The 72,089-nt window shown below is 41.1% G+C and overlaps 2 pseudogenes; both read right to left on the bottom strand.

Annotated features, from left to right (window-relative positions):
• Nucleotides 1–25,388: 25,388 nt before the first annotated feature.
• On the bottom strand, nucleotides 25,389–56,174 carry LOC143891743 (sugar transport protein MST4-like; annotated as a pseudogene).
• An 819-nt stretch (nucleotides 56,175–56,993) lies between these two features.
• LOC143891742 (sugar transport protein MST4-like) lies at nucleotides 56,994–66,591 on the bottom strand (annotated as a pseudogene).
• Nucleotides 66,592–72,089: the final 5,498 nt, after the last annotated feature.

The following is a 72,089-nucleotide window of genomic DNA, read 5'->3' as shown; positions in this document are numbered from 1 at the left end:
GCTTTATTATAGTTTCTTGCCTCTCTCTCAAAAAATTCCTATTTCTAATTTGGCCTTAAGTTTTTACTATCTTCTTTAAATTCTTTTTTTTAATATCTTTCTAATGTCTTTAAGTTCTTTCTATTTTGGCCTTTACTTTTTTTAATGTCATTCTATCTTGAGCTTTAGTTTTTGTTATTTTTTTATTGTCCGTTTATAAGAACTATTTTGGGCTGTTTTGCTATTAAGTTATATTAAAACAATAATTCAAAAACATAATTTTTCGTCGCCCCGTGCATCGCACGGGATTGCAACTAGTTTATTTAATGGGAGGAGAAATTAGAGTAGGCTCAGTTTATTTACAAGATGAGACTTAAAATCATGCTAACACGAGCTCATCTATCGATTTTCTTAAAATAGATGAAACATTTTACACTTTCAATAAATTTAAAATTTTTTAAACTAATATGTAGACACCCCATTTTGACCGTGCCCTTAACTTTCCAATTTTATGCAAAACCCCATCAAATGAATGAATTAGGGTCCCAAACTTCACCCTAAGCTAGCTTTGGGTCTCATCTAAATCCTCGCAGAATTTCGTCGAAATTCAAGCGCGTTTGCCTAGCGAACGAGCTAAGACGGTGCCGTAGTGTAAACCGGAAAGGAGGGTGGATTATCCTGGAACAGTACCAAGCGGATTCCGAATAGGACCCGATTCAATCGCGCGCCCATCAAAATTCGTGCAATCGCGCGCTCATCATTTCTTGTAGTGCCAATATTCGCACCCCTGTTTTGTTATAAAAGGCTGATAATTTCGTTTTAAAAAAGGAGAGATCTCATTTTTGTAAAGAAAATTCCAGCGAGTGAAGGAGAGAGGGAGATGAAGAGCTTCTTCTCCGACTAGCTTTGGCCGGAATCCGACCATTTTCTACAGGAGAAAATCAATCCTAGTTGTTGTGGGACCCGATCCCGCGAGAGGGGGGTGGTGGCGCGAGAGCCGCCACGCACTATCTCTTGGTCTCTCGTACCCACGCGATTGGCGTGTGCCTTTTATTATTAATTTTAATTCATCTTTTATGTGAACTTGGGATCACTAAGGCAATCCGAATTCCACACAAAAGAGACTGACAGAGTCGCCACCTAGATGTGGGATCTAGGACCCATAATTAACCAGAAATCTAGACTCGCTACCTGGTTACAAGAATGGAAGGTATGGGGATTTATCCACCACATGCACCATTCCTGCCCGATAATCGGTCTTCAATTCCAAAAGTTAACTCTTTTAAATTCATTTTTAATGGCTCATTCAACTCTCTGTTAATGTGCTATCTATGTGACATGCATCCTATGATCTAATTTCAATGTGAATCCTAAATGTGTATCTTGATTTCTTAATTGGTTTGGATTCAATCTAAGTGAAAGTTCTCCTAAAATTCTAATTTCATGGAAAATCCTAAGTGATTTGATTGTTTCAACAGTTTTAAAAGTGATTAGCCCGAGTCCTCAGATGGTCTGGTATTCATCCAAAGAAGCCTACGTATCCCCGCCTCCACGAGAATCAAGGCAACGTAGTTCTTCGCGCCTATTCTAAGTTATGATGCCTAAGACACCTAGCCCTCTATCCTAAACTCGATCTAAAAGACCGGACCAATTATTAAAGTTTATTGTACGATTATTTAAATTCCAGTGAATTGTGAATTTTAGGACACCCTATATGCCCTAACTAAATGCAGATTAGCCCTACGCTGATGCAGGTGGTTCTTACAACCTATGTGTGACTAGGCTGTATTTCCTAAGGAAAACCAAGGGTGGACTAGCGTATCCTACTCTAGTCATCACTCGGCGATGTGGATCGCCAACTGACCGGACGGAGGCGCTCCTATAACTCTAGGACAGACCTCTAACTCTAAAACAAGCACACAGCAAACAATCAATCAAACAACCTATCAAAAGAAAAACCCTAACTCTAAAATTCTCTATCGAGGAGAAACTCCTAACTCTAGAGGAAGGTCTTTTGAAAACAATATTTTAAAGGTTTTTGAAGAAGGTTTAAAACGTTTATTTACAAAAAAAAGTTTGGCTGGACTTGGGATGTAAATCCCAAGCTGCACTACGTACCTCGGAAGAGGATCAAGCCAACGTAGTTCGAAAATCGAACTCGCCTAATACGCTTCTAAAAGAAACACTCAACACTTTAGATTTTTTTTAAGGTTTTTGATGTTTTCAAATGTTTTTTGAGTTTTAAATTTCTAATGTTTTTTGGATTTTAAAGCTTTTCCAATGCTCAGGACCTTAAAATATTTTTAATCTTAAAGGGAACACGCAAGTAATACCACAAACTAGGGCAAAGCCCTAAAGCAAAAGGGGAAACCCCGAATAAGCAACTAGCGTCTCAAAGAGACAAACCACAACAAGAAAGATAGCGTCCCAAGAAGAGAGAAAATGGTCCAAGATCCTAAGCAAGCAAAGCTCTAATAAGACTGAGTTAGCCTCTAATCAAAAGCGAAGTAATCAACAACTCTAAATGAGAAACTCCGAACTAACAACACTAAAGAGGGGAACAAATGAGTCAGAGACTCTCTAATACTACAACTTAGAGGAGGAATGAGTCAAAGACTCCCAAATAACGCCAACAGAAGAACCAATGAGTCAAAGACTTCCTAGTAGTACAACAAAAGAACGAATGAGTCAAAGACTCTCTAAAAGAAATGGAAACATGAGTCAAAGACTCCAATAACACCAACTAAAGGATAGATGAGTCAAAGACTCTCTAAAAGAAAAGGAAACACGAATTTGCACATTTGGCAGAGGTAAAACACCCAGCCGGGCCGGACAGCTACCTAGCCCTAGGGTGCAACAAATGTGCAACCCAATACCCATAAGGGTAGGGGTATGAAGCCAAGCCGAGTAGGGCGTTCTTCCAAAACCAAACGGCGCACAAAGAGGACTAACGAGAGAATGAGACCGGGCGGGTCTCCCAAACACACACAAAGATGAAGGTGCTTTAGAGATTTTAAGATGATTTTCACTTAATTTTTATTTTTTTAATGGATTTTACCAATTTTTAACCATATGAGTGATTTTACAAGTGAAGCTGTTGCAAACGAACTCGAAATGAGTTGAAACTTCTCCACCAACAAGATATGATGAGATATAATTTACTGGAAGATTTTTACAGATTTTTACATTAAACTCATATTTAATATGGATTTAAAAATTAATTAACCAGATTGCAAAAATAACACATAAACTACTAGAAATAGATATCTAAATTCCATGAAATTTCTACAGTAGTAAGAGATAAGTGAAAATAGCATGCTGTGAGATTTCCATGAATTTAGAAAACTATTTACTATCAGTTTCGGATTTTTCAAATTTCAAACCAGATTATGAATTAACACTACAGCTCATATGAAACAAGATCCAAATCACTTGAAAATTTTACAGAAGCAAGAAGTATAGAATTTAAGACTACTGTAAAACTTTGGAGAATTTTATCTGTGATTTGACGTCAGTAACAATTCTCCCAAAATCTGATAATTTTCAAAGAATGCGTAAAATAATATACCAAACAAAATCCAAAAATTCTCACAAATTCATGGTAGAATGTATCATTATCATATTATTTTCTCACGAAATTTCATTATTTTTGGAATCTGTTTAGTATATCGTTTAGTTTTCTTTGTTAAAAATCATGCAAAAATCCGAAAATATACCAAATAATTCTAAAAAAAATTCCGAGAACGGTGTACCTACCTGTGATCGAAATCCTCGCCGAATCCGAGAGCCGAAAAACTCAAAAATTCCGCCTCCGTGCGATCGCTTCCGCTTTCTTTCTCTTTTTGCTTCTTTTTTGTTTCTTTTTCTTCTTTTCTTGTTTCTTTTCTTTTTTTTTCTTTTCAACCCCTCATAGCAACTTTGTTAGAACACATGATAGAAGAGAAATGAGTTCTCCCTCCCTCTTACTCACCCTCATTGAACCATTTATAGCAAAGGAATGGGAGGGTGGTGGCCACCATTGTGGACTTATTCCATGGTAGGTGGCCACCATTGTGGACATATTCCATGGTAGGTGGCCACCATTGTGGACATTGAATTTTGACATGTGTGTGACCCCATGCATGTTTTTTAAAGTTCTTTTGAGTAGGTAAAAGATAACCCAAATGGGTCCCATATGTGACCAAATTCCCAATTGTGCATAAAATCATATGCCCCACTCCAAAGTATGATCGGAACCGTTCATTTGATGGGCGACAATGTGATTTAATTTGTGCTCCGCTAATCAATCCTATGGGCTGATCCAAGCCATCCAATAGATCAAAATGTGAATATGTTACCCCATTTTTAAATCACTCCTATTTGATGATCCGAACCGTCCATTTGATGGGCGACAATTGATGATCTTGACCGTTCAAATAGTGGGCTGCGATGTGATTTAATTTGTGCTCCACTAATCAATCCTATGGGCTGATCCAAACCATCCAATAGATCAAAATGTGAATATGTTACCCCATTTTTAAATCACTCCCATTTGATGATCCGAACCGTCCATTTGATGGGCGACAATTGATGATCTTGACCGTTCAAATGGTGGGTCGCAATGTAAATTGGTTGTGCCCCCTTAAATCATTCCTCTATGACGATCCAGACCATCCAATTGATGGGTCCCCTACCTAAGTAGGTTGTGTCCTCCTAAATCATTTCAATGGGCTGATCCGAGTAACTCAACCTGATGATCGAAACAAAATTGGTTGTTAAAACGACTTCTCTGAGATCTTGACCGTTCTCTTGATGATCATCTTTAGGTGTTGGATCGAAGTAGGTTCAAAACTCATTTTTCACTAAAACAATGTGCGGGCCACCCTGTTTGATCCAAATCTAAACAAATGCTCAAGACGGGCCCATCAATCGGATCCAAATTCTCTCTTGTTCGGATTCTTGGGAATAATCTCTCTCAACACTTAACGGAAAAGTGCGAAACATGGCGGAAATGATTGAACGGGATTTCGCCCAAGCATAGCGAACTTGGGTCCGGTCAAAATGGGGTGTCTACAGATGCCCCTCTTTAGCAAAGCGTGTGTAACACACGAATGGCAAAGCTGAACAGACGACACATTTTGGCCGGCCCGAAAACAAAGTAAAACAAGTTTTTTTTTTTTTTGTTTTTAAAATGATGTTCATCAGGGTAAAACAACAAAATAGCACTACGAGACTGAAAGACTAGAAGCAAAAGGGAGATGACCTCTCACCGACCCTTAACTCGGCAATCACGACATCTCAATGAGATGGCCTCTCTCTAATACTCACAACTCAACTATTTAAATCAATACGCAAAGACTCTATTAAAGCAAACACAAACATACTCTGTTAAAATAAAGCTTTTAAGAAAACGAACCCAATGAAATTACCTCAAAGAAAGCAGACCACTATCGATGCAGACGTAAATCAACCCTTCAAAGAATATCAAATCAAATTACTCAAAGAGTATGTAACACTCATAGAGTCTCAAATCAAACACTCAGAGAGCTTCATAGAAATCTTTATACTCAAAGAGCCTCAACTACCCGAAGAGTCTGTAACACTCAAAGGGGCTTAACTACTCAAAGAGTCTCAAATTAACGCAAAACATTTATACTCAAAAAGTCTCAACTACCCGAAGAGTCTGTAACACTCAAAGGGCCTTAACTACTCAAAGAGTCTCAAATTAACGCAAAACATTTATACTAAAAAAAGGTCTCAACTACCCGAAGAGTCTGTAATACTCAAAGGATCTCAACTACTCAAAGAGTCTTAAATCAACAAAGATCATTTATACTCAAAAAGTCTCAACTACCCGAAGAGTCTATAACACTCAAAGGATCTCAACTACTCAAAGAGTCTCAAATACATCACAAAAACATTTATACTCAAAGAGTCTCAACTAACACTCAAAGGATCTCAACTACTCAAAGAGTCTCAAATCAACAAAGATCATTTATACTCAAAAAGTCTCAACTACCCGAAGAGTCTGTAACACTCGAAGGGTCTCAACTACTCAAAGAGTCTCAAATCATGGCGAAACATTTATACTCAAAGAGTCTCAACTACCCGAAGAGTCTGTAACACTCAAAGGGTCTCAACTACTCAAAGAGTCTCAAATCAACACAAAAAATATTTATACTCAAAGAGCCTCAACTACCCGAAGAGTCTGTAACATTCAAAGGGTCTCAACTACTCAAAGAGTCTCAAACACATGCAAAAATCTTTATACTCGAAAGAGTCTCAACCACCCGAAGACTCTGTAACACTCAAAGGATCTCAACTACTCAAAGAGTCTCAAACGCACACAAAAACATTTATACTCAAAGAGTCTCAATTACCCGAAGAGTCTGTAACACTCGAAGGGTCTCAACTACTCAAAGAGTCTCAAATACACAAAAACCATTTATACTCGAAAGAGTCTCAACTACATAGAGAAACATTTATACTCAAAGAGCCTCAACTACCCGAAGAGTCTGTAACACTCAAAGGGTCTCAACTACTCAAAGAGTTTCAAATACACCAAAATCTATTTATACTCAAAGAGTCTCAACCACCCGAAGAGTCTGTAACACTCAAAGGGTCTCAACTACTCAAAGAGTCTCAAACACATGCAAAAACCTTTATACTCGAAAGAGTCTCAACTACATAGAGAAACCTTTATACTCAAAGAGCCTCAACTACCCGAAGAGTCTGTAACACTCAAAGGGTCTCAACTACTCAAAGAGTCTCAAATACATCACAAAAACATTTTTACTCAAAGAGTCTCAACTACCCGAAGAGTCTGTAACACTCGAAGGGTCTCAACTACTCAAAGAGTCTCAAATCATGGCGAAACATTTATACTCAAAGAGTCTCAACTACCCGAAGAGTCTGTAACACTCAAAGGGTCTCAACTACTCAAAGAGTCTCAAATCAACACAAAAAATATTTATACTCAAAGAGCCTCAACTACCCGAAGAGTCTGTAACATTCAAAGGGTCTCAACTACTCAAAGAGTCTCAAACACATGCAAAAATCTTTATACTCGAAAGAGTCTCAACCACCCGAAGACTCTGTAACACTCAAAGGATCTCAACTACTCAAAGAGTCTCAAACGCACACAAAAACATTTATACTCAAAGAGTCTCAATTACCCGAAGAGTCTGTAACACTCGAAGGGTCTCAACTACTCAAAGAGTCTCAAATACACAAAAACCATTTATACTCGAAAGAGTCTCAACTACATAGAGAAACATTTATACTCAAAGAGCCTCAACTACCCGAAGAGTCTGTAACACTCAAAGGGTCTCAACTACTCAAAGAGTTTCAAATACACCAAAATCTATTTATACTCAAAGAGTCTCAACCACCCGAAGAGTCTGTAACACTCAAAGGGTCTCAACTACTCAAAGAGTCTCAAACACATGCAAAAACCTTTATACTCGAAAGAGTCTCAACTACATAGAGAAACCTTTATACTCAAAGAGCCTCAACTACCCGAAGAGTCTGTAACACTCAAAGGGTCTCAACTACTCAAAGAGTCTCAAATACATCACAAAAACATTTATACTCAAAGAGTCTCAACTACCCGAAGAGTCTGTAACACTCGAAGGGTCTCAACTACTCAAAGAGTCTCAAATTAACGCAAAAACATTTATACTCAAAGAGTCTCAACTACCCGAAGAGTCTGTAACACTCGAAGGGTCTCAACTACTCAAAGAGTCTCAAATCAACACAAAAAACATTTATACTCAAAGAGCCTCAACTACCCGAAGAGTCTGCAGCACTCGAAGGGTCTCAACTACTCAAAGAGTCTCAAATCAACACAAAACATTTATACTCAAAGAGTCTCAACTACCCGAAGAGTTTGTAACACTCAAAGGGTCTCAACTACTCAAAGAGTCTCAAACACACACAAAAAACCTTTATACTCAAAGAGTCTCAAATCAACACGAAAATATTTATCGATCTTATATCGAGTTCATTGATAGCATAGCTATCTCCTGCTGAGAATAAATTGGAGTGCATGATCTTTGCTGAAAGCAAAACTCAAGTAGATTGATGAGATTTTTAGGTGCTGACTCTCTTTAACAGATGAAAAGCATTCTAATGAGGTTTGAAGGATGTAGGAGTAGATTATATACCCCGCTGGAAATTGAAGTTTATGAAACTTTGACTCCAAAAGAAACAACTTGATCAAGGAATTCAACTCAAAGAGTATGTTCAAGCTTCTCTGGTTTCTATTTGCTAAGAATAGATATCCCAGTTATCATTGTGTAATATCTTTTATGACGCAAGTCATAAAAGATGCCCCTAGTATGATGTGCTTCCATGACAAGGTCTTAAGAAAGCAGAATTCTTTGGTATAATGGTAAGACCACCTTCACAAAGGCTGAACGTAAGAGTTCTTCATTTTGCTCAGTGCTTGAGGCTTTGATGTTTCAGGCAGGTCTGAATAACAAATCTCTTGCCCTTCTTTGATTCTTAAACCAGGATCTACTCTAGATTTTTCTTTACATTTCGGAAGGTGTACACCCATTCTCTCCAGTGCCAAACACTTTTGATTCTAAAAGAAAACAATGAGAAACAAGGAACAGACTCCTGAGGACTCTTTCAAAGAAGACTTACAATATTCATGGGACTTGACTAAATTTTGATTCACTCTTAAATCAAATGTGTTATTTTTAAATGGTAAGGTCAGCCACTCTTAGAGTAGTCTCAAAAACCATGCCAAAAGGCTCTAGTTTCCTCCATCAGGACATCCGTCATGGTTATACCCCTTCGGATTGCTCGGTTTTAATGCCCCTAGTTTAAAAAGGTGTCAAAGTAAGCCTTGCTGACACTATTCGGATTCCAGGATCCTGCCCTATAGAGGTTGCTTCTCGGTCTCCTTGATTTGTCTTTTCGGAAGAAGTCAAAATTAATGTCTTCCAAGTTTTCAGTCTAAAAGACCACTTATCTCAACTTTTGCTTTCCAAGCTTTCAGTCTAAAAGACTACTTATCTCAATTTTTGCTTGTACTCAAACTTAGGAATTCTACGTAACTGAGGAACTCCTTCTGCTTCTATTCAACTCAACTTTTCATGGGAAGTATTTGCCTCTGACTAGATTGTCTCTTCAAGTTTTCAATCCAGCATACCACTACCCTTACCTTCTGATAAGTCAATCATTTTGCTTGTTGACTTAGCAAGAAAAACGACTTTCACCTTTCTCTAGGCCGCCCTTTCGGGTTTTCAACCTAGCGGATCTTCAGACTCTCATTCTTTTCTTTCTGTTTTTCTTTTCATTCGCCTCGAACCTTTACTTGTTTCACCAGAAGGACTTTCTAGGTGGGCTCGGGTTCAAAAGGGTTGAATACCTAAGGTTCTAAGGATTTGGACCGAATCTGGTCTAGCCAGACTACCTACGTACCCCAAAAATGGAGGATCAGGTCCGCGTAGTTCGCTTAAGGATTTTTCAAAGAATGGTTTAGCATTTAGCTTCAAAATTTTGAAAAGGGATTTTATCCCAAGGTTTGACCGAACCTGAATTAATCAAGTTGCCTACGTACCCCTGAAGAAATGGGGATCAGGTCCGACGTAGTTCGGGTGCATAAATGCCCCGGGTTTATAATGTGTTTGAAAAGAAACATTGGCTTTAAATTGCTGACCCAAAGGGTTCTCAAAAGGATTTTAAAACGTTGGATTTTGGCTATTAAGGCTCAAACGTCCAATGATGGCCTCCTGATGTATTTGATGTACAAGCTCTTTTGTTTAAGGTTCAAAGCCTTTGAAAATTTTTATTCGAGGAGTCTGGCGGTTTTCTGGCAAAACTTCAACCATTGTGCTTCACTCCCATCTTGCCTTGAAATCATAATGAAAATACACAGCCCAATTTTTCTTTTAGGGCTCAAATCTATGACTTCATTTCGAGAAAGTCTTCTCTCACTTCTTCATCAGCTCCACAGGATATCTGATACTTATCTCTTTAAAATTGTACTCTTCAACTGGATGCCTAAAGCAGATGAAGTCTTGCTTTGCTCAACGACAGGGCATTCCCCTGGTTTATCCTTATAGGATCAAGCAAGACTACCTCAAACCCCTCTAAACAGGTTTATCAATTCTTTGCGCTCCTTAGGAGATAAAGTTTTTCCAATCCATTTCTCCCGAGTTTCGAATTTCGATACCACTATCAATGGCTTCGATTTCTTCTTCAAGTGGCTATGCTCGACGCTCTTCCTCTCGTTTGACCATCTTTCAAATCTCGAGGGGAATTTCGTCTGCATTCTCATCCGAGAAGGGGGTCTTGTAGTTGTTTTAAACATTTAATCCAAGAGTGAATCATAAAAAATTGAAGATACAGACTCAAATGCTTTATTGAATTGAAATACTTTGAAGTACATAGATGACTTTGAACGCGCCTCAGTAGGCTCTACATTGAATTTAATCAAAAAGCTAAACACCGACTCTGAACGAGAAAGACTGATTGACATGACACATTTTCTTTTCTTTTTTTAACATCAACATAACTGAACTTTTCCAACTTCGAGAGAAGAAAGTTGATGTACACTCAATGAAAGACAAATCTAAAGACACATGACACTTCTTCAAAGGTAGTGAACCGGCATTGAAAGTTTATAGGTGATACACCTTTCTTCATGATAATGATAATTACAAAGTTCGATCCTGAAGTAGGAATCCCAGAAAAGGCAACTCCACAAGGTCTAGTTTAAATGGGGCAACAAAAGGCTTATGCTGACAATGTGGGTAAAGCAATAGACTGATGTATCGAATGAATTCAGAAATGGTCAGTCTTTTGGAAGAAGGGCTTTTTGTTGAACACAGACTTTTGACTTAGAAGCAATCACACTATCTCAATAGTCATGGGATAAAAATTCTAAACAAATAGAGAAAAGAGTAATCTTGACATACATCAACGGGTATGTTAATTTGGAAAGAATCCTCAATCTATTCCTTAAGATGTTCTTTGGGTATAACCGTTCTTCTTTTGTGAATGAAAGAGTCAGGAACGATAAACATCCCTAATCAAAATAAGTTTCGATCTCAGCAACGATCATGCACTCAAAGAATACAGGTAAGATCAAACTTTTCCATCAATGATTTCGATATGATCCAAGGGTAAAAGATATATGATAGGTAAACATTGATCAATGAAAAATCAATGGCTCAGATAATAGACCATGGCCATAAGAATGACAAAAGTAGAGTCAAGGGCCAGATCTAAAATCTGAATGATGGATATCAACAACTGTAGATCAATATGATTAGATCAAGATGAGATGAGATAGCATAAGATTGCTTTCAACGGATGGATCATGAATGACTAATCCTATGAGATCTTTGGAAATGAATGGGATTTACATCCTAACCCCAAAGGAAAAGTTGTTTTTTTTAATCTTCGCACATTTTATCAGTGTTACCTGAAGGCATCAACCCTAACCCTAATCTAACGGAGTGGAGAGAGGATCTCGACTCATGACTTTGTTTGTGTACCTAGGACCGATCGTAGCCATTGGAAGATGGACTACGGCTTAATCTAGACACAAATGGGTTGGATATCCTAAACTAGGCTCACACACGTGATGCACATGTGTTCGTATACTACATGCATGTGTGGGTTAATCTAGGGGTAAGGCCAAGAGTTCCCTTAGCGCGAATCCATGTTCGATATACTGTACCAGTGTCCGGCGTATCAGTACGTGAACAAGAGATCCGTTTACGTACCATAAAAGTACTAGGCTAAGGGTGGAATGCTTCTCTAGCACAGAGGCACCAGGTGATGAAATCCCAGTCAACCATGCTAGATAACACTCCGGGTTCCTAAAATAGGACGTGCGTGCATGTGAGATGCAAGGGTTTAGATGAAAGTGATGTAAGTGTGTGCAATAAGTTTGCGCAATCTATGATGCCTTCAGGTTTTGTTAGATTAAGTTTGAGTAAATGTGATGAGAAAATAAAGCATACAAACTAATCTAACAAGCATAAAAGAGATAGAGTTTTCATGAGCCAGTTGAAATAGATTCAAATGAGTTATCCTTTGGAATTGTAATGAAGTTAGATTGTCCCCAGCAGAGTCGCCAGTCTGTGGGACCCGATCCCGCGAGAGGGGGGTGGTGGCGCGAGAGCCGCCACGCACTATCTCTTGGTCTCTCGTACCCACGCGATTGGCGTGTGCCTTTTATTATTAATTTTAATTCATCTTTTATGTGAACTTGGGATCACTAAGGCAATCCGAATTCCACACAAAAGAGACTGACAGAGTCGCCACCTAGATGTGGGATCTAGGACCCATAATTAACCAGAAATCTAGACTCGCTACCTGGTTACAAGAATGGAAGGTATGGGGATTTATCCACCACATGCACCATTCCTGCCCGATAATCGGTCTTCAATTCCAAAAGTTAACTCTTTTAAATTCATTTTTAATGGCTCATTCAACTCTCTGTTAATGTGCTATCTATGTGACATGCATCCTATGATCTAATTTCAATGTGAATCCTAAATGTGTATCTTGATTTCTTAATTGGTTTGGATTCAATCTAAGTGAAAGTTCTCCTAAAATTCTAATTTCATGGAAAATCCTAAGTGATTTGATTGTTTCAACAGTTTTAAAAGTGATTAGCCCGAGTCCTCAGATGGTCTGGTATTCATCCAAAGAAGCCTACGTATCCCCGCCTCCACGAGAATCAAGGCAACGTAGTTCTTCGCGCCTATTCTAAGTTATGATGCCTAAGACACCTAGCCCTCTATCCTAAACTCGATCTAAAAGACCGGACCAATTATTAAAGTTTATTGTACGATTATTTAAATTCCAGTGAATTGTGAATTTTAGGACACCCTATATGCCCTAACTAAATGCAGATTAGCCCTACGCTGATGCAGGTGGTTCTTACAACCTATGTGTGACTAGGCTGTATTTCCTAAGGAAAACTAAGGGTGGACTAGCGTATCCTACTCTAGTCATCACTCGGCGATGTGGATCGCCAACTGACCGGACGGAGGCGCTCCTATAACTCTAGGACAGACCTCTAACTCTAAAACAAGCACACAGCAAACAATCAATCAAACAACCTATCAAAAGAAAAACCCTAACTCTAAAATTCTCTATCGAGGAGAAACTCCTAACTCTAGAGGAAGGTCTTTTGAAAACAATATTTTAAAGGTTTTTGAAGAAGGTTTAAAACGTTTATTTACAAAAAAAAGTTTGGCTGGACTTGGGATGTAAATCCCAAGCTGCACTACGTACCTCGGAAGAGGATCAAGCCAACGTAGTTCGAAAATCGAACTCGCCTAATACGCTTCTAAAAGAAACACTCAACACTTTAGATTTTTTTTAAGGTTTTTGACGTTTTCAAATGTTTTTTGAGTTTTAAATTTCTAATGTTTTTTGGATTTTAAAGCTTTTCCAATGCTCAGGACCTTAAAATATTTTTAATCTTAAAGGGAACACGCAAGTAATACCACAAACTAGGGCAAAGCCCTAAAGCAAAAGGGGAAACCCCGAATAAGCAACTAGCGTCTCAAAGAGACAAACCACAACAAGAAAGATAGCGTCCCAAGAAGAGAGAAAATGGTCCAAGATCCTAAGCAAGCAAAGCTCTAATAAGACTGAGTTAGCCTCTAATCAAAAGCGAAGTAATCAACAACTCTAAATGAGAAACTCCGAACTAACAACACTAAAGAGGGGAACAAATGAGTCAGAGACTCTCTAATACTACAACTTAGAGGAGGAATGAGTCAAAGACTCCCAAATAACGCCAACAGAAGAACCAATGAGTCAAAGACTTCCTAGTAGTACAACAAAAGAACGAATGAGTCAAAGACTCTCTAAAAGAAATGGAAACATGAGTCAAAGACTCCAATAACACCAACTAAAGGATAGATGAGTCAAAGACTCTCTAAAAGAAAAGGAAACACGAATTTGCACATTTGGCAGAGGTAAAACACCCAGCCGGGCCGGACAGCTACCTAGCCCTAGGGTGCAACAAATGTGCAACCCAATACCCATAAGGGTAGGGGTATGAAGCCAAGCCGAGTAGGGCGTTCTTCCAAAACCAAACGGCGCACAAAGAGGACTAACGAGAGAATGAGACCGGGCGGGTCTCCCAAACACACACAAAGATGAAGGTGCTTTAGAGATTTTAAGATGATTTTCACTTAATTTTTATTTTTTTAATGGATTTTACCAATTTTTAACCATATGAGTGATTTTACAAGTGAAGCTGTTGCAAACGAACTCGAAATGAGTTGAAACTTCTCCACCAACAAGATATGATGAGATATAATTTACTGGAAGATTTTTACAGATTTTTACATTAAACTCATATTTAATATGGATTTAAAAATTAATTAACCAGATTGCAAAAATAACACATAAACTACTAGAAATAGATATCTAAATTCCATGAAATTTCTACAGTAGTAAGAGATAAGTGAAAATAGCATGCTGTGAGATTTCCATGAATTTAGAAAACTATTTACTATCAGTTTCGGATTTTTCAAATTTCAAACCAGATTATGAATTAACACTACAGCTCATATGAAACAAGATCCAAATCACTTGAAAATTTTACAGAAGCAAGAAGTATAGAATTTAAGACTACTGTAAAACTTTGGAGAATTTTATCTGTGATTTGACGTCAGTAACAATTCTCCCAAAATCTGATAATTTTCAAAGAATGCGTAAAATAATATACCAAACAAAATCCAAAAATTCTCACAAATTCATGGTAGAATGTATCATTATCATATTATTTTCTCACGAAATTTCATTATTTTTGGAATCTGTTTAGTATATCGTTTAGTTTTCTTTGTTAAAAATCATGCAAAAATCCGAAAATATACCAAATAATTCTAAAAAAAATTCCGAGAACGGTGTACCTACCTGTGATCGAAATCCTCGCCGAATCCGAGAGCCGAAAAACTCAAAAATTCCGCCTCCGTGCGATCGCTTCCGCTTTCTTTCTCTTTTTGCTTCTTTTTTGTTTCTTTTTCTTCTTTTCTTGTTTCTTTTCTTTTTTTTTCTTTTCAACCCCTCATAGCAACTTTGTTAGAACACATGATAGAAAAGAAATGAGTTCTCCCTCCCTCTTACTCACCCTCATTGAACCATTTATAGCAAAGGAATGGGAGGGTGGTGGCCACCATTGTGGACTTATTCCATGGTAGGTGGCCACCATTGTGGACATATTCCATGGTAGGTGACCACCATTGTGGACATTGAATTTTGACATGTGTGTGACCCCATGCATGTTTTTTAAAGTTCTTTTGAGTAGGTAAAAGATAACCCAAATGGGTCCCATATGTGACCAAATTCCCAATTGTGCATAAAATCATATGCCCCACTCCAAAGTATGATCGGAACCGTTCATTTGATGGGCGACAATGTGATTTAATTTGTGCTCCGCTAATCAATCCTATGGGCTGATCCAAGCCATCCAATAGATCAAAATGTGAATATGTTACCCCATTTTTAAATCACTCCTATTTGATGATCCGAACCGTCCATTTGATGGGCGACAATTGATGATCTTGACCGTTCAAATAGTGGGCTGCGATGTGATTTAATTTGTGCTCCACTAATCAATCCTATGGGCTGATCCAAACCATCCAATAGATCAAAATGTGAATATGTTACCCCATTTTTAAATCACTCCCATTTGATGATCCGAACCGTCCATTTGATGGGCGACAATTGATGATCTTGACCGTTCAAATGGTGGGTCGCAATGTAAATTGGTTGTGCCCCCTTAAATCATTCCTCTATGACGATCCAGACCATCCAATTGATGGGTCCCCTACCTAAGTAGGTTGTGTCCTCCTAAATCATTTCAATGGGCTGATCCGAGTAACTCAACCTGATGATCGAAACAAAATTGGTTGTTAAAACGACTTCTCTGAGATCTTGACCGTTCTCTTGATGATCATCTTTAGGTGTTGGATCGAAGTAGGTTCAAAACTCATTTTTCACTAAAACAATGTGCGGGCCACCCTGTTTGATCCAAATCTAAACAAATGCTCAAGACGGGCCCATCAATCGGATCCAAATTCTCTCTTGTTCGGATTCTTGGGAATAATCTCTCTCAACACTTAACGGAAAAGTGCGAAACATGGCGGAAATGATTGAACGGGATTTCGCCCAAGCATAGCGAACTTGGGTCCGGTCAAAATGGGGTGTCTACAGTTGTTTTCTTTTACAGTGTTCTTTTAGCTTTTTCCTTTTACATCATTTTCACCTTATAAACCTTAGAAACCCTAAATTCCTCTTTGTAAACCCTAACCTTCTCCGGCAATTTCACCTATAAACCTTATTTTTAGTTTTCAAAATCTTAGAACTGTAAGATCTGTTATCATTTTCTTTGTTCTCACCATTATTGTGTCTTGAGCTTGGAAGGAAGAGAAATGGCAAAAGAAAAAAAAAATCAGATCTAGAGATTAGAGAAGAAGAAACTGGATTTTCTCCTTGGCCGATGATTTATATGCTAGAGGATCAGAGCTTTAGCAATATTCCTTTAATAGAGAGAGCATCCAGAACTTTAGCTTCATTTCTGCTGGTTATACAGAAATTAGCATTTGCTCAAGATCTCAGATCTCGTTTTGATCTCTCTGGAGATATTTTGGTAAAAAAAAAACTGAATTACTAGCTGTGCAAGAATCTAAGGTATGAGACTCTTCTTCATGATCAGTTAACCATTATATTGTTTCTCTTATTGTATTACCTGTTTTATATACTCTAATTTGCTTTTATACGACTGGTAGTTAGAATTATTGATGTGTTGAAGAAGTGTTAATATTGATCTTAATATTTGCTATGCAGTTTTTTTGTGCGGTGTGGATTTGTGACAGATTTTTGTATAGCATATACACTACTTGCTATGTCATCTAAAATTCCTCCAACACAACTGTTATATCAATCTCATTCCTATTAAGCAAAGGTTCTGTTTGTTACTAGCTCACTTATTAATGGACCTTTGGCAGACCAAGAGTTCATTGCCTTCAAATGCGCGCTTCAAATTGGTGGTGTTGATTAGAAATAAAGTGTAAATTAGATTTGGTGCATTAGTTGAGATGGAAGACATTTTAATTAGAGTGGGAAACATATATATATATATATATATATATATATATATATATATATATATATATATATTCTTTTGGACTAGTAAAGCTGCCCAAGAAGCAGATAGTGTATCTCTTCCTTCGATCCATATGCATCTCTCTAAGAGCAGTGTGTTCTTCTTGGTTCAATCCAATAGTCATTGTTAGAAATATCATTGGTTATGACAAGGTGGTGTCTACATTTCCATAACAACTACAGTTGTGGTAAAGTGTTGATCACATGTTTGTAGTGGTCCCTTCTATTTCAATGTATTGTCTGCACATCCGAAGTAATTTCCTTCCATTGAATGTTCTTCGTGGATTGCATGTGAATGCACCTCAAGAATAATCTTTTGTCTATCATGTATAAGAGCATTTGAAATACAAATAAAATAACTTAGCATCAGTAAGGTGTATTGATCGAATCAGTTTTGGCTTCGCCTCGGATACAACCATTTGATAATGGCAGCCCTTATGGCCTTGTATTGGCAGCCATCTCCTCCAATTTAGGTAAGCCTTTTACCCCCTGTTCTATATTTCAACCTGAATTTTATGTTAATGGTGTGGTGTGATGGTTGTGCTTTATTGTTTGTGATTTAAAAATAAAGATCAAGTAATGATTGAGGAAAGCAATTGCATTATTGCTAAAAATTTGATCGTTATACATGTCAGTTGATGTTACTCTGAGTTTATTTTCGAGAAAACTTGAATGTAATTTGTGTAGAGTATTGAAGTTAGAAAAGTCTATATGTTTTAACAAGTATTATGGAAATACAGATTCTAATTGTTTGGAATGGAAAAATAGAGAACATTAATGAGGACACAAGAATGCATGCATTGTTTCATATTTTTTATGCTATAATGCCATGAGTAGATAACAAGATGATTGAATTATAACTGAAATGCTATTATGATGGCATTAGTCGGAGTCTAGTAGCACTCCTCTCTTTCGTTAGAAGGCTTCTCTAGTATTTTAGACATAAACCTTGAATCATAAAATCCCTTCGTCATTTGCAAGGGCGATGAAGACGTTAGTCCAAGCCCATCCATAAGGGACTCTCTTAGTCCAAGTAGCCCTCCCCTTGTTTATTTTTAAGACTTGCCCAGTCTTTTGGATACCCTTAAACATTAGTGAGTCGCATATTAGGAGACTGCCCGAGTCTCACAAGTAGTTGTATCCTCATTAGAAGACCAACTCGGTCTATTAGTTGCCTCTCCTTCCATCATTACATGGGCAATGATAAGGATACTTAGAGTCCATCTCTGTGTTTAGGAGACTTGCCCAGTCTCACTATCCCTCTTTTATCTCATCTTCTTTTAGGAGACTAGCCTAGTCTCATTTGCGCTCCCCTCTTAGAGTTGTGCACTAGGAGTCAGTCCATTAGCATATGAGTCTGTCCTTAGAGAGTCGGTCTTTCTTTCTGGAGTCAGTCCTATCATCATAGGGGTTGGGATTCTATCCAACCTCTCATCAAATCAGGTGATTTTTTTATCCACTCTTGCAAGGTATAGGATGTTGTCCAACCCTTGCAGATTCGTGATTCTGTTCAATTCCCCCGCAAAGCATAGGATGCTGTCCAACCTTTGCGGGATATCAGAAGTTTGTCCTACCCTTATGACGATAGGATTCTGTCTTCTTGTGTCAAAATTTCCAAAAACATCTGAAAAACCAAAAATCTCAAAAATCTTGAGTCATTAGGAGTAGTTAGGAAATTCTTTCCGAACTACGTTGGCTTGATCCCTTTCTACATGGTACGTAGTGCAGCTTGGGATCCACATCCCAGGTCCAGCCAAAACCTTTAAAAATAAACATTTCAAACCTTCCAAAAATATAATCTTCTTCAAAATCTTTTCAAAAAGATCTTCCCCTAGAGTTAGGAGTCTGTCCTAGATATTTGGGGTGTTTTAGAGTTAGGAGGCTGTCCTGATTTATATTGATATAGTGTGTCCTGTCGTGTGAGTGTCCCTAGAGTTAGGAGGCCTCGAGTCCTGGTCGGTTAGACATTTAGTCGAACCGATGGCTAGACTAGGAAGCATATAGTCACCCCGTGGTTTTCTTTAGGATGTAGGGCTCACCTGCATTAGCTTAAGGCTAATCAACTTGCATTATTTAAGGCATATAGAGAGTCCTAAAAATTATAATTCACTTGAATTTAAGCAATTGTATAAAAAGCTTTAAAAATTAGCCGAGTCTAGTGGATCGAGTCTAGGATAGCGGTTCTAGATGGTTAGGCATTGTAGTTTAGAATATGTCATCGAACTACGTTGACTCCGATTCTTCTCGAGGCCGGGATACGTAGAGCAGCCAGGATGGATGGCCATTCTGGTCAGAGTCAAGTCCTGCATTAGAGTTTTAAGACTCGTCTTGTCCAGTCATGTATCGAATTGAATTGTGTTGTATGTTTTGCTGTGTTTTCTTACTTTCATGTACAGACCCTATACCTTTATATGTAGCATGCATGTGTTTGCACACCAGAATTTAGACACCAATTAGGTATGACACTCATAACCTAGTTATTCTCAGGTGACACTTCTTTCATTTCTTTTATGTCTGTTTATTAATCATCTCTGAGACATGCATGATTAGATAGACGTCTTCTCGGATATATTCGTTCCCATTTCATATGACTTTCGCCCAAAACTCTTCAAAATCAATAAGTAAATGGCATAAGAGACCAGGTGCTTGCACTTGGGCGGACGAGGTGCTCTTCGGACCTTCCAATTTCGTAACCAGGCACGAACCTTTCTTTTATAATCTCTGGTTATCCGTTGCAGCAGAGCATAGTATGGGATCCAGGGCCCACTTCCTTGGATGACGACTCTTCTTTGTTAAAGGTACGCCTCGAATCTGGACTAATCCCCGAATCGAGAGGTATCTCACCTTTTATCGCCACTCATACTGTGAGGGGCACTTCTTTCGAGAGTTCCTTGGTAGAGCTCTCCATTCACGTGGATGATCCTGAGACTCGTGTGGGGGCTCGTCCCCCGCCTCTCTCGAATCGGGGTCCACATAATCACGCACATCATAATGATCTCTTATGTTTCCATATATTCAATACTGAAGAATTTTACAATGGATATATATAGACTATTAGATCGCTGGTTTTATGCTTTTACTCAGAGTTCAAACAAAAGCATTTAAAAGCTTCCCATGCAAATAAATCCATGAAAACTATGTTTTTGTTACTGACACTCTTAGTTATACCACCATGGTTTCTATCCTACAATTGAGAATTATCATAACCACTGTTCTCGCCAACTTTCTTGGGGTTAGTGATCTTCTTCATCTTCATCCACGAACCTCTTCCAGTACCAGTGTTGCTTCCACACCCGCTCGGTCATCTCTTCAATGGGGATGTCTTTAGTCTCAGGGAGAAGGAAGAGGAAAAGAGGGACATTACCAAGACCCATGCGGAGAAAAAGAAGAAGATGCCAAACTTGAAGTGGCATAGCATGGATAGGAAGGCTTGGGCAATTACAAAGGTGAAGAGAAGGTTGACACACACTGTTAGGCCCAAAATTGGTAACAGATGAGGCACTGACGAAGGACCTGATCTGGCGGGTCCAAACTGCTGAACTGATTGAGAATTATGTTCTGGACAGAAGTACAAGAGGTCAGAAGACCAACCCGGAGTCGTAGCTCCGGATGGGCCCTTCGACACTCAAGTCAGTAATGGGCACAAAATTGGGAAAACCAAAGCTAGATATGATGGCTTTTTTAGGAATTCGGTCCCCTACATTTGAGCCTTAGGAGGCCTTTTATAGTGGAGTTTTGGGTATTGGATTACCCTTTTGCCCTTGGGGACAGGTGTCAGCCTATTAGTGGATCAAACTTTACCCTTTCCTTCATGCCCTTGGACAAGTGCAAGATTGTGGTTGGGCAAGGTTTACACTTGACCTTTCTATTTTTAGGCTGTAATGACCCTATTACCCCTTGTTGGGTGATGAGCATGTGGGCTTGCCTTGGTGCCACATGTTGATCCGTGAGTGGGGGATCTTTTTACTCCCCATCAGATGCCCCCCACTTCCTTAGACCGGTGAGGGGTGAGGAAGTAGTTGCGCACCATAGCTTCTACAGTTTGCCTTAATATGCTTATCTTCTAGGTCGGCCATGGTAGGTCGGTTGGCTCAAGTCGGCTAGCTAAGGTTGTCCGGATCAGGTCAACGGATTCAGGTTGGTTGGCTAAGGTCGGTCGGCTCAGGTCGGCTGGTTCATGGATTAACTGAAAAATGTTTCAGGTCGGTCGATTCAGGTTGGCTAGCTTAGGTCGGCCGAAAAATCATTGAGCTACAACTTAGCCTCCTGCGGGTTAAGTTTTACCCACATGTTATATCCAGTTTAGCTGGAGATGTTCTGAACGGCTTGAAGAACTAGATTTTGAGGCCAAATATCCTGGTCGGCTTGAGATGTTCTGAACGGATTGAAGAACTGGATTTTGACGCCAAATATCCTGGTCGGCCTCAGATTTTCTGAACGGCTTAAAGAACTGGATTTTGAGGCCAAATTTCCTGGTCGGCCTCAGATGTTCTGAACGGCTTGAAGAACTGGATTTGGAGGCCAAATATCCTATTCAACCATACTTGTTCTACATGGCCGGATGAACTGGATTTACAAGCCAGATATTTTGTTCGGCCAAAGATGTTCTGGTCGTCTTGATGAACTGGATTTGGAGGTATTCGGCCATATTTGTTGTACACGGCCGGATGAATTGGATTTGCAAGCCAAATATTCTTTTCGGCCTAAGACATTATGGTCGTCTTGATAAACTGGATTTCGATGCCAAATATCCCATTCGGCCGAAGACGTTTTGGTCGTCTTGATGAACTAGATTTGGGGGCCAAATATCCAGTTCGGCCATACTTGATCTGAACGGCTTGAAGAACAGGATTTTGAGGCCAAATATTCTGGTCAGCCGGAGATGTTATGAACGGCTTGAAGAACTGGATTTTGAGGCCAAATATCCTGGTCTGCCGAAGATGTTCTGAACGGCTTGAAGAACTGGATTTTGAGGCCAAATATCCTATTTAACCATACTTGTTCTACATGGCCGGATGAACTGGATTTGCAAGCCAGATATTTTGTTCGGCCAAAGATGTTTTGGTCGTCCTGATGAACTGGATTTGGAGGTATTCGGCCATATTTGTTGTACACGGCCGGATGAATTGGATTTGCAAGCCAAATATTCTTTTCGGCCTAAGACATTATGGTCGTCTTGATAAACTGGGTTTGGAGTCTAAATATCATGTTCAGCCTAAGACGTTCTGATCTTCTTGATGAACTGAATTTGGAGGCCAAATATCCTGTTCGGCCTAAGATGTTCTGGTCGTCTTGACGAATTGGATTTGGAGGCCAAATATCCTGTTCGGCCATACTTGTTCTGAACGGCTGGATGAACTGGATTTGCAAGCCAAATATTCTATTCGGCCGGAGATGTTTTGAACGGCTTAAAGAACTGGATTTTGAGGCCAAATATTCTGGTCGGCCAGAGATATTCTGAACGGCTTGACGAACTAGATTTTGAGGACCAATATCCTGGTCGGCCGGAGATGTTCTGAACGGCTTGAAGAAGTGGATTTTGAGGCCAAATATCCTGGTTGGCCGGAGATGTTCTGAACGGCTTGAAGAACTGGATTTTGAGGCCAAATATCATGTTCGGCAATACTTGTTTTGCACGGCCGGATGAACTGGATTTGCAAGCCAAATATTATGTTCGGCCTAAGACGTTCTGGTCGTCTTGATGAATTGGATTTGGAGGCTAAATATCTTGTTCAGCCTAAGACGTTCTGGTCATCTTGATGAACTGGATTTGGAGGCCAAATATCCTGTTCGGCTATACTTGCTCTGAACGGCTTGAAGAACTAGATTTTGAGGCCAAACATTCTGGTTGGCTGGAGATGTTTTGAACGGCTTCAAGAACTAGATTTTGAGGCCAAATATCCTAGTAGGCCAGAGATGTTCTGAACGGGTTGAAGAACTAGATTTTGAGCCCAAATATCCTGGTCAGCCGGAGATGTTCTGAACGGCTTGAAGAACTGGATTTTGAGGCCAAATATCCTAGTCGGCTATACTTGTTCTGCATGGCCGTATGAACTGGATTTGCAAGCCAAATATTCAGTTCGGCCTAAGACGTTCTAGTCGTCTTGATGAACTGGATTTGAAAGCCAAATATCCTGTTCGGCCATACTTGTTCTTCACGGCCGGATGAACTGGATTTGCAAGACAATTATTCTGTTCAGCCTAAGACGTTATGGTCGTCTTGATGAACTGGATTTGGAGGCCAAATATCCTGTTCTGCCTAAGACATTCTGGTCGTCTTAATAAATTAGATTTAAGCGCTGAAGAGGGGTAGGAAATGTTTCAATGAATTATCGTCAATAAGATGGAATCGAGTAGGAGGAGAACTGGGCTCCGCAAGGTCTGGTGATGTTGAGGACAGTGATATTCACCTTCTTCCCACACGCTTCTACCGCGTCAGATTAGTAGAATTGTATTACAATATTAGACTTTGTAAACTAATAGAGAATGACCAGGCAGAAAGCCGATGTTGGGATCAATGAGATTGTGAAATTATTGGGTCCCATAAGGGGAGATATAATGGAATGAAGATCGCTGATCTTGAAAACATCCTCAGAGAGACAACCTACATGGTCTCGGTCCCAAGCACATTCCGTGCGATAACAAAGTAGTACAAAAATGAACAGTTCATCTATTCTTGGCAGTTGAGTCCAAAACTGATTATTGGATTCAAAATTGCATTTAAACGCTGTTCATTTTGGATTTTGAGTCCGAAAATGATTATTTAATTTAAATTTTCAGTTCAATTATTAGTTTTGGACTCAAAAACTCAAAACAAATAGGGCCTTAATTTTGAGTCCAATAAACAGTTTCAAAATCAAAATCAATCCTCAAAATTCAAAACGACCGGAGCCAAAATGAATTCTGATGGATCTAGACATGCGATCATCTGATCAAAATGTTGTCAATGACATTAGGCCGGACTTATTGTTGCCATTCAGACCAGTAAGTCCCTGGGTGTCTTCTAGGAAGGAGGTTAACAGCCTAGCATTCCTCAATATTGTAATACAATTATGATACTCTTACATAACTAACTACAACCTATACAATTGTAAAATTGCCACATAACAAAATTTGATAAGGGTGTTTCACAAAGAATCATTAGGGTTTAGGGTTGGGGACTACCTGAAGGCACACGGCGATAACCAGTTGGGGTCGGTTGCCTCGCTTTAGCAGGTTTCTGAATGGATGTTTCACTTCCTGGGCTATGTGACTTGCCTCCACTAGCTCATTGAATTCAGAATCGACATATTTAGTGCCACGTATCTTCATCAGCACTGCCTTTCCTTCTTCAAAGCGGCCACGCTCTATGAGACTATTGGGTGTGTCCACAACTAGGATTGACCCTAGTGTTAAGAGAAGTGCGGGGATCCCGGCAAGGCCTAGTGAAGCCGCCAGCCCCAGGGGTGGATGCTGCAAGTAAAAGGGTACGGTAAAGAAGGTCATTATCAAGGCCAAGAACAGAAGCCAACCAACCAAAAATACATCATAATCAGAAACAACAGAACTGGCACTATAGCATCAGAGCAACTATAACACTTCCAAAGCCAAGAAACAGAATCCAACCAAAACATAATTTTCTTTTGTAATCAACAACAATAACAATAGCAGCATACAACAAAGTTCAATGGGTTACTTGCATATAGACTAAATTCAAATTTAGTCGCAACCTTCCATAATGAGCTTTTCCTTTGAAGAAACATTGGATAGGTTAGAACCTAGAAACTATGTTGCATTAGTACAGGTAGAGTCAAACACATATATTAATGAGAGGAAAAATAATTCAAAAAATATTTTTTCGTCGCCCCGTGCATCGCACGGGACTGCAACTAGATTATTTAATGGGAGGAGAAATTAGAGTAGGCTCAGTTTATTTACAAGATGAGACTTAAAATCATGCTAACACGAGCTCATCTATCGATTTTCTTAAAATCGATGAAATATTTTACACTTTCAATAAATTTAAAATTTTTGAAACTAATCACGCACATCATAATGATCTCTTATGTTCCCATAAATTCAATACTGAGGAATTTTACAATGGATATATATAGACTATTAGATTGCTGGTTTTATGATTTCACTCAGAGTTCAAACAAAAGCATTTAAAAGCCTCCCATGCAAATAAATCCATGAAAACTATGTTTTTGTGACTGACACTCTTAGTTATACCACCGTGGTTACTTTCTTACAACTGAGAATTACCATAACCACTAATCTCACCAACTTTCTTGGGGTTAATGATCTTCTTCATCTTCATCCACGAACCTCTTCCAGTACCAGTGTTGCTTCCACACCCGCTCGGTCATCTCTTCAATGGGGATGTCTTTAGTCTCAGGGAGAAGGAAGAGGAAAAGAGGGACATTACCAAGACCCATGCGGAGAAAAAGAAGAAGATGCCAAACTTGAAGTGGCATAGCATGGATAGGAAGGCTTGGGCAATTACAAAGGTGAAGAGAAGGTTGACACACACTGTTAGGCCCAATATTGGTAACAGATGAGGCAGTGACAAAGGAGCTGATCTGGCGGGTCCAAACTGCTGAACTGATTGAGAATTATGTCCTCCACAGAAGTACACGAGGTCAGAAGACCTACCCGGAGTCGTAGCTCCGGATGGGCCCTTCGACACTCAAGTCAGTAATGGGCACAAAATTGGGAAAACTAAAGCTAGAGATGATGGCTTTTTTAGGGATTCGATCCCCTACCTTTGAGCCTTATGAGGCTTTTTATAGTGGAGTTTTGGGTATTGGATTACCCTTTTGACTTTGGGGACAGATGCAGCCTATTGGTGGATCAAACTTTACCCTTTCCTTCATGCCCTTGGACAGGTGCAAGATTGTGGTTGGGCAAGGTTTACACTCTTTCTTTTTTTATGTAGTAATGACCCTATTACCCCTTGTTGGGTGATGAGCATGTGGGCTTGCCTTGGTGCCACATGTTGATCCGTGAGTGGGGGATCTTTTTACCCCCCATCAGATGCCCCCCCACTTCCTTAGACCGGTGAGGGGTGAGGAAGTAGTTGTGCACCATAGCTTCAACAGTTTGTCTTAATATGCTTATCTTCTAGGTCGGCCATGGTAGGTCGGTTGGCTCAGGTCGGCTGGCTAAGGTTGTCCGGATCAGGTCGACGGATTCAGGTCAGTTGGCTAAGGTCGGTCGGCTGGTTCACGGATTAACTGAAAAATGTTTCAGGTCGGCGAGCTCAAGTCGTTTGCCTCAGGTCGGCCGAAAAATCATTGAGCTACAACTTAGCCTCCTGCGGGTTAAGTTTTACCGACACGTTATATCCAGTTTAGCTGGAGATGTTGTGAACGGCTTGAAGAACTGGATTTTGAGGCCAAATATCATGGTAGGCCGGAGATGTTCTGAACGGGTTGAAGAACTAGATTTTGAGGCCAAATATCCTGGTCGACCGGAGATGTTCTGAACGGCTTGAAGAACTGGATTTTGAGGCCAAATATCCTGGTCGGCCATACTTGTTCTGCACGGCCGTATGAACTGGATTTGCGAGCCAAATATTCAGTTCGGCCTAAGTCGTTCTAGTCGTCTTGATGAACTAGATTTGAAAGCCAAATATCCTGTTCGGCCATGTTCTTCACGGCCGGATGAACTGGATTTGCAAGACAAATATTCTGTTTTGCCTAAGACGTTATGGTCGTCTTGATGACCCGGATTTGGAGGCCAAATATGATGTTCTGCCTAAGACATTCTGGTCGTCTTGATAAACTGGATTTGGAGGCCAAATATGTTGTTCGGCCATACTTGTTCTGCACGGCCGGATGAACTGGATTTGCATGCGAAATATAATGTTCGGCCTAAGACGTTCTGGTCGTCTTGATGAACTGGATTTGGAAGCCAAATATCCTATTCGGTCATAGTTGTTCTGCACGGCAGGATGAATTGGATTTGCAAGCCAAATATTATTTTCAGCCTAAGATGTTCTGGTCGGCTTCAAATGACTAGATTTTTGTCCAGTAGCGAATCGCGCTATATCCTGGTCGGCTTCAGATGACCAGAATTTTGTCCTGTAGCGAATCGCGCTATATCCTGGTCAGCTTCAGAAGACCAGAATTTTGTGTTGCAGCGGATGGCTCTATATCCTGGTCAGCTTGAGATGACCAGAATTTTGTCTTACAGCGAATCATGCTATATCTTGGTCGGCGTGTGATGACCACAATTTTATCTTGTAGCAGATGACGCTATATCCTGGTCGGCTTGAAATGACCAGAATTTAATCTTTTAGCAAATCATGCTATATCCTGGTCGGCTTGAGATGACCTGGATAAAGCGCAATCTGCTAAAAGACAAAATTGAATCTTGTCTTGAAGCGAATCACGCCATGTCCTGGTCGGCTTCAGATGACCTGAATTTTGTCCTGTAGCACATCGTGCTATATTCTGGTCGGCTTTAGATGACCAGAATTTTGTCTCGTAGCGAATCGTGCTATATCCTGGTCGGCTTCAGATGACCAGAATTTTGTCTCATAGCGAATCGTGCTATATCCTGGTCGACTTCAGAAGACCAGAATTTTATCTTGTAGCGAATCACGCTATATCCTGGTCTACTTCAGATGACCATAATCTTGTCTTCTAGCTCATCACGCTATATCCCGGTTGTAGACACCCCATTTTGCTCTACCTTAATCGATAAAGAAATTAGGGTTTGTTTTCCGTCGGTTTTCCAATGTCTTTCTTTCCCGCATCCGTTTGTTACATTTCTAAATATTTTTGGTCGTTTCCGTCGTGTTTCGTATTTTCCCGCTAAATGTTGAGAAGGATTATTCAGAAAAATCTAAACCAGAGAGAATTGGGACCCGTTTGGTGGGCCCGCATTGGGTGCTTCGATTAAATTTGGATCGAGAAAGTTGGACCCATTTGGTGGGGCCGCATGATGCATTTTGATTAAATTTGGACTCGTTTGGTGGGCCCGCATTGAACATTTGTTTAAAATCGAATCAACCGAGGGCCCACATTGTGGGGCCCGCGTTGTGGGGCCTCAGTGGGGCCTCTTGTGAGGCCTCTTATGAAGAGCAATGATGGTAGCTCTCCACTAAGAAACATGATGGGCCCTCCACTAAGAGCAATAATGATGGACTCTCCACTAAGAAACATGATGGGCCCTCCACTAAGAGCAATAATGATGGACTCTCCACTAAGAAACATGATGGGCCCTCCACTAAGAGCAATAATGATGGACTCTCCACTAAGAAACATGATGGGCCCTCCACTAAGAACAATAATGATGGATTCTCCACTAAGAGGGACAACATGATGAGCTCTCCACCAACATATCTCTCTCTCTCTCTTTCTCTCCCTATATATATCTCCCTTCCCATCCATAAGAGAGAGGAAAAAAAAAAAGAAATTTATCTTCCATTATCTCTTTCTCTTCCATTATCTCTTCTAATCACTCCCTCCAATCCCTTTCCTCAATATATTCTTCCATCCCTCTCCCTAATATTCTTCTTCCATTATCTCTTCACTCCCTCAATCACTCCCTCTAAACACTCCAGAGAAAGCGAAAGACGGCGGAGCGGATCGGCGGCGGCAGGATTTTTTATATTTTTTTGGATTGGGCGGAGATCTTCACCACAGGTAGGTGCATTGTTCTCAAAATATTTCTGTATTTTTCCGAATTTTTCTGATTTTTTCCGCAAATTGTGTTTTAAAAATGGAAAACTCTTCAAAAAACATCTTTTGACGAAGAAAAATTAAATTATATACCAAACAGATTCTAAAATTAATGAAATTTCGTGGGAAAATAATATGTTACTGATTCATTTTACCATGAATTTGTAAAGATTTTTGGAGTTTATTTGGTATATTATTTAATATTTTCTTTGAAACTTATCAGATTTTAGGAGAATTTTTACTAACATCAGATCATCATTAAAATTCATCAAATTTTTACAGTAGTCTTATCTTCCATATTACTTGTTACTGTAAAATTTTCGTGTGATTTAGATCTGTTTTAATATGGGATGTAGTGTTAATTTATAATCTGGTCTGGAAATTGTAAAATCCGAAATTGGTAGTAAATAATTTCTAAAATTCATGAAAATCTCACTGCATGCTATTTTGATTCATATAGTATTTCTGTAGAAATTTCATAGAATTTAGAGTTATATTTCTACTAGTTTATGTGTTAATTGTGCAATCTGGACATTTAATGGTTTAATCAAGATTAAATGTGAATTTAATGTAAAAATATGCAAAACTCATCCTGTAAGCTACATACATTTTCATCTTGCTGCTGTAGAAATTTCAAATCATTTCGAATTTATTTGCAACAATTTCACTTGTAAAACCGCTCATATGCTTAAAATTGATAAAATCCATGGAAAATTCGAAATTAATTGAAAATCATATAAAAATTCCTAAAGAACTTTAAAATTCTGTCACATGTTCACTCCTTAATCCATTGAAACAGAAATTTTAGAATCTTTAGATTTTCCTGGAAAAATGGCCCGTGCATCCATAATCGTATCCCAATTGCAACTTGATCTTTGACAATTTGAATATTTAAGTTATAGCATGTTGTTGGCTCCGAGGTTAGTGTCCACGGAAATCCTGAGATTCTGCCAGGCAATAAGATGCTATAACCTAAGTATTAAATTGCACAAGGAAAGAGCGCACGATTCCCTCCTTTGGATGCCATTCAAGGCCGAAATTGGTGAACCCTAGAACCATTGGTAATCCTTAAATGTCTAGAAACTGAAAATCTTCGAAATCTGAAACTCATTAACCTCGAGAACTTAAATCGATTTATCTTGTGTCTTTCGGAACCATTGGATTATGGTTTCCAATCTAAGAACCATTAGAGCCCAATTTAGGAACACTGGTGTCGTGCCGTGTCCTAGGTTTTAGGGAGTCCTAGAGTTAGGAGTCCAGCCTCATCACGGACGCTTGCTATGAATAGCAACCGTACCATAGGTCTAGTTACACTAGTCACCCGATCTTTCCCTAGGACAAGCCTAGTAAACTAGGATGTAGGCAAAACCTGCATTAGTCTAAGGGACAACTTGCGTTCAGATAAGAATCATATAGCATCTTAGATGAAATCCTAAGATAATAAAATCCTCAACTTGAATTAAATAATTCCTCTTAAAACTGTTGAAACAGTCAAATCCGTCTAAGTCGGTGTCCTAGTTGAGTTAGGCATATGTAGCTTAGCTTAGGTGCACCGAACTACGTCGACTCTGATCCCAGTGAGGCTTGGGTACGTAGGCAGCTTGGATGTCTGACGGCATACCACCCGCGAGTCGGCACCACAACAAATTGTGGTGTTTTGTATATTAATTTTCTTGTAAATACTTAATCAAATCAGTTAGGGTTTTCCATGAAATTAGAATTCTAGGAGAACTTTCACGTAGAATGAATCCAGACAAATTAATAAATCAAGATACACATCTAGGATTCACATTGAAATTAGATTCTAGGATGCGTGTCACTTAGTTCGCACATTAACATAGAGTTGAATGAGCCATTTAAAATAAATTTAAAAGAGTTAGCTTTTGGAATCGAAGACCGATTATCGGACAAGAATGGTGCATGTGGTGGATAACTCCCCATACCTTCCATTCTCGTAACCAGGTAGCGAGTCTAGATTTCTGGTTAATTACGGGTCCTAGATCCCACATCTAGGTGGCGACTCTGTCAGTCTCTTTCGTGTGGAATTCGGATTGCCTTAGTGATCCCAAGTCCACAGGAAAGACGAATTCAAATCAATATTAAAATGCACACGCCAATCGCGTGGGAACGAGAGACCAAGAGAGAGAGCGCGGCGGCTCGCGCCCCACGCCCCTCTCGCGGGATCATGTCCCACAGTCTGGCGACTCTGCTGGGGACCACCTAACTTCATTAAAATTTCAAAAGATAATTCATTTGAATTTAATTTAACTGGCTCATAAAAACTCTATACTTGTTAGATTAGTTTGTCTCGTTTTATTTTCTCATCACATTTTACTCGAACTTAATTTAACAAAACCTGAAGGCATCATAGATTGCGCGAACTTATTGCACACACTTACATCACTTGCATCTAAACCCTTGCATTTCACATGCACACACGTCCTATTTTAGGAACCCGGAGTGTTATCTAGCATGGTTGACTGGGATTTCATCACCTGGTGCCTCTGTGCTAGAGAAGCATTCCACCCTTAGCCTAGTACCTTTATGGTGCGTAAACGGATCTCTTGTTCACGTACTGATACGCCGGACACTGGTACAGTATATCGAACATGGATTCGCGCTAAGGGGACTCTTGGCCTTACCCCTAGATTAACCCACACATGCATGCAGTATACGAACACATGTGCACCACATGTGTGAGCCTAGTTTAGGATATCTTACCCATTTGTGTCTAGATTAGGCCGTAGTCCATCTTCCAATGGCTACGATCGGTCCTAGGTACACAAACAAAGTCATGAGTCGAGATCCTCTCTCCACTCCGCTAGATTAGGATTAGGGTTGATGCCTTCAGGTAACACTGTTAAAATGTGCGAAGACTAAAAACTTTTCCTTTGGGGTTAGGATATAAATCCCATCATTTCCAAAGATCTCATAGGATTAGTCATTCATGATCTATCCGTTGAAAGCAATCTTATACTATCTCATCTAATCTCTTGATCGTGCGTCTTTCATTCTTCTGTCATACGATTCGATCGTATCTTCATGACATCCCCTAACTGGCAGGAGCAGAATCTCACAATCTTTCGATTATGCAATCTCATGATCTGATCATGCCTGGTCCAGATGATCCAATCTTGCTTGTACCCTTGGTCTTTTCTTACTCTAAGGGCAACCTTTTTCAAGAATATTTTGCTAAGTCCTTCAGAGTTCACTATCATAATCCTTGAACTAGGGGCGTTCCCCTATGCGAATCAGTAATCATGGTCAGTACAATTGTTGAGTCCGGTCTTACATTTCAAGGTCAATGCCTAGTCCAGGCAAGATATCTTCTGCTTCTCTTTTTTATTTAGAGTTGTGAATCCTAAGAATGTTCAGGATAGGTCATCAGATGTAATAGCCATTTCTTTAAATAAAAATTTCAGTTCCAAAAGTTCATTGGTGTCTGTTTCTTAAGTGTGCTTCTGATCTTAAAATAAGACTCCCTCATCAAATGAGGACAAAATTGACGAAACTCCACTTGAGTCACAACGATTACTTGAACAAGAGGAGGAGCGCCAATCTCAGCCTTTCAAAGATGAAATTAAAGTGGTAAACACTGGCACTGAAACCTTGATCCAGTAAATGCCGATTGAAAATACATTACCCTCTGAAGAGTGTGAAGAATTGGTAAACCCATTTTGAGGATAAAAAGATGGTCCGGTAAGTGTTACCATTAATGCCAAGAGAAAGACCCAGATAGAAGGTTCAAGAAAGAATGAAGTGAATATCATATGCTATGCAAGGGGCATGGAGTGGAAACAACTTTCATATTACCAATCAATGACCTTGGTTCTCAAATTCATAACATGAAGCCATCAAATTCGAGATAAGAAGTTCAAGAGCAAGCATTGAAAAGTGATCATCAGATATCAAGAGTTACAAATCCATAGATGGAGGATGTCGAAGAACAAGTTTCGCTCTATGAAAGTCGAAGGCACGTATTAGAATCTTGAAAGAAGAAGATTTATTATCTCTTACCTGGAAATGCCGTCAAACTCCGTAAAAAAAAGAAAAAGAAAATAAAAAAATAAATAATCAGTACCAGAGGGACTCTAGTAAACTAGATCGACTCCCAATCTGAACATCGGAAGGCCTCCTTTGGCCGAATAAATCCCAAAATCAGAACCCAACGTCAAAAGAATACTGGTTTGCAAACCCTTCGAGCCTAAATGAAATTTTCTTGAAAACCCATCAAACTAGGGGCATTCGCCCCGAACAACGCGAGACCTGATCCCTACACTGGGGTACGTAGGCAGCTCGGTTAAACTGAGTTCGGTCGATTCAAAAAAGAAAAGCAATTCAATCAATCCAAAAAAAAAAAAAAAAAAAAAGAAATTCAATCCTTTCAGAAAAAGAGGGACAAGTTCCTAAAGAAGAGAAGTCAATTATTCCAGAAAGAAGAGAAAAAAAAAATCAATAAACCTTCGAACAATTTATCTTCAAACTAGGGGCATTCGCCCTGAACTACACACGACCTGATTCCTACCTTGGGATATGTAGGCAACCTGTTCACAGGTTCGGTCGAAATCTTTGTTGAACCTTAAGCCATTCTTTGAAAAGCCCTATCCTACCTATAAAGTCCTTCCGATGTTCAGAACTAATGATCTAGGTCCCGAAAAAAAAAAAAAAAAATGATGATGAATAAAAAAAAAATGGAGTTTGAAGATCTGCTAGACTGAAAACCTGAAAGGGCGGTTTAGGCAAAATTTAAGATCATTCCCTGCTAAGTTGAAAACGCGAAAGGGCGGCTTAGGCAAAAGCTAAGGGGATAGCCTGCTGAATCGAAAACCTAGAAGGGCGGTTCAGGCAAAAGCTAAGGGGATAGCCTGCTGAATCGAAAACCTAGAAGGGCGGTTCAGGCAAAAGTTAAGGCTACCACGGTCCGCCAAGTTAAAAACCCTGAAGAGGTGACTTGGTCATGGTAAGAGAATCATTGTAAGAAGGCTACAGCCGGTATCAGGACTGAAGATCAACTGAAGTTCAAGCAAATTCAAGTGACATCCTCAAAACTGGGGGCATTGGAGCTAAGCAATCCTAGGAGTTGTAATTAAATCATTGAGGCATTACTATTTTAAGGAAAAAGTCCAGTGTTTACCAATTAAAAAAAAATATTCCTTGAAAGGATAGACTTACCAAATAAAACGTTAACTAAGTCAGAAGCATTACTGTGTCTGTCAGTGTAGTTAATCAATCGTTGTTATTCTATGTTCATTCCTTCAGAGCTCCTCAATCCTTTGAGTAGTGTCTTTTATCTAAGTTTTCTCTTTAAAAAGAGTCAATCGTCGTCCTTGTGTCCAAAATGATGCAACTGTCTCGGTGAAGGAGGCCCGGCTTCGTCAGCTCCCTGCGATTGTACCTGAAAGAGCTTGAGAATCCAGTCAAACAGCTTCATTTCAAAGATGATCAACTCAGAAGAGTTCAGAAGTAGAAACATCAGAAAGCCCAGCTTCCGTAATAAGATCATACCCCAGGAAGGCATCTTAAGCTTGGAAGAGCCTCAGATGCAATGATGGTCGAGCCAATTTCTCAGAAAGATGAACTGTTAAAATTCAGAATTTCCTTCCAGTTAGTTAAATACTTTCCTGGTCAAGAAATGTTTATCTAAACACCTATCAAGAGGCAAGTCCCACTTTTCCATGATTATATCCAAGAGAGCCGTTGTTCTAGATTACCAATTTCAAGTGTCTTGTTCAAGGTTTCAGTCATCCAAATCCCCAAAGACAAGACCAGCAGTCTCTTTGAGAAAAATCTTGTTGAAGTTTCATAAAAGTGTTTCTAATCCATTCTTGTTAGTAATGGTTCTTCGGTTTGCCGTTTCATCATTCGTCAAAGTCCTAGTTTCCGATATCTTTGTCAGGCACGATCTATAACATCCTCGATTTCATTAAGTTCAAAAAAATCAAAAATTCATCAAATCCAATCCTATGTCAAATTCAAGTTCATGAAAAATCTCTAAATTCTTCGTTATTGAATTCATCAATCAAAGCTATCTTGTTTCTTTGAGCCTGTTTGTGAACGGTGCCTCTTTTCTCGAGTCCATTTGTAAATGGTCTCGTCTTCTCCTTGAACCCGTTTGTGAACGGTGTCTCATTTTTCTGAGTCCATTTACGGTCTCATGTCCTCCTTGAGCCCGTTTGTGGACGGTGCCTTATTTCTGAAAAATCAAAAATTCATCAAATCCAATCCTATGTCAAATTCAAGTTCATGAAAAAACTCTAAATTCTTCGTTGTTGAGTTCATCAATCAAAGCTATCTTGTTTCTTTGAGCCCGTTTGTGAACGGTGCCTCATTTCTCGAGTCCATTTGTAAATGGTCCCGTCTTCTCCTTAAGCCCGTTTGTGAACGGTACTTCATTTTCTGAGTCTATTTGTGAATGGTCTCATGTCCTCCTTGAGCCCGTTTGTGGACGCTGCCTTATTTCTGAAAAATCAAAAATTCATCAAATCCAATCCTACGTCAAATTCAAGTTTATGAAAAATCTCTAAATTCTTCGTGGTTGAAGCTATCTTGTTTCTTTGAGCCCATTTGTGAACGGTGCCTCATTTCTCGAGTCCATTTATGAATGGTCTCATGTTCTCCTAGAGCCCGTTTGTGAACGGTGCCTCGTTTCTCGAGTCCATTTGTGAATGGTCTCGTTTTCTCCTTAAGCCCGTTTGTGAACGGTACCTCATTTTCTGAGTCTATTTGTGAATGGTCTCATGTTTTCCTTGAGCCCGTTTGTGAACGGTGCCTCGTTTCTCGAATCCATTTGTGAATGGTCTCGTCTTCTCCTTGAGCCCGTTGGTGAACGGTACCTCATTTTCTGAGCCCATTTGTGAATGGTCTTTTTATTCTCCTTGAGCCCGTTTGTGAACGGTACCTCATTTTCTGAGTCTATTTGTGAATGGTCTCATGTTTTCCTTGAGCCCGTTTGTGAACGGTGCCTCGTTTCTCGAATCCATTTGTGAATGGTCTCGTCTTCTCCTTGAGCCCGTTGGTGAAGGGTACCTCATTTTCTGAGCCCATTTGTGAATGGTCTTTTATTCTCCTTGAGCCCGTTTGTGAATGGTACCTCATTTTCTGAGTCCATTTGTGAATGGTCTCATGTTCTCCTTGAGCCCGTTTGGGAACGGTGCCTCGGTTCTCGAGTCCATTTGTGAATGGTCTCGTCTTCTCCTTAAGCCCGTTTGTGAACGGTGCCTCGTTTCTCGAGTCCATTTGTGAATGGTCTCGTCTTCTCCTTGAGCCCGTTTGTGAACGGTACCTCATTTTCTGAGTCCATTTGTGAATGGTCTCTTATTCTCCTTGAACCCGTTTGTGAACGGTGCCTCATTTCTCGAGTCCATTTGTAAATGGTCCCGTCTTCTCCTTAAGCCCGTTTGTGAACGGTACTTCATTTTCTGAGTCTATTTGTGAATGGTCTCATGTCCTCCTTGAGCCCGTTTGTGGACGCTGCCTTATTTCTGAAAAATCAAAAATTCATCAAATCCAATCCTACGTCAAATTCAAGTTTATGAAAAATCTCTAAATTCTTCGTGGTTGAAGCTATCTTGTTTCTTTGAGCCCATTTGTGAACGGTGCCTCATTTCTCGAGTCCATTTATGAATGGTCTCATGTTCTCCTAGAGCCCGTTTGTGAACGGTGCCTCGTTTCTCGAGTCCATTTGTGAATGGTCTCGTCTTCTCCTTAAGCCCGTTTGTGAACGGTACCTCATTTTCTGAGTCTATTTGTGAATGGTCTCATGTTTTCCTTGAGCCCGTTTGTGAACGGTGCCTCGTTTCTCGAATCCATTTGTGAATGGTCTCGTCTTCTCCTTGAGCCCGTTGGTGAACGGTACCTCATTTTCTGAGCCCATTTGTGAATGGTCTTTTTATTCTCCTTGAGCCCGTTTGTGAACGGTACCTCATTTTCTGAGTCTATTTGTGAATGGTCTCATGTTTTCCTTGAGCCCGTTGTGAACGGTGCCTCGTTTCTCGAATCCATTTGTGAATGGTCTCGTCTTCTCCTTGAGCCCGTTGGTGAACGGTACCTCATTTTCTGAGCCCATTTGTGAATGGTCTTTTATTCTCCTTGAGCCCGTTTGTGAATGGTACCTCATTTTCTGAGTCCATTTGTGAATGGTCTCATGTTCTCCTTGAGGCCGTTTGTGAACGGTGCCTCGTTTCTCGAGTCCATTTGTGAATGGTCATGTGTTCTCTTTAAGCCCGTTTGTAAACGGTACCTCATTTTCGAGTCCATTTGTGAATGGTCTCGTCTTCTCCTTGAGCCCGTTTGTGAACGGTACCTCATTTTCTGAATCCATTTGTGAATGGTCTCTTATCCTCCTTGAGCCCGCTTGTGAAAGATGTCTCATTTTCTTTTAAAAAAAAAAAAAAAAAAAAAAAAACCGCTTGAGAACGATCTTTGTTCTTTCTGTTCGGAATCCATTCGAAAGTGGTATCTCATTCTCTCGTTGCCCGTTTGTGAACGGCACCGCATCAGGATTTCTTATTATGTTCTAATTCTAGGATTTCATTTAGGGCCTTGCATTAGGTAGTAAATGTTTGCGTCTAAGTTCCGTTTGTGTAGAGTCTTTTGTCGATTAAAGCTACGCAAAATGGCTCTGTCATTTTGACTTTGGTATTCGATGACTACGTCATCTCTACCAAAGAGGGGCATCTGTAGACACCCCATTTTGCTCTACCTTAATCGATAAAGAAATTAGGGTTTGTTTTCCGTCGGTTTTCCAATGTCTTTCTTTCCCGCATCCGTTTGTTACATTTCTAAATATTTTTGGTCGTTTCCGTCGTGTTTCGTATTTTCCCGCTAAATGTTGAGAAGGATTATTCAGAAAAATCTAAACCAGAGAGAATTGGGACCCGTTTGGTGGGCCCGCATTGGGTGCTTCGATTAAATTTGGATCGAGAAAGTTGGACCCATTTGGTGGGGCCGCATGATGCATTTTGATTAAATTTGGACTCGTTTGGTGGGCCCGCATTGAACATTTGTTTAAAATCGAATCAACCGAGGGCCCACATTGTGGGGCCCGCGTTGTGGGGCCTCAGTGGGGCCTCTTGTGAGGCCTCTTATGAAGAGCAATGATGGTAGCTCTCCACTAAGAAACATGATGGGCCCTCCACTAAGAGCAATAATGATGGACTCTCCACTAAGAAACATGATGGGCCCTCCACTAAGAGCAATAATGATGGACTCTCCACTAAGAAACATGATGGGCCCTCCACTAAGAGCAATAATGATGGACTCTCCACTAAGAAACATGATGGGCCCTCCACTAAGAACAATAATGATGGATTCTCCACTAAGAGGGACAACATGATGAGCTCTCCACCAACATATCTCTCTCTCTCTCTTTCTCTCCCTATATATATCTCCCTTCCCATCCATAAGAGAGAGGAAAAAAAAAAAGAAATTTATCTTCCATTATCTCTTTCTCTTCCATTATCTCTTCTAATCACTCCCTCCAATCCCTTTCCTCAATATATTCTTCCATCCCTCTCCCTAATATTCTTCTTCCATTATCTCTTCACTCCCTCAATCACTCCCTCTAAACACTCCAGAGAAAGCGAAAGACGGCGGAGCGGATCGGCGGCGGCAGGATTTTTTATATTTTTTTGGATTGGGCGGAGATCTTCACCACAGGTAGGTGCATTGTTCTCAAAATATTTCTGTATTTTTCCGAATTTTTCTGATTTTTTCCGCAAATTGTGTTTTAAAAATGGAAAACTCTTCAAAAAACATCTTTTGACGAAGAAAAATTAAATTATATACCAAACAGATTCTAAAATTAATGAAATTTCGTGGGAAAATAATATGTTACTGATTCATTTTACCATGAATTTGTAAAGATTTTTGGAGTTTATTTGGTATATTATTTAATATTTTCTTTGAAACTTATCAGATTTTAGGAGAATTTTTACTAACATCAGATCATCATTAAAATTCATCAAAGTTTTACAGTAGTCTTATCTTCCATATTACTTGTTACTGTAAAATTTTCGTGTGATTTAGATCTGTTTTAATATGGGATGTAGTGTTAATTTATAATCTGGTCTGGAAATTGTAAAATCCGAAATTGGTAGTAAATAATTTCTAAAATTCATGAAAATCTCACTGCATGCTATTTTGATTCATATAGTATTTCTGTAGAAATTTCATAGAATTTAGAGTTATATTTCTACTAGTTTATGTGTTAATTGTGCAATCTGGACATTTAATGGTTTAATCAAGATTAAATGTGAATTTAATGTAAAAATATGCAAAACTCATCCTGTAAGCTACATACATTTTCATCTTGCTGCTGTAGAAATTTCAAATCATTTCGAATTTATTTGCAACAATTTCACTTGTAAAACCGCTCATATGCTTAAAATTGATAAAATCCATGGAAAATTCGAAATTAATTGAAAATCATATAAAAATTCCTAAAGAACTTTAAAATTCTGTCACATGTTCACTCCTTAATCCATTGAAACAGAAATTTTAGAATCTTTAGATTTTCCTGGAAAAATGGCCCGTGCATCCATAATCGTATCCCAATTGCAACTTGATCTTTGACAATTTGAATATTTAAGTTATAGCATGTTGTTGGCTCCGAGGTTAGTGTCCACGGAAATCCTGAGATTCTGCCAGGCAATAAGATGCTATAACCTAAGTATTAAATTGCACAAGGAAAGAGCGCACGATTCCCTCCTTTGGATGCCATTCAAGGCCGAAATTGGTGAACCCTAGAACCATTGGTAATCCTTAAATGTCTAGAAACTGAAAATCTTCGAAATCTGAAACTCATTAACCTCGAGAACTTAAATCGATTTATCTTGTGTCTTTCGGAACCATTGGATTATGGTTTCCAATCTAAGAACCATTAGAGCCCAATTTAGGAACACTGGTGTCGTGCCGTGTCCTAGGTTTTAGGGAGTCCTAGAGTTAGGAGTCCAGCCTCATCACGGACGCTTGCTATGAATAGCAACCGTACCATAGGTCTAGTTACACTAGTCACCCGATCTTTCCCTAGGACAAGCCTAGTAAACTAGGATGTAGGCAAAACCTGCATTAGTCTAAGGGACAACTTGCGTTCAGATAAGAATCATATAGCATCTTAGATGAAATCCTAAGATAATAAAATCCTCAACTTGAATTAAATAATTCCTCTTAAAACTGTTGAAACAGTCAAATCCGTCTAAGTCGGTGTCCTAGTTGAGTTAGGCATATGTAGCTTAGCTTAGGTGCACCGAACTACGTCGACTCTGATCCCAGTGAGGCTTGGGTACGTAGGCAGCTTGGATGTCTGACGGCATACCACCCGCGAGTCGGCACCACAACAAATTGTGGTGTTTTGTATATTAATTTTCTTGTAAATACTTAATCAAATCAGTTAGGGTTTTCCATGAAATTAGAATTCTAGGAGAACTTTCACGTAGAATGAATCCAGACAAATTAATAAATCAAGATACACATCTAGGATTCACATTGAAATTAGATTCTAGGATGCGTGTCACTTAGTTCGCACATTAACATAGAGTTGAATGAGCCATTTAAAATAAATTTAAAAGAGTTAGCTTTTGGAATCGAAGACCGATTATCGGACAAGAATGGTGCATGTGGTGGATAACTCCCCATACCTTCCATTCTCGTAACCAGGTAGCGAGTCTAGATTTCTGGTTAATTACGGGTCCTAGATCCCACATCTAGGTGGCGACTCTGTCAGTCTCTTTCGTGTGGAATTCGGATTGCCTTAGTGATCCCAAGTCCACAGGAAAGACGAATTCAAATCAATATTAAAATGCACACGCCAATCGCGTGGGAACGAGAGACCAAGAGAGAGAGCGCGGCGGCTCGCGCCCCACGCCCCTCTCGCGGGATCATGTCCCACAGTCTGGCGACTCTGCTGGGGACCACCTAACTTCATTAAAATTTCAAAAGATAATTCATTTGAATTTAATTTAACTGGCTCATAAAAACTCTATACTTGTTAGATTAGTTTGTCTCGTTTTATTTTCTCATCACATTTTACTCGAACTTAATTTAACAAAACCTGAAGGCATCATAGATTGCGCGAACTTATTGCACACACTTACATCACTTGCATCTAAACCCTTGCATTTCACATGCACACACGTCCTATTTTAGGAACCCGGAGTGTTATCTAGCATGGTTGACTGGGATTTCATCACCTGGTGCCTCTGTGCTAGAGAAGCATTCCACCCTTAGCCTAGTACCTTTATGGTGCGTAAACGGATCTCTTGTTCACGTACTGATACGCCGGACACTGGTACAGTATATCGAACATGGATTCGCGCTAAGGGGACTCTTGGCCTTACCCCTAGATTAACCCACACATGCATGCAGTATACGAACACATGTGCACCACATGTGTGAGCCTAGTTTAGGATATCTTACCCATTTGTGTCTAGATTAGGCCGTAGTCCATCTTCCAATGGCTACGATCGGTCCTAGGTACACAAACAAAGTCATGAGTCGAGATCCTCTCTCCACTCCGCTAGATTAGGATTAGGGTTGATGCCTTCAGGTAACACTGTTAAAATGTGCGAAGACTAAAAACTTTTCCTTTGGGGTTAGGATATAAATCCCATCATTTCCAAAGATCTCATAGGATTAGTCATTCATGATCTATCCGTTGAAAGCAATCTTATACTATCTCATCTAATCTCTTGATCGTGCGTCTTTCATTCTTCTGTCATACGATTCGATCGTATCTTCATGACATCCCCTAACTGGCAGGAGCAGAATCTCACAATCTTTCGATTATGCAATCTCATGATCTGATCATGCCTGGTCCAGATGATCCAATCTTGCTTGTACCCTTGGTCTTTTCTTACTCTAAGGGCAACCTTTTTCAAGAATATTTTGCTAAGTCCTTCAGAGTTCACTATCATAATCCTTGAACTAGGGGCGTTCCCCTATGCGAATCAGTAATCATGGTCAGTACAATTGTTGAGTCCGGTCTTACATTTCAAGGTCAATGCCTAGTCCAGGCAAGATATCTTCTGCTTCTCTTTTTTATTTAGAGTTGTGAATCCTAAGAATGTTCAGGATAGGTCATCAGATGTAATAGCCATTTCTTTAAATAAAAATTTCAGTTCCAAAAGTTCATTGGTGTCTGTTTCTTAAGTGTGCTTCTGATCTTAAAATAAGACTCCCTCATCAAATGAGGACAAAATTGACGAAACTCCACTTGAGTCACAACGATTACTTGAACAAGAGGAGGAGCGCCAATCTCAGCCTTTCAAAGATGAAATTAAAGTGGTAAACACTGGCACTGAAACCTTGATCCAGTAAATGCCGATTGAAAATACATTACCCTCTGAAGAGTGTGAAGAATTGGTAAACCCATTTTGAGGATAAAAAGATGGTCCGGTAAGTGTTACCATTAATGCCAAGAGAAAGACCCAGATAGAAGGTTCAAGAAAGAATGAAGTGAATATCATATGCTATGCAAGGGGCATGGAGTGGAAACAACTTTCATATTACCAATCAATGACCTTGGTTCTCAAATTCATAACATGAAGCCATCAAATTCGAGATAAGAAGTTCAAGAGCAAGCATTGAAAAGTGATCATCAGATATCAAGAGTTACAAATCCATAGATGGAGGATGTCGAAGAACAAGTTTCGCTCTATGAAAGTCGAAGGCACGTATTAGAATCTTGAAAGAAGAAGATTTATTATCTCTTACCTGGAAATGCCGTCAAACTCCGTAAAAAAAAGAAAAAGAAAATAAAAAAATAAATAATCAGTACCAGAGGGACTCTAGTAAACTAGATCGACTCCCAATCTGAACATCGGAAGGCCTCCTTTGGCCGAATAAATCCCAAAATCAGAACCCAACGTCAAAAGAATACTGGTTTGCAAACCCTTCGAGCCTAAATGAAATTTTCTTGAAAACCCATCAAACTAGGGGCATTCGCCCCGAACAACGCGAGACCTGATCCCTACACTGGGGTACGTAGGCAGCTCGGTTAAACTGAGTTCGGTCGATTCAAAAAAGAAAAGCAATTCAATCAATCCAAAAAAAAAAAAAAAAAAAAAGAAATTCAATCCTTTCAGAAAAAGAGGGACAAGTTCCTAAAGAAGAGAAGTCAATTATTCCAGAAAGAAGAGAAAAAAAAAATCAATAAACCTTCGAACAATTTATCTTCAAACTAGGGGCATTCGCCCTGAACTACACACGACCTGATTCCTACCTTGGGATATGTAGGCAACCTGTTCACAGGTTCGGTCGAAATCTTTGTTGAACCTTAAGCCATTCTTTGAAAAGCCCTATCCTACCTATAAAGTCCTTCCGATGTTCAGAACTAATGATCTAGGTCCCGAAAAAAAAAAAAAAAAATGATGATGAATAAAAAAAAAATGGAGTTTGAAGATCTGCTAGACTGAAAACCTGAAAGGGCGGTTTAGGCAAAATTTAAGATCATTCCCTGCTAAGTTGAAAACGCGAAAGGGCGGCTTAGGCAAAAGCTAAGGGGATAGCCTGCTGAATCGAAAACCTAGAAGGGCGGTTCAGGCAAAAGCTAAGGGGATAGCCTGCTGAATCGAAAACCTAGAAGGGCGGTTCAGGCAAAAGTTAAGGCTACCACGGTCCGCCAAGTTAAAAACCCTGAAGAGGTGACTTGGTCATGGTAAGAGAATCATTGTAAGAAGGCTACAGCCGGTATCAGGACTGAAGATCAACTGAAGTTCAAGCAAATTCAAGTGACATCCTCAAAACTGGGGGCATTGGAGCTAAGCAATCCTAGGAGTTGTAATTAAATCATTGAGGCATTACTATTTTAAGGAAAAAGTCCAGTGTTTACCAATTAAAAAAAAATATTCCTTGAAAGGATAGACTTACCAAATAAAACGTTAACTAAGTCAGAAGCATTACTGTGTCTGTCAGTGTAGTTAATCAATCGTTGTTATTCTATGTTCATTCCTTCAGAGCTCCTCAATCCTTTGAGTAGTGTCTTTTATCTAAGTTTTCTCTTTAAAAAGAGTCAATCGTCGTCCTTGTGTCCAAAATGATGCAACTGTCTCGGTGAAGGAGGCCCGGCTTCGTCAGCTCCCTGCGATTGTACCTGAAAGAGCTTGAGAATCCAGTCAAACAGCTTCATTTCAAAGATGATCAACTCAGAAGAGTTCAGAAGTAGAAACATCAGAAAGCCCAGCTTCCGTAATAAGATCATACCCCAGGAAGGCATCTTAAGCTTGGAAGAGCCTCAGATGCAATGATGGTCGAGCCAATTTCTCAGAAAGATGAACTGTTAAAATTCAGAATTTCCTTCCAGTTAGTTAAATACTTTCCTGGTCAAGAAATGTTTATCTAAACACCTATCAAGAGGCAAGTCCCACTTTTCCATGATTATATCCAAGAGAGCCGTTGTTCTAGATTACCAATTTCAAGTGTCTTGTTCAAGGTTTCAGTCATCCAAATCCCCAAAGACAAGACCAGCAGTCTCTTTGAGAAAAATCTTGTTGAAGTTTCATAAAAGTGTTTCTAATCCATTCTTGTTAGTAATGGTTCTTCGGTTTGCCGTTTCATCATTCGTCAAAGTCCTAGTTTCCGATATCTTTGTCAGGCACGATCTATAACATCCTCGATTTCATTAAGTTCAAAAAAATCAAAAATTCATCAAATCCAATCCTATGTCAAATTCAAGTTCATGAAAAATCTCTAAATTCTTCGTTATTGAATTCATCAATCAAAGCTATCTTGTTTCTTTGAGCCTGTTTGTGAACGGTGCCTCTTTTCTCGAGTCCATTTGTAAATGGTCTCGTCTTCTCCTTGAACCCGTTTGTGAACGGTGTCTCATTTTTCTGAGTCCATTTACGGTCTCATGTCCTCCTTGAGCCCGTTTGTGGACGGTGCCTTATTTCTGAAAAATCAAAAATTCATCAAATCCAATCCTATGTCAAATTCAAGTTCATGAAAAAACTCTAAATTCTTCGTTGTTGAGTTCATCAATCAAAGCTATCTTGTTTCTTTGAGCCCGTTTGTGAACGGTGCCTCATTTCTCGAGTCCATTTGTAAATGGTCCCGTCTTCTCCTTAAGCCCGTTTGTGAACGGTACTTCATTTTCTGAGTCTATTTGTGAATGGTCTCATGTCCTCCTTGAGCCCGTTTGTGGACGCTGCCTTATTTCTGAAAAATCAAAAATTCATCAAATCCAATCCTACGTCAAATTCAAGTTTATGAAAAATCTCTAAATTCTTCGTGGTTGAAGCTATCTTGTTTCTTTGAGCCCATTTGTGAACGGTGCCTCATTTCTCGAGTCCATTTATGAATGGTCTCATGTTCTCCTAGAGCCCGTTTGTGAACGGTGCCTCGTTTCTCGAGTCCATTTGTGAATGGTCTCGTTTTCTCCTTAAGCCCGTTTGTGAACGGTACCTCATTTTCTGAGTCTATTTGTGAATGGTCTCATGTTTTCCTTGAGCCCGTTTGTGAACGGTGCCTCGTTTCTCGAATCCATTTGTGAATGGTCTCGTCTTCTCCTTGAGCCCGTTGGTGAACGGTACCTCATTTTCTGAGCCCATTTGTGAATGGTCTTTTTATTCTCCTTGAGCCCGTTTGTGAACGGTACCTCATTTTCTGAGTCTATTTGTGAATGGTCTCATGTTTTCCTTGAGCCCGTTTGTGAACGGTGCCTCGTTTCTCGAATCCATTTGTGAATGGTCTCGTCTTCTCCTTGAGCCCGTTGGTGAAGGGTACCTCATTTTCTGAGCCCATTTGTGAATGGTCTTTTATTCTCCTTGAGCCCGTTTGTGAATGGTACCTCATTTTCTGAGTCCATTTGTGAATGGTCTCATGTTCTCCTTGAGCCCGTTTGGGAACGGTGCCTCGGTTCTCGAGTCCATTTGTGAATGGTCTCGTCTTCTCCTTAAGCCCGTTTGTGAACGGTGCCTCGTTTCTCGAGTCCATTTGTGAATGGTCTCGTCTTCTCCTTGAGCCCGTTTGTGAACGGTACCTCATTTTCTGAGTCCATTTGTGAATGGTCTCTTATTCTCCTTGAACCCGTTTGTGAACGGTGCCTCATTTCTCGAGTCCATTTGTAAATGGTCCCGTCTTCTCCTTAAGCCCGTTTGTGAACGGTACTTCATTTTCTGAGTCTATTTGTGAATGGTCTCATGTCCTCCTTGAGCCCGTTTGTGGACGCTGCCTTATTTCTGAAAAATCAAAAATTCATCAAATCCAATCCTACGTCAAATTCAAGTTTATGAAAAATCTCTAAATTCTTCGTGGTTGAAGCTATCTTGTTTCTTTGAGCCCATTTGTGAACGGTGCCTCATTTCTCGAGTCCATTTATGAATGGTCTCATGTTCTCCTAGAGCCCGTTTGTGAACGGTGCCTCGTTTCTCGAGTCCATTTGTGAATGGTCTCGTCTTCTCCTTAAGCCCGTTTGTGAACGGTACCTCATTTTCTGAGTCTATTTGTGAATGGTCTCATGTTTTCCTTGAGCCCGTTTGTGAACGGTGCCTCGTTTCTCGAATCCATTTGTGAATGGTCTCGTCTTCTCCTTGAGCCCGTTGGTGAACGGTACCTCATTTTCTGAGCCCATTTGTGAATGGTCTTTTTATTCTCCTTGAGCCCGTTTGTGAACGGTACCTCATTTTCTGAGTCTATTTGTGAATGGTCTCATGTTTTCCTTGAGCCCGTTGTGAACGGTGCCTCGTTTCTCGAATCCATTTGTGAATGGTCTCGTCTTCTCCTTGAGCCCGTTGGTGAACGGTACCTCATTTTCTGAGCCCATTTGTGAATGGTCTTTTATTCTCCTTGAGCCCGTTTGTGAATGGTACCTCATTTTCTGAGTCCATTTGTGAATGGTCTCATGTTCTCCTTGAGGCCGTTTGTGAACGGTGCCTCGTTTCTCGAGTCCATTTGTGAATGGTCATGTGTTCTCTTTAAGCCCGTTTGTAAACGGTACCTCATTTTCGAGTCCATTTGTGAATGGTCTCGTCTTCTCCTTGAGCCCGTTTGTGAACGGTACCTCATTTTCTGAATCCATTTGTGAATGGTCTCTTATCCTCCTTGAGCCCGCTTGTGAAAGATGTCTCATTTTCTTTAAAAAAAAAAAAAAAAAAAAAAAAAACCGCTTGAGAACGATCTTTGTTCTTTCTGTTCGGAATCCATTCGAAAGTGGTATCTCATTCTCTCGTTGCCCGTTTGTGAACGGCACCGCATCAGGATTTCTTATTATGTTCTAATTCTAGGATTTCATTTAGGGCCTTGCATTAGGTAGTAAATGTTTGCGTCTAAGTTCCGTTTGTGTAGAGTCTTTTGTCGATTAAAGCTACGCAAAATGGCTCTGTCATTTTGACTTTGGTATTCGATGACTACGTCATCTCTACCAAAGAGGGGCATCTGTAGACACCCCATTTTGCTCTACCTTAATCGATAAAGAAATTAGGGTTTGTTTTCCGTCGGTTTTCCAATGTCTTTCTTTCCCGCATCCGTTTGTTACATTTCTAAATATTTTTGGTCGTTTCCGTCGTGTTTCGTATTTTCCCGCTAAATGTTGAGAAGGATTATTCAGAAAAATCTAAACCAGAGAGAATTGGGACCCGTTTGGTGGGCCCGCATTGGGTGCTTCGATTAAATTTGGATCGAGAAAGTTGGACCCATTTGGTGGGGCCGCATGATGCATTTTGATTAAATTTGGACTCGTTTGGTGGGCCCGCATTGAACATTTGTTTAAAATCGAATCAACCGAGGGCCCACATTGTGGGGCCCGCGTTGTGGGGCCTCAGTGGGGCCTCTTGTGAGGCCTCTTATGAAGAGCAATGATGGTAGCTCTCCACTAAGAAACATGATGGGCCCTCCACTAAGAGCAATAATGATGGACTCTCCACTAAGAAACATGATGGGCCCTCCACTAAGAGCAATAATGATGGACTCTCCACTAAGAAACATGATGGGCCCTCCACTAAGAGCAATAATGATGGACTCTCCACTAAGAAACATGATGGGCCCTCCACTAAGAACAATAATGATGGATTCTCCACTAAGAGGGACAACATGATGAGCTCTCCACCAACATATCTCTCTCTCTCTCTTTCTCTCCCTATATATATCTCCCTTCCCATCCATAAGAGAGAGGAAAAAAAAAAGAAATTTATCTTCCATTATCTCTTTCTCTTCCATTATCTCTTCTAATCACTCCCTCCAATCCCTTTCCTCAATATATTCTTCCATCCCTCTCCCTAATATTCTTCTTCCATTATCTCTTCACTCCCTCAATCACTCCCTCTAAACACTCCAGAGAAAGCGAAAGACGGCGGAGCGGATCGGCGGCGGCAGGATTTTTTATATTTTTTTGGATTGGGCGGAGATCTTCACCACAGGTAGGTGCATTGTTCTCAAAATATTTCTGTATTTTTCCGAATTTTTCTGATTTTTTCCGCAAATTGTGTTTTAAAAATGGAAAACTCTTCAAAAAACATCTTTTGACGAAGAAAAATTAAATTATATACCAAACAGATTCTAAAATTAATGAAATTTCGTGGGAAAATAATATGTTACTGATTCATTTTACCATGAATTTGTAAAGATTTTTGGAGTTTATTTGGTATATTATTTAATATTTTCTTTGAAACTTATCAGATTTTAGGAGAATTTTTACTAACATCAGATCATCATTAAAATTCATCAAATTTTTACAGTAGTCTTATCTTCCATATTACTTGTTACTGTAAAATTTTCGTGTGATTTAGATCTGTTTTAATATGGGATGTAGTGTTAATTTATAATCTGGTCTGGAAATTGTAAAATCCGAAATTGGTAGTAAATAATTTCTAAAATTCATGAAAATCTCACTGCATGCTATTTTGATTCATATAGTATTTCTGTAGAAATTTCATAGAATTTAGAGTTATATTTCTACTAGTTTATGTGTTAATTGTGCAATCTGGACATTTAATGGTTTAATCAAGATTAAATGTGAATTTAATGTAAAAATATGCAAAACTCATCCTGTAAGCTACATACATTTTCATCTTGCTGCTGTAGAAATTTCAAATCATTTCGAATTTATTTGCAACAATTTCACTTGTAAAACCGCTCATATGCTTAAAATTGATAAAATCCATGGAAAATTCGAAATTAATTGAAAATCATATAAAAATTCCTAAAGAACTTTAAAATTCTGTCACATGTTCACTCCTTAATCCATTGAAACAGAAATTTTAGAATCTTTAGATTTTCCTGGAAAAATGGCCCGTGCATCCATAATCGTATCCCAATTGCAACTTGATCTTTGACAATTTGAATATTTAAGTTATAGCATGTTGTTGGCTCCGAGGTTAGTGTCCACGGAAATCCTGAGATTCTGCCAGGCAATAAGATGCTATAACCTAAGTATTAAATTGCACAAGGAAAGAGCGCACGATTCCCTCCTTTGGATGCCATTCAAGGCCGAAATTGGTGAACCCTAGAACCATTGGTAATCCTTAAATGTCTAGAAACTGAAAATCTTCGAAATCTGAAACTCATTAACCTCGAGAACTTAAATCGATTTATCTTGTGTCTTTCGGAACCATTGGATTATGGTTTCCAATCTAAGAACCATTAGAGCCCAATTTAGGAACACTGGTGTCGTGCCGTGTCCTAGGTTTTAGGGAGTCCTAGAGTTAGGAGTCCAGCCTCATCACGGACGCTTGCTATGAATAGCAACCGTACCATAGGTCTAGTTACACTAGTCACCCGATCTTTCCCTATGACAAGCCTAGTAAACTAGGATGTAGGCAAAACCTGCATTAGTCTAAGGGACAACTTGCGTTCAGATAAGAATCATATAGCATCTTAGATGAAATCCTAAGATAATAAAATCCTCAACTTGAATTAAATAATTCCTCTTAAAACTGTTGAAACAGTCAAATCCGTCTAAGTCGGTGTCCTAGTTGAGTTAGGCATATGTAGCTTAGCTTAGGTGCACCGAACTACGTCGACTCTGATCCCAGTGAGGCTTGGGTACGTAGGCAGCTTGGATGTCTGACGGCATACCACCCGCGAGTCGGCACCACAACAAATTGTGGTGTTTTGTATATTAATTTTCTTGTAAATACTTAATCAAATCAGTTAGGGTTTTCCATGAAATTAGAATTCTAGGAGAACTTTCACGTAGAATGAATCCAGACAAATTAATAAATCAAGATACACATCTAGGATTCACATTGAAATTAGATTCTAGGATGCGTGTCACTTAGTTCGCACATTAACATAGAGTTGAATGAGCCATTTAAAATAAATTTAAAAGAGTTAGCTTTTGGAATCGAAGACCGATTATCGGACAAGAATGGTGCATGTGGTGGATAACTCCCCATACCTTCCATTCTCGTAACCAGGTAGCGAGTCTAGATTTCTGGTTAATTACGGGTCCTAGATCCCACATCTAGGTGGCGACTCTGTCAGTCTCTTTCGTGTGGAATTCGGATTGCCTTAGTGATCCCAAGTCCACAGGAAAGACGAATTCAAATCAATATTAAAATGCACACGCCAATCGCGTGGGAACGAGAGACCAAGAGAGAGAGCGCGGCGGCTCGCGCCCCACGCCCCTCTCGCGGGATCATGTCCCACACCGGTCGGCCTGATATGACTAGAAATTTGTCGCGCAATATCCTGGTCGGCTTGAGAGAACCAGATTTTTGTCACGCTATATCCTGCTTGGCTTAAGATGATCAGAAATTTCAAGTGAAATATCCCGCTCGGCCATGTGTGATCTGAAAGGCTGGATGAACTGGATTTTGGATGGGCTGCCACTTGCTTACTGTAGGCAAGTCTGAAAGGCTGCGTTGTATGCAGGTCGGCCAAATTCTGGTCGAACTGGTCATCACGACGAGCTTCAGCTAATCCTTTTTGGATAGGTTTATTCGTTGCATTAGTAACGACTCGATCTTCGACCTTGCTCGAGGTAGGCTTTTGGCCCGGAGCGAGCACCTTCAAATCGACTTAGAAATTAGCATTTTACAGTTTCAACCGAACGGATCAGTTTCAGGCCCAACCCGAGGTGGATCTCCGGCTTTAGGCATGTCCAATCGGAGCTGGGACTCAGGTTTTTGGACTTATGTTTATTCTAACCGAGCAGGTCAGTCTTAGGCCCAACCCGAGGTGGACCTCAGGCTTTAGGCATGTCCAACCCGAGCTGTGACTCAGGTTTTTGGACTTATGTTCAGTCTAACCGAGCAGGTCGGTCTTAGGCCCAACCCGAGGTGGACCTCAGGCTTTAAGCATGTCCAATCCGAGCTGGGACTCAAGTATTTGGACTTATCCCTCTTGTTTCCTTTGGAAAGCATTTTCGCCGACCACCTAACGAAATCTTCTTCTCTGATCACAGCCAAGATGCAGGTTCTAGACGTGTTGAGGGGCGTATAGCTCTCTTCCCTTCTTTGATGGCTCCTTTCTCTTCTTGGAGGCTTATCCTCCCTGCGTTGCTTCGTAGGGTTTCTCTTTCGAAGTTCTCCTCCGGTTCGAATCCAGTGCAGCTAGCGTCTCTTCTACGGATATATACTCTTTGGCTCCAGTCATGAGATCCGCCAAGGAGTGTGGGTTTCGACGGGCTACAGTTCGTCGAATTCATTGGATTTGGCTCCCGCGAGGAGCGCATTTGTGGCAGGCGAGGGATCTAGGTTCGGGACTTGGAGGGCCTCCCTGTTGAATCGGTTCATGAACGCTTTCAGAGACTCGCCATCATCTTATCTTAACGCCATTAAGGATGCCGCTGTCTTTCGTGGCCTTCGACTACTCATGAAGTGTCGGACCAGATCATCCCCAAACTCCTCAAAATTGTCGATGGAGTTTGGTTTAAGGCGTGAGTACCAATCTCTTACAGCTCCCGTTAGTGTGGTTGGGAAGGCCCTGTAAAGGAATCTATCGGAGGAACCATGCAGAAGCATCATGGTTCAGAACATCTCCAAATGATCCACGGGATCAATCGTTTCATCATATTGCGGGACTGACAGCATCTTGAACCCTTTGGGCACTGGCGCGCGTAATACTTTCTGTAAAGGGAGGTCTGCTTGAGAATGGTCTTGAAATGGGCCGATTATGATCATTTGTCAGCTCCTCGATTCGATTATCTATTTCTTCAATTCTTCGTAGCATTGGGTCGGCTCTCCTCTCTACTCGGCTAGCTGGTTTGTTCCTTCTCTCCATAGTGGGACATGCCGTTGAGTCTGAATGACTTTATGAGCTCTTTCGACGGTGTCGAGATCTCGCCTGTTCTGCACGATCCTCTCTGGCTCGGTGTCTATGCACTGAGCGAGATCGGGATCGGTGACAGGGATGAGGTTCTGTTTGTGCATGTCTTGTTCTTGAGTGATGGGTCCGCCTCATAAAGGAGTGGTGGGTCTGATCACGGCAGAGAGGTACATGCTCTTCTCTATGGGGGCTCAACCTCCCTTGTACAGGTCGGCAAACTTCTGGGAGATGTTGCTGAGGCTCTTGTTAGATCAGGTGCGTGTACTGATCAACAAGGGTTGTCATTTGTTGAAAAAGGGTTTGGATTTGCTTAGGCGTAGGAGTGAGATGGGGATCAGATGTTTGGAGCGAGTTGGGCTGTGCTCTGCTGTAATTGGGGGAACAACCACCTCTGAAGTCATCCACCCATTCTGCGCCGTGCGATGTGAGATAGGTCGGGTCGCCTGCGCAGGAGGGACTCGCGCATTCCTTCGTCCTGCCATTTATAATGGGATTTTAGAATGGCTTTTAGTTCATGGTCCCACGGATGGCGCCAATCTATTAGGCCCAAAATTTGTTACAGATGACAGGTCCAAACTGCTGAACTGATTGAGAATTATGTCCTGCACAGAAGTACACGAGGTCAGAAGACCAACCTAGGGTCGTACCTCCGAACGGGCCCTTCGACACTCAAGTCAGTAATGGGAACAAAATTGGGAAAACCAATGCTAGAGACGATGGCTTTTTTATGGATCCGGTCCCCTACCTTTGAGCCTTAGGAGGCCTTTTATAGTGGAGTTTTGGGTATTACATTACCCTTTTGCCCTTGGGGACAGGTGTCAGCTTATTAGTGGATCAAACTTTACCCTTTCCTTCTTTCCCTTGGACAGGTGCAAGATTGTGGTTGGGCGAGGTTTACACTTGATCTTGCCTTTTTTCGGCTGTAATGACCCTCTTACCCCTTGTTGGGTGATGAGCATGTGGGCTTGCCTTGGTGCCACGTGTTGATCCGTGAGTGAGGGATCTTTTTACTCCCCATCATACACTTCCACGCTTTGGCCAGCAGATCGTGTTTCGAGGGGGAACGTCTCGCTTTGTATGAGCCCCCTCGCCCAATGGACCCCAAGACCATGCAAATGAACACACCATGATCACCACTAGGATCGCGAGCCTGTGGCTTAGGCCATAGCTATGGTCTTTCAACTTGATGCCTAAGATTATCGCGATTACCACCTGCACCATCAATAACAGCAAGCCACTTGATATAATCACTTAAATAAGTAATCATGATTAGATCTCGGTAAATACATCTCGTTTTATTGAAAAACTTAACGGTGGAAAAGGTTACCATGTAAAAGTTTTACGGGAGAAATTGTCAAAGGACCTAAAGGACCTCTTTTGGATGCCACTAAAATGGGTCCTTATTTTCATATATGATTATTGTAAATTGATTTTACTTGCGATGGGGGCATTAAGTCCTGTTTGGAAGCTACTAGGTATATCATTTCTACTGCAATTATAATCATAGATTTCAAATAATCGTATCTAACTTTTAAACCTTCTACACAAAAAATAGGGGTGGCTAGGGACTTTCACAGAAAGGCATTTCACGGCTGGCTGTGGCGTGAGAGAACAGCTACACAGGCTCACTTTGTAGCAGATTTTGTCTAATTCATTTGGGTGGATCCTGTCTCATGCAACAGTCATATGCGAAATACCTTTCTGCGAAAGTCCCTAGCAAAACCCATAAAAATATTTGTTAATAATTTTTAGCAGTGGCACCCAAAGAGGTCCTGAACCATAATAAGTGAGCTTAATTAGCACATGGAACTCCTCTGACTTTTTGCAGGTCATGCAATGTGATTCCACATCCACATCTCATCACTCTCCCGTAGTGAATGGACGGTGATGGAGCCTTGAGTTCTAGTGGGGTTGAAATTTTCCAAGAAAACAGGACATTAATTTTCAGGGAAATTTTTTCTTGGCGTCGAGAGAGCCCCTAAGTAATGTTTGGCAGCCATGAAAGTATTTTCCATGGAATATTAGTTTATCAAGTGGTGGGAGAAGGGCAAACAGTGTGGGAGGAAGAGAATTGAAAGGCCACGAGTGAAGAGAGAGTGAGAAGTGGGTGAAAAACAGGGGAAAATAAAGTTCTTTTTTTCCTTATTTTTCACTCACTTGGCACCATCTCCTTACTCATGCCCTCTCAATTCTCTTCCCCTCAATCTCCCTACCACTCTTTCAACAATTGGAAGGGTAACATTCCATGCGAAAAATTCTTAGTTGCAAAACATGGCTTAATTGTTTCTAAACAGATCAAAAATAACTTAAATTGTTTTAAAACATCTTAATAAAGTTCTAAGATTGTATGTGTTAAATGTACAATATAAACGGTGGGTTAAAAAAATGGTTAGATTTTCTAAACTAAGAGAAGAACATCTGGACTCCTGATTCCAGCAAGAGTATTCGTTGGCCCACCTTGTCGACTGAATAAATAGAGACAACGGTGGAGAGGACATTGACAGCGCCAGTGATAACAGCATAATACAGAGAAGCTTCATTCTTGAATCCCAATGTATTGAACAAGACTGGAGTGTAGAACATTATGGCATTAATGCCGGGGAATTGCTGGAAGATCTGTACAAGTCGAAGAAAAGAATCTTCAGGTAATTCATTAACAGATAAAATCTCTGGTTAAAGAGCACTTTTCTAGTTACAATGCTAGACATGTTTACTACCATCTTCTGATAAGTCTTGTACAAGTACGCCACTAGATGGGATTATGATGTGGGACGGTTACTTGGGATTTTTTGTTAGTTAGGATCGCTTGTTAATTTATAAGTTAGAATCCTAATCCTAGAAAGAGTTTGAATGAAATTAGAAGATGAGTTTTAGTAGAAAAGGGAGAAGAATCTATATATGAGATGTTCATGTATGTAAGATCATATTTTCATTGAATAACAAAGTTATTTTGAGTTTTCCTTCTTATTTCTCCGGGGATTCGAGCGTTTTCATGAAAGAAGACTGTTTTTCTTCCCCTTAATAATATGGCACTGGCCAGGGAGGGCGAAGGGGGTAGGAAATGTTTCAATGAATTATCGTCAATAAAATGGAATCAAGTAGAAGGAGAACTGGGTTCCGCAAGGTCTGGTGATGTTGAGGACAGTGATATTCACCTTCTTCCCACTCGTTTCTACCGTGTCAGATTAGTAGAATTGGATTACAATATTAGACTTTGTAAACTAATAGAGAATGACCAGGCAGAAAGCCGATGTTAGGATCAATGAGATTGTGAAATTGTTGGGTCCCATAAGGGGAGATATAATGGAATGAAGATCGCTGATCTTGAAAACATCCTCAGAGAGACAAGTTACATGGTCTCGGTCCCAAGCACATTCCGTGCGATAACAAAGTAGTACAAAAATGAACAGTTCATCTATTCTTGGCAGCTGAGTCCAAAACTGATTATTGGATTCAAAATTGCATTTAAGCGCTGTTCATTTTGGATTTTGAGTTCGAAACTGATTATTTAATTTAAATTTTCAGTTCAATTATATGTTTTGGATTCAAAACAAACAGGGCCTTAATTTTGAGTCCCATAAACAGTTTCAAAATCAAAATCAATCCTCAAAATTCAAAACGACCGGAGCCAAAATGAATTCTGATGGATCTAGACATGCGATCATCTGATCAAAACGTTCTCAATGACATTAGGCCGGACTTATTGTTGCCATTCAGACCAGTAAGTCCCTAGGTGTCTTCTAGGAAGGAGGTTAACAGCCTAGCATTCCTCAATATTGTAATACAATTAGGATACTCTTACGTAACTAACTACAACCTCTACAATTGTAAAATTGCCACATAACTAACTTTCATATGAGTGTTTCACAAAGAATCAATAGGGTTTAGGGTTGGGGACTACCTGAAGGCACACGGCGATAACCAGTTGGGGTCGGTTGCGTCGCTTTAGCAGGTTTATGAATGGATGTTTCACTTCCTGGGCTATGTGACTTGCCTCAACTAGCTCATTGCATTCAGGATCGACATATTTAGTGCCACGTATCTTCATCAGCACTGCCTTTCCTTCTTCAAAGCGGCCACATTCTATGAGACTATTGGGTGTGTCCACAACTAGGATTGACCCTAGTGTTAAGAGAAGCGCGGGGATCCCAGCAAGGCCTAGTGAAGCCGCCAGCCCCAAGGGTGGATGCTGCAAGTAAAAGGGTACGGTAATGAAGTTCATTATCAAAGGCCAAGAACAGAAGCAAATTAACCAAAAATACATCATAATCAGCAACAACAGAACTGGCACTATAGCATCAGAGCAACTATAACACTTCCAAAGCCAAGAAACAAAATCCAACCAAAACATAATTTTCTTTTGTAATCAACAACAATAACAAAAGCAGCATACAACAAACTTCAATGGGTTACTTGCATATAGACTAAATTCAAATTTAGTCGCAACCTTCCATAATGAGCTTTTCCTTTGAAGAAACATTGGATAGGTTAGAACCTAGAAACTATGTTGCATTAGTACATGTAGAGTCAAACACAGATATTAATGGGAGGAAAAATAATTCAAAAATAATTTTTCGTCGCCCCGTGCATCGCACGGGACTGCAACTAATTTATTTAATGGGAGGAGAAATTAGGGTAGGCTCAGTTTATTTACAAGATGAGACTTAAAATCATGCTAACACGAGCTCATCTATCGATTTTCTTAAAATCGATGAAATATTTTACACTTTCAATAAATTTAAAATTTTTGAAACTAATCACGCACATCATAATATTCTCTTATGTTCCCATATATTCAATACAGAAGAATTTTACAATGGATATATATAGACTATTAGATCGTTGGTTTTATGCTTTTACTCAGACTTCAAACAAAAGCATTTGAAAGCCTCCCATGCAAATAAATCCATGAAAACTATGTTTTTGTGACTGACACACTTAGTTATACCACCATGGTTACTATCCTACAACTGAGAATTATCATAACCACTGATCTCACCAACTTTCTTGGGGTTAAGGATCTTCTTCATCTTCATCCACGAACCTCTTCCAGTACCAGTGTTGCTTCCACACCCGCTCGGTCATCTCTTCAATGGGGATGTCTTTAGTCTCAGGGAGAAGGAAGAGGAAAAGAGGGACATTACCAAGACCCATGCGGAGAAAAAGAAGAAGATGCCAAACTTGAAGTGGCATAGCATGGATAGGAAGGCTTGGGCAATTACAAAGGTGAAGAGAAGGTTGACACACACTGTTAGGCCCAATATTGGTAACAGATGAGGCAGTGATGAAGGAGCTGATCTGGCGGGTCCAAACTGCTGAACTGATTGAGAATTATGTCTTGCACAGAAGTACACGAGGTCAGAAGACCTACCCGGAGTCGTAGCTCCGGATGGGCCCTTCGACACTCAAGTCAGTAATGGGCACAAAATTGGGAAAACTAAAGCTAGAGTTGATGGCTTTTTTAGGGATTCGGTCCCCTACCTTTGAGCCTTATAAGGCCTTTTATAGTGGAGTTTTGGGTATTGGATTACCCTTTTGCCTTTGGGGACACGTGTCAGCCTATTGGTGGATCAAACTTTACCCTTTCCTTCATGCCCTTGGACAGATGCAAGATTGTGGTTGGGCAAGGTTTACACTCTTTCTTTTCTTAGGTTGTAATGACCCTATTACCCCTTGTTGGGTGATGAGCATGTGGGCTTGCCTTGGTGCCTCATGTTGATCCGTGAGTGGGGGATCTTTTTACTCCCCATCAGATGCCCCCCACTTCCTTAGACCGGTGAGAGGTGAGGAAGTAGTTGTGCACCATAGCTTCTGCAGTTTGTCTTAATATGCTTATCTTCTAGGTCGGCCATGGTAGGTTGGTTGGTTCAGGTCGGCTGGCTAAGGTTGTCCGGATCAGGTCGACGGATTCAGGTCAGTTGGCTAAGGTCGGTCGGCTAGTTCATGGATTAACTGAAAAATGTATCAGGTCGGTCGATTCAGGTCGGCCAGCTCAGGTCGGCCGACAAGTCATTGAGCTACAACTTAGCCTCCTGCGGGTTAAGTTTTATCCACACGTTATATCCAGTTCGGCTAGAGATATTCTGAACGGCTTGAAGAACTGAATTTTGAGTCCAAATATCATGGTAGGCCGGAGATGTTCTGAACGGGTTGAAGAACTAGATTTTGAGGCCAAATATCCTGGTCGGCCGGAGATGTTATGAACGGCTTGAAGAACTGGATTTTGAGGTCAAATATCCTGATCGGCCATACTTGTTCTGCACGGCCGTCTGAACTGGATTAGCAAGCCAAATATTCAGTTCGGCCAAAGTCGTTCTAGTCGTCCTGATGAACTGGATTTGAAAGCCAAATATCCTGTTCGGCCATGTTCTTCACGGCCAGATGAACTGGATTTGCAAGACAAATATTCTGTTTGGCCTAAGACGTTATGGTCGTCTTGATGACCCGGATTTGGAGGCCAAATATCCTGTTCTGCCTAAGACATTCTGGTCGTCTTGATAAATTGGATTTGGAGGCCAAATATGTTGTTCGGCCATACTTGTTCTGCACGGTTGGATGAACTAGATTTGCATGCGAAATATTCAGTTCGGCCTAAGACGTTCTGGTCGTCTTGATGAACTGGATTTGGAAGCCAAATATCCTATTCGGTCATAGTTGTCCTGCACGGCCGGATGAATTGGATTTGCAAGCCAAATATTATGTTCAGCCTAAGATGTTCTGGTCGTCTTGATAAACTGGATTTGGAGGCCAAATATCATGTTCGGCCTAAGACGTTCTAGTCGTCTTGATGAACTGGATTTGGAGGCCAAATATCCTGTTCGGCCTAAGATGTTCTGAACGGCCGGATGAACTAGATTTGCAAGCCAAATATCCTGTTCGGCCTGAGATGCCCAGAAATTTGTCGCACTATATCCTGATCGGCTTGACATGATTAGAATTTTATCTTGTACCGGATGACACTATATCTTGGTCGGCTCGAGATGACCAGAATTTTGTCTTGTAGCGAATCATGCTATATCCTGGTCGGCTTGAGATGACCAGGATATAGCGCAATCTGCTAAAAGACAAAATTGAATTTTATCTAGAAGCCAATCACACAATGTCCTGGTGGCTTCAGATGACCAAAATTTTGTCCTGTAGCGCATCACGCTATATCCTGGTCGGCTTCAAATGACTAGATTTTTGTCCCGTAGCGAATCGCGCTATATCTTGGTCGGCTTCAGATGACCAGAATTTTGTCCTGTAGCGAATCGCGCTATATCCTGGTCAGCTTCAGAAGACCAGAATTTTGTGTTGCAGCGGATGGCTCTATATCCTGGTCAGCTTGAGATGACCAGAATTTTGTCTTACACCGAATCATCTATATCTTGGTCGGCGTGTGATGACCACAATTTTATCTTGTAGCGGATGACGCTATATCCTGGTCGGCTTGAAATGACCAGAATTTAATCTTTTAGCAAATCATGCTATATCCTGGTCGGCTTGAGATGACCTGGATAAAGCGCAATCTGCTAAAAGACAAAATTGAATCTTGTCTTGAAGCGAATCACGCCATGTCCTGGTCGGCTTCGGATGACCTGAATTTTGTCCTGTAGCGCATCGCGCTATATTCTGGTCGGCTTCAGATGACCAGAATTTTGTCTCGTAGCGAATCGTGCTATATCCTGGTCGGCTTTAGATGACCAGAATTTTGTCTCATAGCGAATCGTGCTATATCCTGGTCGACTTCAGATGACCAATATTTTATCTTGTAGCGAATCGCGCTATATCCTGGTGTACTTCAGATGACCATAATCTTGTCTTCTAGCTCATCACGCTATATCCTGGTCGGCCTGATATGACTAGAAATTTGTCGCGCAATATCCTGGTCGGCTTGAGAGGACCAGATTTTTGTCACGCTATATCCTGATTGGCTTGAGATGATCAGAAATTTCAAGTGAAATATCCCGCCCAGCCATGTGTGATCTGAAAGGCTGGACGAACTGGATTTTGGATGGCCTGCCACTTGCTTACTGTAGGCAAGTCTGAAAGGCTGCGTTGTATGCAGGTCGGCCAAATTCTGGTCGAACTGGTCATCACGACGAGCTTCAGCTAATCCTTTTTGGATAGGTTTATTCGTTGCATTAGTAACGACTCGATCTTCGACCTAGCTCGAGGCAGGCTTTTGGTCCGGAGCGAGCACCTTCAAATCGAGTTAGAAATTAGCATTTTACAGTTTCAACCGAACGGATCAGTTTCAGGCCCAACCCGAGGTGGACCTCAGGCTTTAGGCATGTCCAACCGGAGTTGGGACTCAGGTTTTTGGACTTATGTTTATTCTAACCGAGCAGGTCAGTCTTAGGCCCAACCCGAGGTGGACCTCAGGCTTTAGGCATGTCCAACCCGAGCTGTGACTCAGGTTTTTGGACTTATGTTTATTCTAACCGAGCAGGTCGGTCTTAGGCCCAACCCGAGGTGGACCTCAGGCTTTAGGCATGTCCAATCCGAGCTGGGACTCAGGTATTTGGACTTATCCCTCTTGTTGCCTTTGGAAAGCATTTTCGCCGACCACCTAACAAAATCTTCTTCTTTGATCATAGCCAAGATGCGGGTTCTAGACGTGTTGAGGGGCGTATAGCTCTCTTCCCTTCTCGATGTCTCCTTTCTCTTCTTGGAGGCTTATCCTCCCTAGATTGCTTCATAGGGTTCCTCTTTCGAAGTTCTCCTCCGTTTCGAATCCAGTGCAGCTAGCGTCTCTTCTACGGATATATACTCTTCTGCTCTAGTCATGAGATCTGCCAAGGAGTGTGGGTTTTGACGGGCTACAGTTCGTCGGAATTCATTGGATTTGGCTCCTGCGTGGAGCGCATTTCTGGCGGGCGAGGGATCTAGGTTCGGGACTTGGAGGGCCTCCCTGTTGAATCAGTTCATGAACGCTTTCAGAGACTCGCCATCATCTTATCTTAACGCCATTATGGATGCCGCTGTCTTTTGTGGCCTTCGACTACTCATGAAGTGTCGGACCAGATCATCCCCAAACTCCTCAAAATTGTCGATGGAGTTTGGTTTAAGGCGTGAGTACCAATCTCTTGCAGCTCCCGTTCGTGTGGTTGGGAAGGCCCTGTAAAGGAATCTATCGGAGGCACCATGCATGAGCATCATGGTTCAGAACATCTCCAAATGATCCACGGGATCAATTGTTTCATCATATTGCGGGACTGACAGCATCTTGAACCCTTTGGGCACTGGCGCACGTAATACTTTCTGTAAAGGGATGTCTGCTTAAGAATGGTCTTGAAATGGGCCGATTATGATCATTTGTCAGCTCCTCGATTCGATTATCCATTTCTTCAATTCTTCGTAGCATTGGGTCGGCTCTCCTCTCTACTCGGCTAGCTGGTCTGTTCCTTCTCTCCATAGTGGGACTTGCCGTTGAGTCCGAATGACTTTCTGAGCTCTTTCGACGGTGTCGAGATCTCGCCTGTTCTGCACCATCCTCTCTGGCTCGGTGTCTATGCACTGAGCGAGATCGGGATCGGTGACGGGGATGAGGTTCTGTTTGTGCATGTCTTGTTCTTGAGTGATGGGTCCACCTCATAAAGGAGTGGTGGGTCTGATCACGGCAGAGAGGTACAGGCTCTTCTCTATGGAGGCTCAACCTTCCTTGTACAGGTCAGGAAACTTCTGGGAGATGTTGCTGAGGCACTTGTTGGATCAGGTGCGTGTAATGATCAACAAGGGTTGTCATTTGTTGAAAAAGGGTTTGGATTTGCTTAGGGGTAGGAGTTGAGATGGGGATCAGATGTTTGGAGCGAGTTGGGCTGTGCTCTGCTGTAATTGGGGGAACAACCACCTCCGAAGTCATCCGCCCATTCCGCGCCGTGCGATGTGAGATAGGTCGGGTCGCCTGCGCAGCAGGGACTCGCGCACTCCTCCGTCCTGCCATTTATAATGGGATTTTAGAATGGCTTTTAGTTCGTGGTCCCACGGATGGCGCCAATCTGTTAGGCCCAAAATTTGTAACAGATGACGGGTCCAAACTGCTGAACTAATTGAGAATTATGTCCTGCACAGAAGTACACGAGGTCAGAAGACCAACCTGGGGTCGTACCTCCGAACGGGCCCTTCGACACTCAAGTCAGTAATGGGAACAAAATTGGGAAAACCAAAGCTAGAGACGATGGCTTTTTTAGGGATCCGGTCCCCTACCTTTGAGCCTTAGGAGGCCTTTTATAGTGGAGATTTGGGTATTAGATTACTCTTTTCCCCTTGGGGACAGGTGTCAGCCTATTAGTGGATCAAAATTTACCCTTTCCTTCATGCCCTTGGACAGGTGCAAGATTGTGGTTGGGCAAGGATTACACTTGATCTTTCCCATTTTAGGCTGTAATGACCCTCTTACCCCTTGTTGGGTGATGAGCATGTAGGCTTGCCTTGGTGCCACGTGTTGATCCGTGAGTGAGGGATCTTTTTACTCCCCATCATACACTTTCACGCTTTGGCCAGCAGATTGTGTTTTGAGGGGGAACCTCTCGCTTTGTATGAGCCCCCTCCCCCAATGGACCGTAAGACCATGCAAAATGAACACACCATGATCTCCACTAGGATCGCGAGCCTGTGGCTTAGGTCATAGCTATGGTCTTTCAACTTGATGCCTAAGATTATCGCGATCACCACCTGCACCATCAATAACAGCAAGCCACTTGATATAATCACTTAAATAAGTAATCATGATTAGATCTCGGTAAATACATCTCGTTTTATTGAAAAACTTAATGGTGGAAAAGGTTACCACGTAAAAGTTTTACGGGAGAAATTGTCAAAGGACCTAAAGGACCTCTTTTGGATGCCGCTAAAATGGGTCCTTATTTTCATATATGATTATTGTAAATTGATTTTATTTGCGATGGGGGCATTAAGTCCTGTTTGGAAGCTACTAGATATATCATTTCTACGGCAATTATAATCATAGATATCAAATAATCGTATCTAACTTTTAAACCTTCTACACATAAAATAGGGGTGGCTAGGGACTTTCACAGAAAAGCATTTCACGGCTGGCTGTGGAGAGAGATAACAGCTACACAGGCTCACTTTTTAGCAGATTTTGTCTTATTCATTTAATTCATTTGGGTGGCCCCTGTCTCATGCGACAGTCATATACAAAATGCCTTTCTGCGAAAGTCCCTAGCAAAACCCATAAAAATATTTGTTAATAATTTTTAGTGGTGGCACTCCTGAACCATAATAAGTGAGCTTAATTAGCAAATGGAACTCCTCCGACTTTTTGCAGGTCATGCAATGTGATTCCACATCCACATCTCATCACTCTCCCGTAGTGAATGGACGGTGATGGAGCCTTGAGTTCTAGTGGGGCTTGAAATTTTCCAAGAAAAGAGGGCATTAATTTTCAGGGAAATTTTTTCTTGGCGTCGAGAGAGCCCCTAAGTAATGTTTGGCAGCCATGAAAGTATTTTCCATGGAATATTAGTTTATCAAGTGGTGGGAGAAGGGGAAAAAGTGTGGGAGGAAGAGAATTGAAAGGCCACGAGTGAAGAGAGAGTGAGAAGTGGGTGAAAAACAGGGGAAAATAAAGTTCTTTTTTTCCTTATTTTTCACTCACTTGGCACCATCTCCTTACTCATGCCCTCTCAATTCTCTTCCCCTCAGTCTCCCTACCACTCTTTCAACAATTGGTAGGGTAACATTCCATGCGAAAAATTCTTAGTTGCAAAACATGGCTTAATTGTTTCTAAACAGATCAAAAATAACTTAAATTGTTTTAAAACATCTTAATAAAGTTCTTTGATTGTGTGTGTTAAATGTACAATATAAACGGTGGGCTAAAAAAATAGTTAGATTTTCTAAACTAAGAGAAGAACATCTGGACTCCTGATTCCAGCAAGAGCATTCGTTGGCCCACCTTGTCGACTGAATAGATAGAGACAACGGTGGAGAGGCCATTGACAGCGCCAGTGATAACAGCAGAATAGAGAGAAGCTTCATTCTTGAATCCCAATGTTTTGAACAAGACTGGAGCGTAGAACACTATGGCATTAACGCCGTTGAATTGCTGGAAGATCTGTACAAGTCGAAGAAAAGAATCTTCAGATAATTCATTAACAGATAAAATCTCTGGTTAAAGAGCACTTTTCTAGTTAGGAACATTCACGCCAAGTTACAATGCTAGACATGTTTACTACCATCTTCTGATAAGTCTTGTACAAGTACGCCACTAGATGGGATTATGATGTGGGACGGTTACTTGGGATTTTTTGTTAGTTAGGATTGCTTGTTAAATTATAAGTTAGAATCCTAATCCTAGCAAGAGTTTGAATGAAATTAGAAGATGAGTTTTAGTAGAAAACGGAGAAGAATCTATATATGAGACGTTCATGTATGTAAGATCATATTTTCATTGAATAACAAAGTTATTTTGAGTTTTCCTTCTTATTTCTCCGGGGATTCGAGCATTTTCATGAAAGAAGACTGTTTTTCTTCCCCTTAATAATATGGCACTGGCCAGGGAGGGCGAAGGGGGTAGGAAAAGTTTCAATGAATTATCGTCAATAAAATGGAATCAAGTAGGAGGAGAACTGGGTTCCGCAAGGTCTAGTGATGTTGAGGACAGTGATATTCACCTTCTTCCCACTCGTTTCTACCGTGTCAGATTAGTAGAATTGGATTACAATATTAGACTTTGTAAACTAATAGAGAATGACCAGGCAGAAAGCCGATGTTAGGATCAATGAGATTGTGAAATTGTTGGGTCCCACAAGGGGAGATATAATGGAATGAAGATCGCTGATCTTGAAAACATCCTCAGAGAGACAAGTTACATGGTCTCGGTCCCAAGCACATTCCGTGCGATAACAAAGTACTACAAAAATGAACAGTTCATCTATTCTTGGCAGTTGAGTCCAAAACTGATTATTGGATTCAAAATTGCATTTAAGCGCTGTTCATTTTGGATTTTGAGTTCGAAACTGATTATTCAATTTAAATTTTCAGTTCAATTATTAGTTTTGGACTCAAAAAAAACAATCAGGGCCTTAATTTTGAGTCCAATAAACAGTTTCAAAATCAAAATCAATTCTCAAAATTCAAAACGACCGGAGCCAAAATGAATTCTGATGGATCTAGACATGCGATCATCTGATCAAAATGTTCTCAATGACATTAGGCCGGACTTATTGTTGCCATTCAGACCAGTAAGTCCCTGGGTGTCTTCTAGGAAGGAGGTTAACAGCCTAGCATTCCTAAATATTGTAATACAATTACGATACTCTTACGTAACTAACTACAACCTATACAATTGTAAAATTGCCACATAACAAAATTTGATATGGGTGTTTCACAAAGAATCATTAGGGTTTAGGGTTGGGGACTACCTGAAGGCACACGGCGATAACCAGTTGGGGTCGGTTGCGTCGCTTTAGCAGGTTTATGAATGGATGTTTCACTTCCTGGGCTATGTGACTTGCCTCAACTAGCTCATTGCATTCAGGATCGACTTATTCAGTGCCACGTATCTTCATCAGCACTGCCTTTCCTTCTTCAAAGCGGCCACACTCTATGAGACTATTGGGTGTGTCCACAACTAGGATTGACCCTAGTGTTAAGAGAAGCGCGGGGATCCCAGCAAGGCCTAGTGAAGCCGCCAGCCCCAGGGGTGGTTGCTGCAAGTAAAAGGGTACTGTAACGAAGGTCATTATCAAAGGCCAGGAACAGAAGCCAACCAACCAAAAATACATCATAATCAGCAACAACTGGATTGGCACTATAGCATCAGAACAGCTATAACACTTCCAAAGCCAAGAAACAGAATCCAACCAAAACATAATTTTCTTTTGTAATCAACAACAATAACAATAGCAGCATACAACAAAGTTCAATGGGTTACTTGCATATAGACTATATTCAAATTTAGTCGCAACCTTCCATAATGAGCTTTTCCTTTGAAGAAACATTGGATAGGTTAGAACCTAGAAACTATGTTGCATTAGTACAAGTAGAGTCAAACACAAATATTAATGGGAGGAAAAATACTTCAAAAATAATTTTTCGTCGCCCCGTGCATCGCACGGGACTGAAACTTGTTTATTTAATGGGAGGAGAAATTAGAGTAGGCTCAGTTTATTTATAAGATGAGACTTAAAATCATGCTAACACGAGCTCATCTATCGATTTTCTTAAAATCGATGAAATATTTTACACTTTCAATAAATTTAAAATTTTTGAAACTAATCACGCACATCATAATATTCTCTTACATTCCCATATATTCAATACTGAAGAATTTTACAATGGATATATATAGACTATTAGATCGCTGGTTTTATGCTTTTACTCAGAGTTCAAACAATAGCATTTAAAAGCCTCCCATGCAAATAAATCCATGAAAACTATGTTTTTGTGACTGACACTCTTAGTTATACCACCATGGTTACTATCATACAACTGAGAATTATCATAACCACTGATCTCACCAACTTTCTTGGGGTTAATGATCTTCTTCATCTTCATCCACGAACCTCTTCCAGTACCAGTGTTGCTTCCACACCCGCTCGGTCATCTCTTCAATGGGGATGTTTTTAGTCTCAGAGAGAAGGAAGAGTGCAAAGAGGGACATTACCAAGACCCATGCGGAGAAAAAAAAGAAGATGCCAAACTTGAAGTGGCATAGCATGGATAGGAAGGCTTGGGCAATTATAAAGGTGAAGAGAAGGTTGACACACACTGTTAGGCCCAATATTGGTAACAGATGAGGCAGTGATGAAGGAGCTGATCTGGCGGGTCCAAACTGCTGAACTGATTGAGAATTATGTCCTGCACAGAAGTACACGTGGTCAGACGACCTACCCTGAGTCGTAGCTCCGGATGGGCCCTTCGACACTCAAGTCAGTAATGGGCACAAAATTGGGAAAACTAAAGCTAGAGATGATGGCTTTTTTAGGGATTCGGTTCCCTACCTTTGAGCCTTATGAGGCCTTTTATAGTGGAGTTTTGGGTATTGGATTACCCTTTTGCCTTTGGGGACACGTGTCAGCCTATTGGTGGATCAAACTTTACCCTTTCCTTCATGCCCGTGGACAGGTGCAAGATTGTGGTTGGGCAAGGTTTACACTCTTTCTTTTTTTAGGTTGTAATGATCCTATTAGCCCTTGTTGGGTGAAGAGCATGTGGGCTTGCCTTGGTGCCACATGTTGATCCGTGAGTGGGGGATCTTTTTACTCCCCATCAGATGCTCCCCACTTCCTTAGACCGGTGAGGGGTGAGGAAGTAGTTGTGCACCATAGCTTCTGCAGTTTGTCTTAATATGCTTATCTTCTAGGTCGGCCATGGTAGGTCGGTTGGCTCAGGTCGGCTAGCTAAGGTTGTCCGGATCAGGTCGATGGATTCAGGTCAGTTGGCTAAGGTCGGTCGGCTGGTTCACGGATTAACTGAAAAATGTTTCAGGTCGGTCGATTCAGGTCCGCTAGCTCAGGTCGTCTGCCTCAGGTCGGCCAAAAAATCATTGAGCTACAACTTAGCCTCCTGCGGGTTAAGTTTTACCCACACGTTATATCCAGTTCGGCTGGAGAAGTTCTGAACGGCTTGAAGAACTGGATTTTGAGGCCAAATATCATGGTAGGCCGGAGATGTTTTGGACGGGTTGAAGAACTAGATTTTGAGGCCAAATATCCTCGTCGGCCGGAGATGTTCTGAAAAGCTTGAGGAACTGGATTTTGAGGTCAAATATCCTGGTCGGCCATACTTGTTCTGCACGGCCGTATGAACTGGATTTGCAAGCCAAATATTCAGTTCTGCCTAAGACGTTCTAGTCGTCTTGATGAACTGGATTTGAAGGCCAAATATCCTGTTCGGCCATGTTCTTCACGGCCGGATGAACTGGATTTGCAAGACAAATATTCTGTTTGGCCTAAGACGTTATGCTCATCTTGATGGCCCGGATTTGGAGGTTATATATCTTGTTCTGCCTAAGACATTCGGGTTGTCCTGATAAACTGGATTTGAAGGCCAAATATGTTGTTCGGCCATACTTGTTCTGCACGGCCGGATGAACTGGATTAGCATGCGAAATATTATGTTCAGCCTAAGACGTTCTGGTCGTCTTGATGAACTGGATTTGGTAGCCAAATATCCTATTCGGTCATAGTTGTTCTCCACGGCCGGATGAATTGGATTTGCAAGCCAAATATTATGTTCAGCCTAAGATGTTCTGGTCGTCTTGATAAACTGGATTTGGAGGCCAAATATCATGTTCGGCCTAAGACTTTCTAGTCGTCTTGATGAACTGGATTTGGAGGCCAAATATCCTGTTCGGCCTAAGATGTTCTGAACGGCCCGATGAACTGGATTTGCAAGCCAAATATCCTGGTCGGCCTGAGATGACCAGAAATTTGTCGCACTATATCCTGATCGGCTTGAGATGACCAGAATTTTATCTTTTACCGGATGACGCTATATCCTGGTCGGCTCGAGATGACCAGAATTTTGTCTTGTAGCGAATCATGCTATATCCTGGTCGGCTTGAGATGACCAGGATATAGCGCAATCTGCTAAAAGACAAAATTGAATTTTGTCTTGAACCCAATCACGCCATGTTCTGGTCGGCTTCAGATGACCAAAATTTTGCCCTGTAGCGCATCGCGCTATATCCTGGTCGGCTTCAGATGACCAGAATTTTGTTCTGTAGCGAATCGCCCTATATCCTGGTCAGCTTCAGAAGACCAGAATTTTGTGCTGCAGCGGATTGCTCTATATCCTGGTCAGCTTGAGATGTCCAGAATTTTGTCTTGCAGCGAATCATGCTATATCCTGGTCGGCGTGTGATGACCACAATTTTATCTTGTAGCGGATAACGCTATGTCCTGATCGGCTTGAAATGACCAGAATTTTATCTTTTAGCAAATAATGCTATATCCTGGTCGGCTTGAGATGACCTAGATATAGTGCAATCTACTAAAAGACAAAATTGAATCTTGTCTAGAAGCGAATCACGCCATGTCCTGGTCGGCTTCAGATGACCTGAATTTTGTCCTCTAGCGCATCGTGCTATATTCTGGTCGGCTTCAGATGTCCAGAATTTTATCTCGTAGCGAATCGTGCTATATCCTGGTCGGCTTCAGATCACCAAAATTTTGTCTCATAGCGAATCGTGCTATATCCTGGTCGACTTCAGATGACCAAAATTTTATCTTGTAGCGAATCGCGCTATATCCTGGTGTACTTCAGATGACCATAATCTTGTCTTCTAGCTCATCACGCTATATCCTGGTCGGCCTGATATGACTAGAAATTTGTCGCGCAATATCCTGGTCGGCTTGAGAGGACCAGACTTTTGTCACATTATATCCTGATTGGCTTGAGATGATCAGAAATTTGAAGTGAAATATCTCGCCCGGCCATGTGTGATCTGAAAGGCTGGACGAACTGGATTTTGGATGGGCTGCCACTTGCTTACTGTAGGGAAGTCTGAAAAGCTGCGTTGTATCCAGGTCGGCCAAATTCTGGTCGAACTGGTCATCACGACGAGCTTCAGCTAATCCTTTTTGGATAGGTTTATTCGTTGCATTAGTAACGAATCGATCTTCGACCTAGCTCGAGGCAGGCTTTTGGTCCAGAGCGAGCACCTTCAAATCGAGTTAGAAATTAGAATTTTACAGTTTCAACCGAACGGATCAGTTTCAGGCCCAACCCGAGGTGGACCTCAGGCTTTAGGCATGTCCAACCGGAGCTGGGACTCAAGTTTTTGGACTTATGTTTATTCTAACCGAGCAGGTCGGTCTTAGGCCCAACCCGAGGTGGACCTCAGGCTTTAGGCATGTCCAACCCGAGCTGTGACTCAGGTTTTTGTACTTATGTTTATTCTAACCGAGCAGGTGTGTCTTAGGCCCAACCCGAGGTGGACCTCAGGCTTTAGGCATGTCCAATCCGAACTGGGACTCAGGTATTCGGACTTATCCCTCTTGTTTCCTTCGGAAAGCATTTTCGCCGACCACCTAACGAAATCTTCTTCTCTGATCACAGCCAAGATGCGGGTTCTAGACGTGTTGAGGGGCATATACCTCTCTTCCCTTCTCTGATGGCTCCTTTCTCTTCCTGGAGGCTTATCCTCCCTACGTTGCTTCGTAGGGTTTCTCTTTTGAATTTCTCCTCCGGTTCGAATCCAGTGCAGCTAGCGTCTCTTCTACGGATATATACTCTTCGGCTCCAGTCATGGGATCCGCCAAGGAGTGTGGGTTTCGACGGGCTACAGTTCGTCGGAATTCATTGGATTTGGATCCCGCGAGGAGCGCATTTGTGGAGGGTGAGGGATCTAGGTTCGGGACTTGGAGGGCCTCCCTGTTGAATCGGTTCATGAACGCTTTCAGAGACTCGCCATCATCTTGTCTTAATGCCATTAAGGATGCCGCTGTCTTTCGTGGCCTTCGACTACTCATGAAGTGTCGGACCAGATCATCCCCAAACTCCTCAAAATTGTCGATGGAGTTTGTTTTAAGGCGTGAGTACCAATCTCTTGCAGCTCCCGTTAGTGTGGTTGGGAAGGCCCTGTAGAGGAATCTATCGGAGGCACAATGCAGGAGCACCACGGGATCAATTGTTTCATCATATTGCGGGACTGACAGCATCTTGAACCCTTTGGGCACTGGCGCGCATAATACTTTCTGTAAAGGGAGGTCTGCTTGAGAATGGTCTTGTAATGGGCCGATTATGATCATTTGTCAGCTCCTCGATTCGATTATCTATTTCTTCAATTCTTCGTAGCATTGGGTCGGCTCTCCTCTCTACTCAGCTAGCTGGTATGTTCCTTCTCTCCATAGTGGGACTTGCCATTGAGTCTGAATGACTTTATGAGCTCTTTCGACGGTGTCAAGATCTCGCCTGTTCTGCACGATCCTCTCTGGCTAGGTGTCTATGCACTGAGCGAGATCGGGATCGGTGATGGGGATGAGGTTCTGTTTGTGCATGTCTTGTTCTTGAGTGATGGGTCCGCCTCATAAAGGAGTGGTGGGTCTGATCACGGCAGAGAGGTAGAGGCACTTCTCTAGGGGGGCTCAACCTTCCTTGTACAGGTCGGGAAACTTCTGGGAGATGTTACAGAGGCGCTTGTTGGATCAGTTGCGTGTACTGATCAACAAGGGTTGTCATTTGTTGAAAAAGGGTTTGGATTTGCTTAGGTGTAGGAGTTGAGATGGGGATCAGATGTTTGGAGCGAGTTGGGCTGTGCTCTGCTGTAATTGGGGGAACAACCACCTCTGAAGTCATCCGCCCATTCTGCGCCGTGCGATGTGAGATAGGTCGGGTCGCCTGCGCAGCAGGGACTCCTGCACTCCTCCATCCTGTCATTTATAATGGGATTTTACAATGGCTTTTATATCGTGGTCCCACAGATGGCGCCAATCTGTTTGGCCCAAAATTTGTAACAGATGACGGGTCCAAACTGCTGAACTGATTGAGAATTATGTCCTGCACAGAAGTACACGAGGTCAGAAGACCAACCTGGGGTCGTAGCTCCGGACGGGCCCTTCGACACTCAAGTCAGTAATGGGAACAAAATTGGGAAAACCAAAGCTAGAGACGATGGCTTTTTTAGGGATCCGGTCCCGTACCTTTGAGCCTTAGGAGGCCTTTTATAGTGGAGTTTTGGGTATTAGATTACCCTTTTGCCCTTGGGGACAGGTGTCAGCCTATTAGTAGATCAAACTTTACCCTTTCCTTCATGCCCTTGGACAGGTGCAAGATTGTGGTTGGGCAAGGTTTACACTTGATCTTTCCTTTTTTAGGCTGTAATGACCCTCTTACCCCTTGTTGGGTGATGAGCTTGTGGGCTTGCCTTGGTGCCACGTGTTGATCTGTGAGTGAGGGATCTTTCTACTCTCATCATACACTTTCACGCTTTGACCAGCAGATCGTGTTTCGAGGGGGAACGTGTCGCTTGGGATGAGCCCCCTCCCCCAATGGACCCCAAGATCATGCAAATGAACACACCATGATCACCACTAGGATCGCGAGCCTGTGGCTTAGGTTATAGCTATGGTCTTTCAACTTGATGCCTAATGTTATCGCGATCACCCCCTGCACCATCAATAACAGGAAGCCACTTGATATAATCACTTAAGTAAG

This window comes from Tasmannia lanceolata, unplaced genomic scaffold (genome assembly GCF_043159265.1).
Source record: "Tasmannia lanceolata isolate RefF3 unplaced genomic scaffold, GAP_Taslan_0.1 ptg000015l, whole genome shotgun sequence".
In the NCBI taxonomy this organism is placed as follows: Eukaryota; Viridiplantae; Streptophyta; class Magnoliopsida; order Canellales; family Winteraceae; genus Tasmannia; species Tasmannia lanceolata.
The sequence above is the reverse complement of the archived record's forward strand: the minus strand, read 5'-3'. Positions and strand labels throughout refer to the sequence as shown.